Genomic DNA, 72,089 nt, shown 5'->3' on the forward strand with positions numbered 1-72,089 from the left:
GTACAACTTTTAAGCATCTCATCCCGATTTATGGGAGGACAATCCCAATCTTGCGATCTTGAGATTAGACTTCGTTTGATAGGTGATTACCTGAGCGTTGCCTTTATAGCCTCCTTTTACGGTGCGACGGTTGACAACGTCAAAGTAAGCAGTTCTCAAACAAGTAATCTCAAATCACTCATGAATTGAGGATTAGTTTCTAATAATTTTAATGAAATTTACTTATGACAGATTTTCATCTCTTACAGTAAAGTTTCATAGGTCTGTCCGATACTAGTCTTCCCAAAGTAAGTATCTATGCAAATGATTACTACATTTCCATGTCCACATAGTTCAAGAAACAGAACTACTAGTCATCTTGCATTTTAGTCGTCTAACGTTTTCTATGCGTCCATCTTTATAGAAAACTCCGACCAGGGACCATTTTCAACTTTTGACATTCAACACTACCTCAAAAACCCCAAAAGAAACCATCTAAAAAACACATAAGAGACCTCATAAGAGGTGGTCTCAGAATCACAGGTCTCTTAGGTTAAGAAACCACTTTTTTAGGGTGGTTTCTTTGTTAAAATAAGAAACCACCTGCCCTAGAAAAGTGGTTATTTATATGTTAGATTTATTATTTAATTACGCTATATAAGGAACCACTCATTCCAGAAAAATGGTTTCTTTATAAAATCAAAAAGACCACCTCCAATCGAAAAGAGGTCTATTTAATTTTCTTTAAGAAACCAACTTTCCAAAAAAGAGGTCTCTTATATTTTGGTGGACATAAATAATTAAATAACCTAAAAAACCACTTTTTCCGGAACAGAGGTTTCTTTGGGGTTTTTTTCTTGTTGTTGTTGCGCTGATTATTTTTGGGCGCTGAATGTACTACTGCACGTACAATTTTTTTCGCACTAAGTTGTACTGTACGCACGACCCTATATATCAGGTTCGAATCTTGTAGCTATTTTTTGCCATCTGATAGTACTATTATTATTTTACAAAAGTGTAATTACTTATAATACCAAAATAATCCAAATCTTTCATTAAACCCAGAAAAATATTACAAAAAATGTTAACGTCTAAAAGTACTTAATGTTTCATCCTATAATCTTCTTCGTAAAGAAATACAAAATTCTAAAATTAAAATGAAGTCATAAATCACCTACACAATATCATCTTCAAACTCTTCGTCTAGTTCTTTATGCTCGGACACATAGGTAACGCATAAGTCCCTCAACTCGGCAATCTTCGCTTGAGAATAAGTAATAGGTACTCCACTGTATTACTACAAAACAAAAAAAATAAAATTGTATCATAAATTATTACAAAATGCAACCAAATACCCTACTATATGTCAAAATGCTCAAGGTAGAAACAGTATAAGAAAAATTAGCCTAATTAAGGCCATTTGAGTTAATTAAGGGAAATGATGATCGATAATGGGAATAGGCCCTCAAAAACTTCATCATAGTACGTGCAACAAAACCGGTCAAAATTAATCAATTCATATTCAACCAAAATAAATAATGGCTTATGATTGTAACATGACTCAGATGATACACACAACAAGTCGGATGATAAACATAAACATCTGAGGGACCAATACAACTTATGCAAAATTAGAGCCCAATGAAAAAAGGGTATAAATGTAGATATGATATGTTACCTATCCTAATTGTACAAAAGCTTCATTCTGTTGGATATCATGGTCCTGATTCAGATACAGTTGAAGCTTTACACATGGAAAAAATTATAGGATACCGCCCATATAATTTCCCACATTGAATCAAGAGAACCTGCAAACAAGTCCACAAGTAAAAAATCAGAATAAGAAAAGATGTTCATTGGTTTATCTGATCTCACACCCTTCCCTCTTCCCCGGACAGAATACACAGATATACAGAATTGTCATTTACGTCGTAGAAACAATTATGTACTAATTTTGATCAAACAGAATCTATACAATGCTCACACTTCCAAACACTGTAAACTTTTTCTATGTTCTTCATTTATTTGGTTGTGTATATGTTGTCTGAGCCACAACCATTTAAACGTCTTAGAGTCTCGGCTAAAAATAAGATACTATTTGGATTAATGGGCTCTTGAGCTTTACTAGAATACTAGTGATTTTTTATTCAGCAGCTCAGAAAAAATTTCAACAGAGAACACACTTTTTCTTTCAAAGTCGTTTACTTAATAAGAATCAGCTATGATTGCACGACGTAAGGTCCTACTGGTTTCCAGTTTAAATAGAACACACCATCATTATAATCAAATTCAACAGGGACTTTCAGGGTTTTGTTTCTGTTAGTAACTTCCGGGGGGGCAATATATCATTCTTATGTATGTTTAACAAACAAGGCTCTCGAACTAATTTAAAGCGCATATATCCTTTTTCAAAATCATACGTGCAACCAGAATCAAATACAAATAGGTCCTTTGAACACGAACACATACCGAGATAAACGAATAAATCACATGCCTATGTAGGATATGTACATAAAACATCAAATATGAAGGACCAACCTTGACAGTCTTTCTCAATGTGCAACAGAGAAATGCCAAGATAGTAAGGAAACAAAACCCAAACAAATGAACTGCTCAAAAGTGAAGTTCACTGTGAGTTCCTAGTTCCTACATGTCCTTGGCAATCTCAGGGTTTCAGCAGTAATTAAGATATTGATGACGAATTTTATGTATGGATATTACAAGTATTCATTTTCTGAAAAGTACTTCGGTAAATTCAGCAGTATATGATTGATTAACACCTTAGCTGATTTCTATTTGTCTGAATTCAATAATGACATATTATTCTGTTATTTCAGAAATTAACGAACTTAGAGGAGCACAAAAAAAAAGTAACACCAGCAAGAAGCTAAGTTATGACGGATAATTGTTGGTAGATAAAAATGATCTTTTGACTTGCAGTAGTAGCAAAGTCCAAAGGGGTCTCAGATTTGGAATATGACTACTAACCATTATCACTTGTTCAGATAAAGGTGCACTTCACAACTGGTTCATATTTGAGTTCCCCTAACCTCCAACTCCTCTCTTAGCTGCAAAAGATTAATAAAATTGAGCAAGGACACACCAAAATATGAAAACAATGAATATGCAGAGAAGGAAATGATTATTTCCAATATTATTGTGAATTATACATTTAGGTAATGTTATGCATCCAAAGCATAAAACAGTAATTCAAACCTTAATCACAAATTGCTACGAGCGTCCTCTCATAGCAAGCCACTGTGAACCACCAGAATAAGTGGGATAAGACATGGAAAGAAGACAACGAACAATATAAATATTCTATGACATCCACCTAGAATGGATGATTTTTTCACATGGTAACTAAGCAATGTTCACTTTTTCTGTGGAATAGTTATAAATTCTTTAAAACAAAATGATTTTGTAATGTAACTAATCACATAACATATACAACATAACCAACACTCATCTGGTCTATTGACTCTATTCAAAGAAAATTAAAGAGAAAAAGGTACATCAGAAAATGCAGTGTTTCACGCATCAGAGGACAGGAATTCCAAGGTGAGAACTGGTTATGAAAGAATAATCGAGTATTTTGAAACATGAAAATAATTAGGTGTATATTGAAAACTTGAATGTAACACTTCGTATGTAATTTTTTGGGAAGCAAAGGATTTCTCCTTTACGACACTAATGTAGTCACATTTCATACGGGATCCTACCTTGAACAAGAACAATGAACATACTTTCTCCCTTAAAGTGTAAATACATTATAAGGGCCAAGAAAATTCAACTAGGCAGCAAGTATGCCATTCCAATTCAATAAATACCAAAACGTTAAACAAATGTAATGCACCGTCTTGTCAAACAAATTCACACTAAGCCTATCTTGTCAACCAACTTCAATGAATTTGTATAAATCAATGCACCATCTAAATTAAAACAAAATACACACCTATAAACATATTGTAAAGCACAGAGTATTCTCATTTGATCATGTGTCACCTCTTTTCCTATAATCTTTATGGAATTTGGATCAGGAACCACTAAGTCCCTTACTTACGAGGATTTTTATTCTTTCACACTATCATAATTCATAAACTCCGAATGCAATAGATTCTCAGTTTCACTAGCATCAACAAATCCTAAATGATATGCAGTTTCCATCATTGACTTAATCTATTTCTGATAATTAAGAAAAAGCCAGAAATAGTGGTAGTACAATAAAGGGAATCTACAAGAATTATGTTTCAATCTAAATCAGTTAGTTCTGCTATTATTTAAGCCAATACAGAACTTCGCAACAAATTATCAATTAATAAAAAATGCTCCATCTATTAACTACGAGGTGATAATCCATATGCACAACAACTAGTTACATTTTTTTGGGGGCGTATAAAACCAAAATTTTGTAGAACAAGCTAGGGGGCGGTCAAGAGTCGCTCGTTAAGAAAATAAAACACAAACAAGAATCTCAAGCTCGGCAAATGAACATGCTGAGCTCAAACCGGAATGCTTTGCTCCTCTGTGTACATTTGTATTTCGTAAGAGTCTAAGAAACTGTAAACCGCAGTATCAACAAGGCAAATTGAAATCCTTGGATCAAAACAAAGAATAGACGTGGAAAATAGGATTTCCAATCCAATCAGTGAAAGGCAAAACCAAAGAATATTTATCACTCGCAAGTCATTGTTTCCCAAATAATAAATCAAAGTTCAAACAGTAAAATTCAATAATTATCAATTATCAATTGCAATTGAATGTATAGCACAAAACTTAAAATTAAACCAATTATATAAAATAAAATTAACAAAATTGCATAAACATTACAAATATTAGGGCATGCGCAATTCAATTCTCAACAAATTGAAGGGAAAGAGAAGATGAGAGATCGAAATACCAAGAGAAGAAAAAGGGTTTTGATGGAGGCGGAGGAGGCACTGGAGGCGGTGGTTCGCGTTTGCGCCGGTGAAGGTTTGGAAGTTAGTTTTTCGGCAATGAAGAGAAGATAATTTTGGAGTTTGCAGTTCCTATAATTTGCAGCTTCGCAATTGAGAATTGCAGCTTGGAGTAGAGAAGATGGGGGAAGTGGGGAGGCAAAGCGGTTTTTTCATGAAATACCCCGAGGTTTGCAAAAACGTACCAAATATCCTCGCGTCTTTTGAATCACATAATATACCCCTATTTTTTCCCAAGTTTGCACCAAATACCCCTAAACCGACCTTCCGTTAGTCCTCCGTTAAGTCGTGTTTATAATTCACAGAATGCCCCTATTTATAAACTTATTGTACAATATACACCTATTTTGAAACTAAGTTGCACCAAATACTCAAACTGCTTTTAAACTGCAGAATTTGATTTCCACAAATCGTTCACCTAATTAATCAAATTAATCAACCTAAAAGTTAAACCTAAAACAAAAATAGAAGTAATAATCAAAGAAAATTGAAATGCTCAAACAACAAATCCAATACGAAATTGATTGAATTGAATTTTACTGTTGGTATACATATCGGTCAGTGCATTAGTCAATGCGGCACTACATCTAAATCCAGCAGCCACCATTGAGGAACGAACTCTCTTCCCAAGTGCAAGCAAACTAGACTCGTGAATTTACTTCATTATCTTATACGGGAAAAGTAATCTGATGGTTTTGTAATAACTGAACTTAATGCAACTGTTCGAGAAGCTTGATGTCACAGGAAGAGCTTGAGGCTGCTAAGGAAGAGCTTGAGGTTGACAAAAGAGCCCACCTTTCCACCTATGAAGGGAAGAGTTTGTGTACTGCATAGCCGTTTAAGGATGGATCAGAAACAATTTGAGGGGATTGGTTAATCGCAATTTGTTCCTCAAATTCAAATTTCACAGTGGGGGATGCTTTTTCAGGCCTGATCGGAGATGGTTGGCTGCGGTTATTCAAATTTCATTCCATCATTTTCCAAATTCCTCCGCCCAAAAGGTGGAAAACGGTACCAATTGGCATTTTAAACCAAGTAAAATCACAATCTTAGCTATTAAACAAATTAATAACACCAATCACTAGACTTGCAAATTCGAAACAAAGGGAATTACTGAGATAATTAGGAGGCTAAAACAAACAACAGTAGTAGAAGTGTTGAGCAGGTGCCACCTTCCGTGCTTCATTCATTGCTGGTGGTGGCACAAAAGTCATATAATCATCTCCCACTTTTTGCACTTTTTTGCTTGTATTGATTCAAGTGAAATAGACAATTTTTACGTAAATTAAGATAAACCCAGATGAGGAATTTAACAGAAGAACAAAACCCAGAAAGGAATTCTTGAAATTTAGAAGCACGCAAAACCCAAATTGAAAATATTGTAAATCGCCGGCGCCGACAATTAAGTCGATTTCTTGGACTCAGCTGCCGCCTCTGAATCGCCGTCGTTGTTAATGCCACGGAGGCGCTTAATTGACATTTCTTCGAGCAAAACTCAGTGTTCAAAGACAACACTGAGGCCCATGGCACCAAAAACTCAGTTTTTTGAGGGACTTACAGTTCTGAGCGAAGGCGGCGATTCCTAGGTCGGTGAGTTCACGGAATCCCCGGAGTTTGAGGCGCATGAGGTTACGGCACCGGAGGGAAATGAGAACGAGGGCGTTGTCGCCTATGCTAACAGATCGACGGTCGCACCGAAGGGCGAGCTTGGTGACCGGGTCGAATCGGGAGAAGAGGGAAGTGCGTAACACCGGAACACTGTTGCCGACCAGAGATCGGCCTCCACCGGCGACCAGAGAGCGGAGATCGGACGCCGCCGGCGATCAAAGAGCAAGAGGAAGAACATCTGAGAGGAGAGAGAAAAAGAAAGAATTTGAGATTTTTTTTTTTTGGGAATTTATTTCGAAAACATGTATTAAGGGCAATATAGTAAAACGCCACTAACGGCAGACTAACGTCCGTTAACTGAAGGTGCATCTCATGAACAGTACGGAAAAATAGGGGTATATTATGTGATTCAAAAGACGCGAGGGTATTTGGTGCGTTTTTGCAAACCTCGGGGGCATTTCATGAAAAAACCGTATTTTATTTATTTGAGGGTAATTACGAGGCTGCTAAGGGAAATTATTTAATCATTTTCTTTAAAAACAATTAATTTTTAATTAGGGAAGAAACAATTTTAAAAAAGGTTTTGTTATTTAATTTCTAATTATGTTTTTTATAAACAAAGAAACCGTTTAAAAGAAAAAGAGGTTACTTATGTAAGGCAAAATATTTTTTGCATAAGAAGAGACCTCTCTTCGTAAAAAGGGTCTTTCACGTCCTTATCAAAGAAACCTCCTTTTTAAGATAATAGGTTTCTTTTATTAAGAAACCTCTTGTTTTACAAAAGAGGTTTCTTATTACTGATTCTTTTGGCCGATTTTGAGGTAGTGCAAGTTCACTTGATAGACATTTCTTAGTCACATGACTGGTCCTGACAGTCTATCTTGAATATATCGTCAAATTGAAGGACTCATCATTTTATAAACCACAAATTAAATGGAAAAATAAATTCTATTCATTTATTGTGAATGATTAACCAATAATGTTTTACAAAGTATTAAACTCTAAAACTTTAAAACATTAAACAAGGACATCAAAGCCATTCTCCAATATGCTTGATTCCCATAGCTGCAGTGTGCGAGTTGTGCTTCGCCTGCGGCAGAGGTTTAGTCAATGGATCTGAGATGTTGTCATCAGTTCCAATCTTGCTTATCTCGACTTCTTTTCTTTCAACGAACTCTCGTAGAAGGTGAAATCTACGAAGTACATGCTTGACTCTTTGGTGGTGTCTAGGCTCCTTTGCCTGTGCAATAGCTCCGTTATTATCACAATATAGGGCTATTGGTCCTTTAATGGAGGGGACTACACCAAGTTCACCTATGAACTTCCTTAGACATATAGCTTCCTTTGCTGCTTCATGTGCAGCAATGTACTCCGCTTCAGTTGTAGAATCCGCAATGGTGCTTTGCTTAGCACTTTTCCAGCTTACTGCACCTCCGTTGAGGCAGAAGACAAACCCAGACTGTGATCTGAAATCATCCTTGTCGGTTTGGAAACTTGCGTCCGTATAGCCTTTAACAATTAATTCATCATCTCCACCATAGACCAGGAAGTCATCTTTGTGCCTTTTCAGGTACTTCAGAATGTTCTTGGCAGCAGTCCAATGTGCCTCTCCTGGGTCTGACTGGTATCTGCTCGTAGCACTGAGTGCGTACGCAACATCCAGGCGTGTACATATCATAGCATACATTATTGAACCAATCAATGATGCGTATGGAATCCCACTCATTCGTCTACGCTCATCAAGTGTTTTTGGGCACTAAGTCTTGCTTAGAGTCATTCCATGAGACATGGGTAGGTAGCCTCGCTTGGAGTCTGCCATCTTGAACCTTTCAAGCACCTTATTGATATAAGTGCTTTGACTAAGTCCAATCATCTTTTTAGATCTATCTCTGTAAATCTTGATGCCCAATATGTACTGTGCTTCTCCTAGATCCTTCATCGAAAAACATTTCCCAAGCCAAATCTTGACAGATTTCAACATAGGAATGTCATTTCCGATAAGTAATATGTCGTCGACATATAGTACTAGAAAAGCAATTTTGCTCCCACTGACCTTCTTGTATACACAAGATTCGTCTGCGTTCTTGATGAAACCAAAGTCACTGACTGCTTTATCAAAACGTATATTCCAGCTCCTTGATGCCCGCTTCAATCGTAGATTGATTTCTTAAGCTTGCATACCTTTTTAGCATTCTTTGGATCCTCAAAACCCTCAGGCTGTGTCATAAACACAGTTTCTGTTAAAACGTCGTTTAAGAAAGCGGTTTTGACATCCATCTGCCATATTTCGTAATCGTAATATGCAGCGATTGCTAACATTATCAGAATAGACTTTAGCATTGCAACTGGTGAAAAGGTTTCATCGTAATCCACACCGTGGACTTGCCTGTAATCTTTTGCAACCAATCTAGCTTTGAAAACTTCAAGTTTTCCATCCTTGTCCTTTTTCAGTTTGAAAACCCATTTGCTTCCAATGGCTTGGTAGCCATCTGGCAAATCGACCAAATCCCAAACTTGGTTTTTCAGACATGGAGTCTAATTCAGATTACATGGCTTCATGCCATTGCTTGGAGCTAGGGCTCGTCATAGCTTGTTTGTAAGTCGCAGGTTCATCACTTTCAAGTAATAGAACGTCATAGCTCTCGTTCGTCAAAATACCTAAGTACCTTTCCGGTTGATATCTATATCTTTGCGATCTACGCGGGGTTACATCTCTAGATGGTCTATGATTCTCACCAGATACTTCTAAGGACCTCTGAGTTTCATCCTGAATGTCATCTTGAGCATTCTCTAGAGTTTGTTGTTCGACTCGAATTTCTTCGAGGTCTACTTTTCTCCCACTTGTCATTTTGGAAATGTGATCTCTTTCCAAAAAGATACCATCTCGAGCAACAAACACCTTGTTCTCAGATTTATTGTAGAAGTAATACCCCTTTGTTTCCTTCGGATAGCCCACAAGGATACATTTGTCAGATTTCGGATGAAGTTTGTCTGAAATTAATCGTTTGACGTATACTTCACATCCCCAAATCTTAAGAAAAGACACATTTGGAGGCTTTCCAAACCATAATTCGTATGGAGTCTTTTCGACAGCTTTAGACGGAGCTCTATTTATAGTGAGTGCAGCTGTATTTAGTGCATGTCCCCAAAATTCTAATGGAAGTTCGGCCTGACCCATCATTGACCTGACCATGTCTAGCAAGGTTCTGTTCCTCCGTTCTGACACACCGTTCCATTGTGGTGTTCCAGGAGGAGTCAATTCTGATAGAATTCCACATTCTTTCAGATGGTCATCAAATTCATAGCTCAGATATTCACCGCCTCTATCAGACCGCAGTGCCTTAATCTTCTTTCCTAATTGATTCTCTACTTCACTCTGAAATTCCTTGAGTTTGTCAAAGGATTCAGACTTATGCTTCATTAGGTAGACATAACCATATCTACTGAAGTCATCAGTGAAAGTGGTAAAGTAGCTGAAACCACCTCTAGCATTTGTACTCATTGGTCCACATACATCTGTATGGATTAAACCCAATAGTTCAGTTGCTCTTTCTCCAACTTTAGAGAAAGGTTGCTTTGTCATTTTGCCAAGTAAACATGATTCGCACTTACCATAATCCTCTAAGTCAAATGGTTCTAGAATTCCTTCCTTTGAAGTCTTTTCATGCGTTTCAAGTTAATATGGCCTAATCGACAATGCCACAGATAGGTGAGATCTGAATCATCCTTTTTGGTATTTGTGTTATAAACTTGTTTGTCGTGATCTAATAAATAAAGTCCATTGACTAATCTAGCAGATCCATAAAACATCTCTTTAAAATAAAATGAACAACTATTGTCTTTTATTAAAAAGGAAAATCCCTTAGCATCTAAGCAAGAAACAGGAATGATGTTTTTAGTAAGACTTGGAACATGGAAACACTCTTCCAGTTCCAAAACTAGCCCAGAGGGTAACGACAAATAATAATTTCCTACAGCTAATGCAGCAATCCGTGCTCAATTTCCCACTCGTAGGTCGACTTCACCCTTGCTTAACCTTCTACTTCTTCCTAGTCCCTGTGAATTAGAACATAAGTGTGAGCCACAACCTGCATCTAATACCCAAGAAGTTGAATTTGCAAGTATACAGTCAATAACGAAAATACCTGAAGATGGAACGACTGTTCCGTTCTTCTGATCTTCCTTTAGCTTCAAGCAATCTCTCTTCCAATGCTCCTTTTTCTTGCAATAGAGGCATTCAGATTCAGAAGTGGGTTGGCTCACCTTCTTCTTTTCAGTTTTGGTGCCGCCTGGTTGCTTAGTCTGGCTGGCCTTGTTGCCACCTTTCTTAGCATTCCTCTTCTTTCCAGATTTCTTGAACTTGCCCCCACGCACCATAAGCACATCTTGCTTATCACTTTTGAGCGTCTTTTCAGCAGTCTTCAGCATACCGTGAAGCTCAGTGAGCGTTTTTTCCAGACTATTCATACTGTAGTTCAGCTTGAACTGATCATACCCGCTATGAAGAGAATGGAGGATGGTGTCTATAGCCATTTCCTGAGAGAATTGTTGATCCAGCCGACTCATATTCTCAATGAGTCCAATCATTTTGAGAACATGTGGACTTACGGGCTCGCCTTTCTTAAGCTTGGTCTCAAGAATTTGCCTATGAGTCTCGAATCTTTCGACTCGAGCCAGATCTTGGAACATGTTTTTTAACTCACTGATGATCGTGAAAGCATCTGAGTTGATGAACGTTTTCTGTAGATCTGCACTCATGGTTGCAAGCATTAGACATTTCACATCCTTGTTGGCATCAATCCCACGATTGAGGGCTGCCTGAGTGACCCCGTCGCCTTCGGCTTCGGGCATCGCCTCTTCCAGGACATACTCCTTTTCTTCCTGCATAAGAACTATTTGCAAGTTCCTTTGCCAGTCAAGGAAGTTTTTCCCGTTCAACTTCTCCTTTTCGAGAATTGATCGGATGTTGAAAGAATTGTTGTTTGCCATAGTTGAAAACTACAATGAAAAAGAATAAACAAATAAATAATCATTCACAGTTTCTCTTAATAAACTTAAATTCTAGCATACATGCATAATTTAATGTTCATTAAGCATTTTATTCAAGTTATGTGTTCCGGCAGGTGTGAATAAAATGATTCCAAGACCCTAAAACCATTGAAAAATTAAGCACATTATGTATTTTGACTTAATTCTAAAATCTTTTAGGTAAGCAAAATCCTTTTGCTAATAGTCTAAAAACTATTCTTGGTTGACAGGTACGTCTTAGAACTTATTAGGTAAACCTATCGATTTTTCCACGACATAAAAGGACTCCTTACTTATATCGTTGAGTTTCACCAAAACTAACATGTACTCACAATTGTTTGTGTACCTTACCCCTTTAGAATCAATAAGTAACACCTCGCTATGGCGGAAAACTATTACTAAGATTGATGTAAAGGTTATCCAAGTAAGTGTTATTTTGGCATGACACCTTTTAACTTATTTTTTAAGTTTAGAACTTAAGGCTCTTACTATGTTGGTTAGATTTTAAGTGAACTAAAATCCTTAATCATGCAACATAATCAAGCCACAATCTCATGCATATTTAAGACATATTTAAAAGCAATAAATAACTTAAAGCATGCATAAGATAAATGTGATCTAATATGGCCCGACTTCATCTTGAAGCTTCAACTTCAAACTCCGTCTTGAAAATGGATTGGAAACTCCGTCTTGAATTTCACCATGGGAGGCGCCATTTTCTTCAAATAGGATCAGCTATAATTAAACTAATTACAACTATTTGATGGTACGCAGACCATATTTGAATTGAAAAACAAATTTTGGTGCATTAGACCAATTACATTCAAATTGATGGTACGCATACCATATTTTCTATCCTATTTGGGCCATACTAGTCACTTCATAACCTGTAAAACAGTACATATACAATATATACCATTCACCCATTCATTATCATGAATGACCCACATAGCTGGTTAGTAAAACACGTTATGCATCACATAAATATTTGCAGCACTTAATCAAGGGAACCAATAATCTACAAATTATTCAGTCCTTATTAATTCTAATCAAGTTGATTTAACCTTAAAGGATTTGTAGACCTAATCAAGAGTTTATGACTAAAATTGCTCCCACTTAAACCAATAACTTTATATGCTTTACTAATTTTAAACATAAAATTGTATTTCTAGTCTAACCGGAAACATACAAGTTTAATTAAAATTTAAAGCTCATATAAAATTATAATCGAATCCATTTAATTTAATTTATTTTCAGTTGATTTAAGTGAATTTAAATTAATTCATGGTTTTTAATTTTAGTAAAATAATTAGTATAAATTAAAATTTATAATAATTATAATATTCAAAATTAAAATCCAAGAAAACAATTTAAATTATTAATTTTAAAATTAATTAAAATTATTTCGAACTGAAAATCTCAAATTAAAATTCAAAACGACTCAATCGTAACACGACGAGCACTTGGGCTTGCGCCCAAGCCCCATCGAGTGCACGACCGATCGCATGGCCATGGCACAATGCAGCAGCAGCCACGTGCAAACGCAACAAGCCAAGCCACGCTTGCGCGCAGCCTGCTCGCCCGCATGCATCGCAGCAGCTCTCGAAGGGATGCATCACTCGCTACGCGCGAGCAATCCTTCGTGGCGAGGCAGCGCTCGTTGGTGCGCGGAGCAGCGATCGCTAGGCGACCCAGCTCTCGCCCTCGCGCACGCTGGGTGACCCAGCTCTCGCCCTCGCGCACGCGACTCGTCTCATCGTGCCACGCCCATCGCCCTTCGCCCATCCACATAGCACACACGCCCAGGCTGCCTTGCCTCGCGCGCGCGCGCCATGCTTGGTTGCTCACTGCATTCGTACCGCACGGGCGACGAGCTCACTTGCTTGTCGTCGCGTGCCCGCACTATACAACACCCCATAAGGGTAACACGTAGCTTCCTTTGCTTTGTGCGTGCAACTTTCATGAGAGAATTCATAAAAATTTAAAATTTTTAATTTAAAATCTATGACAAATTAATAAATCATATTAATTTCATAATTTTAGGGCGAAAAATCGAAAAGTTATTTATCAATTAATTTCTGATTAACTTGAATTCAAATCTAGGTCATAAAAATTTAAAATTTATCACAAATTAACAATTTTTATGGTGGATTTTAATCATGGATACCTAATTAAATTATTAATTAATTATGAAAATCAAATCAATTCTAAATTATTCGAATTTCAACAAATTAATCATAATTACAAATTAGGTTGTATATTTAACAAGTCTAGGCATTCAAAGTTGTTAAACATATACTGTAGGTCAATCAAAAACTCAAGATTTATCAACAAGAATCGCAAATATTCAATTTAACATCTTAAATTTACAAACTTTTGCGTTGGAAAAACTAAAACCTCCGAAAAGTCATAGTTAGGCTTCGAATTTAGGAATTCTGGGTTTGTCAAAATTTTAGAATGCCTTTTACATGCGGAATTGACACAAAAATCACTCGATTTCGTGGAGTAACGAAGAAACTGCCGAAACACTGCGTACATATAATTAAATAAACGCAATTTGCAATTAATTAACAATTACGAAAATTAATCACCCCTTTTCATTCTTTACAAATTTGTAAAATTTAACCATGTCATGCAATTTAGATTATGTAAATAATAAGAGGCTCGTGATACCACTGTTAGGTTATGATACATATGAAAAACATAAATCATGCGGAAAACCTTAATGCCAGGAAACATATTATTTACATATAATCATATAGCATAATTTAGATGCATACACTTTGTAGCGTGCCCTCCCTAGCTGCGCACGAACCGAACAAGAACAAGTCTTTAGGACTCCAAGTGTCGTCCCTCTGTAGATAGTCCAAAGCATGTCCGGATCCGCCTTAAGCTTGACCAACTAGAATCGCCCTTAAGGTTCTATAAATTTTCGGCTAATAGGTTGCAAGTGTTTGGCTGATTTTTGCTTCAAAATCTTACCTTTGAATACTTCAATGTTGTGTATAAATTTGTGACCCTAGGCACCTATTTATAGAGTTATGGAAAGGACTTATAATCCTATTAGAATACTAATTTAGTTTAATTAGAATCCTGCTAGGACTCTATTAAATAAACTTTATCTATTAGGATTAGGAGTTAATCATATGACGAATCTCGATAGCTTTAGGATTCGTATAGCACGCACACGAGCACTGCACGAGCACCGCACATCCCGCGCGCATGCCTCGCGGCCCACGCGAACTGCACGGCACCTGGCCCATGCTCGCAGCCTACCTGATCCGTGCGCGCGCCCAAGCCTTGGCTGGGCTTGGCCTTGCGCTGATCCTGGTCGAGGCTTTGGCGTGTGGTTTGTTGCGTGTGGCTTGCTGGGCGACGGCCTGGCTTCGTGTTGGGCCTTCGTCTAGCAAGCCTCGTCCGATGCTAATTCGTACGATACGCTTCCGATTAAATCCCCGATTCCGGAATTCATTTCCGATACGAACAATATTTAATATTTCCGATTTCGGAATTAATTTCCGTTTCGAATGAATATTTAATATTTCCGTTTCCGGAATTATTTTCCGATTTCGATAATATTTCCTATTCTGACAATATTTCCGTTTCCGGCAATATTTCCCATTCCGGCAATATTTCCATTTCCGATAATATTTTCCGATACGTAACACGTTTCCGTTTCCGACAACATCTACGACTTGGATAATATTTATATTTCCGATACGATGCATATTTCCGTTTCCGGCAATATCATCGTTTCCGGAGTATTCATTTCTTGCCTTTGACGATCTCAACTCCCACTGAAACCAAGATCCGTCGATTCCGAATATCCATAGATAGAGTATTTCATACCATTAAATACTTGATCCGTTTACGTACTATTTGTGTGACCCTACGGGTTCAGTCAAGAGTAAGTTGTGGATTAATATCATTAATTCCACTTTAACTGAAGCGGCCTCTAGCTAGGCATTCAGCTCACTTGATCTCACTGAATTATTAACTTGTTAATTAATACTGAACCGCTTTTATTAGACTTATCATTAAATGCATACTTGGACCAAGGGCATTATTTCCTTCAAAGTTAACCCACCTTTGCTTTGCAGATGACCTTATCCTTTGCTGCAAAGGTGAGTTTAACTCTATACATCTGCTCCTCCAAGGTTTCTAGCTTTTTTCTGACACTTCTGGTTTGAAGGCCAACATTCAGAAGTCAGCTGTGTATTGTGCTGGTATGAAACCAGAGGTAGTTCAGCAAGTAGTGGATTTATCTGGTTTTGCCTTGGGTTCTTTTCCCTTTAGGTATTTAGGGGTTCCTATTTACTTTAAAGGAATCACTAATGCTGACTGTGAAGGATTAGTGGATAAAATGATGGCTATGATCAAGACTTGGAGTTCTAGGAACTTGTCTTTTGCAGGAAGGGTAACTCTTATAAATGCAGTCCTCTTAAGCATCCACTCTTAATGGGCTCAAGTGTTTATCCTCCCTAAACATGTTCTAAAAAATGTTGAGGCTATCTGTAGAGCCTTTTTATGGCAAGGCACCTATTTCTGTACTAAACCAGGTTATGTTGCCTGGGATAGAGTGTGCAGACCAAAGAAGGAAGGAGGTCTAGGAATAAGGCAAGTTCAGGCATGGAATATTGCAGCTTTAGGAAAATATGTTTGGGCAATAGCCAGAAAACAGGACACAATATGGGTTAGATGGGTGAATGCAATCTACATTAAGACTGCAAAAGCTGATAGTGGTTGGTACTGGAGAAAGATCTGCAGTGTGAAGGAGCAACTAAAGGGATTGTTCAATGAGGCTGAGTTGGCTCAAATGCACAAAAAAACTAATTATGAACAAAAAAAAAAATTGGAGCAGTGGTTAAGGTGTTGTTGTGTACGTAATACCGAAGACCGACCTCATTTTGAAAAATTGCAGTAATTAATTTGTGATGTTACGTGTTTGCGGTTTTCTTGTTAAGGTGCTGTAAATGACGTTGCTCCTATTGTGAATCAAGTTATAATATATAGGGCGTACTGGGTGAGCTAAAAAACAGAGCCCCAAATTTAAATATAATATACGGAGTAATTAGTTTTCTAATTAAGAATAAAAAAACAAAAATGAAATAGTGGCTAAGGTGTTATTGTGTAATACTGAAGACCTGACCCATTTTGAGAAATTACATTAATTAATTTGTGATGTTGCTAATTAGGACTTGAAGCCACTTTTTTTTTTCTTTTCTTGAAACATATAAATACTTCCTTGAATATTCTATTCAGAAGATGGAGTTAGAGATATTAAGCTCTAAGCGCGAACCATAACATCTCCATTCGGGATCTGAACAATTCTTTGTGATAATCTTGGGCGGACATTCGTCACTATAAGCCTGCAACGTTGGAGTGCAAAAACACGAGTATGTTTGTAAAATATTATATTGACTAACTTTTCTACTAACCCCCTAATTAAACTGTTTAAGATTCGCCCCTATTAACCCTACTCTGATGATGATACTTGATTTTCTTGGAAATATCATTCTATATCTTGGTCATTTAACTAATATCAGCCTATGCTTTGTCCAAATCCAATGTTTAGGCCGACTATTGATTACTCCATCCGTACGTATTAAGGTGTGGCTAATGATTTGCTAATGAAAACTTGTAATTGGTTTCTTAATCAACTACACCATTTATTGTACATCATCATTAATATATCAAATAGGTACACTTAGATGGATACACTTTGTTGGTGACTTGGTGCAATGATCACTGAACAATAGAAAAGGATACACTAGCATAATTTTCACTACTAGTACAAATGTACACTAACGAATTACTCATACGGAATACTTCCTCTGTTCTTATTTATATGACACAATAATTTAGTCACGTTTGCAAATGCACGATTTCAAACATTAAAATCTTCAATTATGGATAAGAAAAAATTATAAAAGTTGATATTTAAAAAATATTTATTGAGACGAATCAAACAAGACCCCACACGACTATGTTTTTTCTTAAGTTATAAATCACAAATTGAAATCAAAGGAGCTTGTGTGAATAGTGTCAAAACCCCAATTGTGTCATATAAATAAGAATAGAGGAAATATATATTTTTACTATTCTATAAATTGTACTACGTACGTACTTTCATTTATTCTTTTAATAAAAAATACGGAGTAGTGAAATACATTTCAAATTACAGGTACTCCCTCCGGTTTTTTTAAGTTCCAGCAAAGGGGTATTATTTGTGAGACATAAAAATATTCTTGTAGCAACTAAAAAAACAGAGAGAAGTATATCTTTTCTTACATAGTATTAATTAGAGATTGGTTGGTTGACATCTAAAAATGAGAGAAGTAAAAGTTCATGAGAATTTATAGATTGGCTAGTTGTTTGGTTGACATAAAAAAAGTAAAAATGGAGGAAGTTGAAATTCATGGGAAATTTGATGGAAAGTTGAAATTCATAAGAAGTGCAAAACATGGGAAGTAAGTCCTCCCTTGGTCAATCAAAGTTCATGGGAATTTATAATTCTCACGTTGTCAATCAAACAACTTTAAGAAATTCCCACGAATTTAACAACGAAACTAATTTTTCCTTGAATTACAACTTCCTATAGGAACTAAATTTCCATATCAACCAAACAAGCCCCTAAATGGTGTGATTTTAAAGTACCAAATTCTTGCAAGGGAAAACTTTAAGAAGCCTGTTATTTATAGACACTAGTTGTTGGATCGTGCGCTAGCGCGCACGATCCCCTAAGGTATAAAAAAATTATTCTGTAAAATTGTTCAGTAAAAGACGATATTTACAAATTTCAGTAAACGCTAGAAAAACAAAGCTAAAACTCGATTTGCTTGTAATTGATAATACACGATTATAAATGCGTTTACAATATAGGTGTCGTTTATATTATAGCATTCCACAAACATTAAACTCTTCTCGAATTTCTTCACTGCAGTTGTGAATTGTGATGGCACAACCATGACACAGTGAAAAGATAATCATCCGTGCTCATTAAATAATCTCCTTTGAGTTTGGTCTGCCCGACACCTTGTAACTGCATTTGTGAATTTAACTTAGTCTCGAGGAGAAGGGTGACAACAAGGAAAGGCAAAAAAAACATTTACTTTCAAATGTTTATAATTGATACTAAAAACTTGTCTGCTATGCAGAACAGAAGAACATCAGAGGAAAAGGGTGAACAAAAATGATTTAGAATATTAGCTTTTACTTGATGCTCATAGTATGATCCTAAGTATCAGACTGGAGAAGGCAATATAGTTTCTGCTACCCTATATAGCTATCCAAGGCTTCAAAAGATCATTACTATAATCACAGATTACCAAATTATACAAGAATTATGTTGGTTCACACACATTAGAATTGTAGCTATTCAAGTTCACATTGTCTAACAACCCAGCTATAAAACTCACACCCTCACTCAAACTAAAGACCAAGAGATCCATTGCTCTTCCATAGTCTTCAAAACACGGTCATTGTCAGAGAGACTCCATTTTCTAACAGACCATGGCACCTGCAACCTTAATCAAAGTCGGGGTTGTACACTTGTACCCTATTCATGTAACACAAGGTTAATCACATTATTTTATCCATAAGTACTCAAATTTGAGTAAAATCAAGAAGCAAAAAGTGTAACCACAATACCACCCATGATGTAACTATTACTATCCCAGCATGTAACATATAATCATCATCTCAAACTGATAAAGCAAAGATTAGTTGAGAATTTCCAGCAATCGTGGGTGAAAATGGTATATTTCCAAATTGTACCGTACGGAGTAAGATTCAGAGTTCTTGTATGTCACTATAAACTCCTTCCTATAACTTATCAACAACAAATCAAAGTTATACCTGCATATTTTCAATAATTGGCCGGCAAAAAAAAGCTAAAACATTGACAAGAATTGGAGTTATAGATGAAGACAAAGACGACACTTGAGGGCCTCTTTGGCTTGTTAGGCTCCTTTGCTGGATTTTCCCTTCTTAGCGGAGGCACCTTTCTTCATAGAAAGCCTAAATAAAATGTATGAACTCAAATTAATTGGTGTAATTTAGTAGAGAAATAACACGAAGATCTCAGATAGCAAAATAATATTTCAAAATTCAAAAATAATAGAACTTGAATCTCAACCTCAATAACCACTCAAAATTACAAAAGTAAACCTAACGTTTCTTAAAACTATACGCTTACAATAACTATTTCAACAATTAAACGAATGATAAAAGATATCATCAACCAAAAAGTTTCAACATAGATACAGTAAAAAACATATAATGGCTCTTTCAGAAAGGGGGAGTCGGGGCAGGGTGACAGTCAAAATAAATGAGTATTGCCTTTGGAACTTGTTACCTTGGTTTAAAACAGAAACATATTTAACATAATTATCATAACCTACATATTTTTTATATCAGCAGAGCATAAACACCAGACAATGAATACATGTCGTGGTACTTAGCATTTTGTGGACTTATGCACCTAAACACCTATCAAGAATGCATGACATTAAATTGGAATGAATATGCAAAGAATTGTAAGGTGTATAAATGAAAGTGCAATGATGTTTAACATTTGTACTGCTACAACGAAAGGAATAAATTGAAATTGATTAACCTGACAGGCAACAAAAGTTGGTTTGTACAGAAGATGCTCCTGTTTTCTTGCACAACGGATGAACGGAGAGAACTCACCACATGAAATCAAATCTGTATGCCCCTTTAACTTTGTGATCGAATTTGCAATTAACCAAATCAATGTTGTTGTGTCATAAGGTTATACGCCTACCATTTTTACTTAAATACGTGTTCTTTTAAATAGCAATGTAATTAACATAGATAGTATACTCCGTACTACGCTATTCATTCCAAGGGATGACTGCAACAGTAGTTTCTTAATCATAACAATGTTGAAAAATTATTACAAGATTTCCAGCTAGCATTTATTATTAGCAAGTACTTGCCTTGTAGAGAAAATAGTATTGATCTCAATACCTGGAATAATCTTAATACCAAATCTACAGCCTCAGGGATACCAAACACTGTGATCGGTCAGAGCAAGAACTTTCACCTGTTCTGAAGACATTACAGTGATATAAATCACACATCTTATCAAAGATGAAAACAATAATTTTCATGCTAAATCGCTTAATTGGATGAATTAATCACCTAGCTTGCTTGTATATATAGATCAGAAAGGGAAACACAAACGGATACAAAATCAGGCTGCGAAAATATGGATCAATTCTGAACGTTTGAGAAACATTAAAATGCACAAAAGAACGTTAGGGGTTCTAGTATGACTATATTGATGACTCTCGGATACCAAACAAATGCTACGAACCAATCTCCCTGCATCTCTTATTAATGGCTATATTAGATGTTTGCAAAAGTGTCATAAGGAAGCAATGAAATATAACTGCTTACAAATAAATAAAATTTGAAGCCCAGAACCTCATATTCCATCATAACATGAAAACAAACAATTGATTTTCCAATACAACTTTAAATATTAAGGAAGTCAAACACCCTTTTCTAGAGAAAACAAACGATTAATTCATGAATGATTGTCGTTGATTATATGTCATAGTATGCTTGAGTTATATTGATACAAAAGATAAACTTGGCAAATATGGGAGAGACCGACTCATCAAGAAAGAAGCAGTTACCTCTTCACCATGAATTCAACAAGTGTTTTTGTCAGAACTAATTAAGGGCAGGCGCCTCATCTCCAAGAACGTAGCTACGAAAATAGATTCCCGTCTATACAATCAATATATTAATCTTATATAAGGAAAGAAGTTGACTAAAGAAAGCTGTAAATTCTTCATACATAAATTTTGGATGCGGTTTTTGGATTAATGAAAAACTTTAGAGTGCTCTATAGAAGCCTGAATGCGGTTTTTGGATCAGCATAACAATGAACATATGGTAAAGGGTCTGTACAAGTGAAACAACTAAAGTTATAGCCACTTCTAACAATGAACATATGGTAAAGGGTCTACACAAGTGAAACAACTACAATCACGAATTGACGGAAATCCTTTTTCAGTCACAAGATTGCCAAGTAGGCAACAGATATTAAAAAAGAAAGATAGCCATACGGGCAATCTTTACCACCTCTATCTCTCTCTCTCCCCAACCAAGTGGTAGTTTCCTCTGGAACAAGAGACCACAAATCATTCTTTGTGACCTGCATCCAGATAATGAATAACTGCTTTATCGCAAAGCAGCAAGTATTCTGCAAATGGTCTGCTTCCAGCTTACTATGCCTAGCTAATTTTATAAGATCATAAAGCCATCCCCAGCAGCATTTCAAGTTAAACATTAACAAACTTGCTTACCAGTTGTGAGCCTCACCAATAAGACCACGATCATATACCACCTTAAGTGCGTTTGGTCCATCTTCTGGAACAACATTCATTACACAGGAATAAATAATTGTTATTCAGTTTGCTCCCAATCACTGTCTTATGTCAAGTAATGAGTAACAATTATGAAGCAAGGTGAGATAGGGTTGTTTCACATAACATATCTTTTTCAAACATATAATTTGAATAGCCAAAATCAGCAAGTCGGGGAGACGAAGAAGTCAATCTAGCAGGCCATGCAGGCAATTCACTTCATCAGCCTTATGATCATCTGAAAAAGATTGAAAAAAATCTTGATTGAGTATAGCAGTAGAATATACATAAGAAAAATAATATCCGGAAAAGGAGCAGGACAACATACAGAATACACATAAGAAAACAAAATTACAGAAAGCCAGGTCCAAAATCTAGAGGGCATGTCCAGTTCAAGCTCACGTGGGTAAGAGGTTGAAAAACTACACCGAAGCAAAATACCAGAAATTAAATTTGGATTTGCAGGCATTATTATGAATATCGCAAGACAAAAGACCTCTTTAATATATCGAGAAGAAATCATCAAGTGACTCTCCATGAAAATTGTGCAAACCAGCAAGAAATCAAGCACATGTATTTACAACTCACAAGTCAAGATGAGAGGTGAACAAGATAGATACTCACGACCAGAGTATGGTGTGATACATGGTTCCATTTTCACACCCAAAACAGCATTTGGGTCATCATCTGATCGACAAAGGGCAGGTTGAGTACCAGAAGGCCTCTGCATGTGGCAGTCATTATTTCAAGGCTTGACCGAAATTACAGTTTGGTTTTGTTTTGCAGTGATTTCCCAACACATACGCTTTACAAGATCACTCATTTCTCTCCATATCCTAAGATCCTCTTCATTTTGAGCATATGCTTCAGACGAAGAGTAGGCAAAATAGCCACTTAGTCTTAGTACCCTATCTAATTCAAGAAGTGGTATACCGTCCCTTTGAAGCTAATCAATTCAACACCGAGAGCAGTGAGCAAGTTCAAACGACTTGCTAGGATATGGTAACCTCTTTGTGCCTAAAACGGCAAGATATGCAGGAATCCCTCTCTATTTCTATTTACACAAAAGCCATGAAAACAATGGGAAATACAAAAAATTAGAAATTCAAATCCGTAGAATACATCTTTTGTCTTTTATTCACACTTTATGCTATATTGTTTAGGGTTCTTCGTTTTTGGACGAGCCACTAAGCTTTATAGGATAGATATGTTTCAGATTTTCAAACTATAATCTCCAAGGAAGTAGATCAGTGGTGTTTCCTAAGAAGAAGCTGGGAATGCCTTATGGTAACAGTAAAGCTATGCAAAAATATGTCAGTCGTAACTATGACTTGTATTCATAAAAACTGCAGGTACAAACCTTGCCGCTTTTGAAATCATCTGCCGCTTTTGCAAGCACTTCGTAAGAGAACTCCATAGAATATAATTGCCCATATATATACCTGCATCACCAGCTGTATGTCCACCTTGACTGGAGGAACCTGCAATAGGAACTCGCATATTCAATAAGAGTTGATCGTAACCCTAAGACCTTAGGTCGTGTTAATTCAAACGAAATTTTAAAAAAAGAGGAAAAATAAAATCGATCTCAACCCTAAAAGTAGAATTGAAATCTAAACAATGAAGCATCCCACCTACATCTTTAATCTCCATTATCGCCTGATGAACCGCTATGGCGCTATCCAATTCTTCGACTATACAAAGTTTATCCCCATTTAGAAACAGAAATTAAAAAACCCTAGAATAGAAACAAAATTTCAAATTATGAAATTAAAAAAAATGTTATTAACCTTGCAAGAGTTGCAGCTATCGTCTTTGGAAATAGCAGATGAACCTTCAACTGGTATATACCTAAATTTTTCATTTTTTGGTAAACCCATAGTTAGAAATGGCATTAATCAAATAGAAACTGAAAATATTGAAACTTTGGAAAAAGAGGAGAGAGCGAGAGTTGCTAAAACCGGCGATGGAGAGCTGTCAGATCGGGGTTAAATGGAGCCCTTCAAAACAAACGCAATGGGAGATTTCCTAAAAAACAGGTTATCAAAGAAGAGAAATTAGTAGGACAAATTGAAGAAGAGAAGTAGGAGAGGGGAGGAGAAGTACCAGAGCCATTTGAGAGGAGAGGAAAGGTAGCAAGAAAGTGAAACCTAACCCGGGTCCAGAGAGGCGAAGAACAGCGGCAGCGTAGGGAGTCCGGGGGCTAAAAACGTAATCACTCTATTGATAAGGAAAATGACAAAAAAACATATGAAAGATTTTGAGGTTATAACAGACATTTAACTATTGTGTGAATAGTAACTAAAGTATGAGACTTTAGAAGTGCTAGGATTAAAAACATGATTACTGTCAACCTTAACAACAATTCAACAAAGCCTTACGCTAACATGAATCGACATAGGAAATCGCTCGTCAACCAAATTTGTTAGCCAACCTAGCCATAAACATAAAACATGAAGTGTTGTGGCCAAAACATTGCATCATTTACATGTCCTTCAACCAGATAATAAAGTCCATATGATTAAATGACAAGGAAATAAATTATCAAGAGTACAGACAATTTATAAAACACGAGTACATAAGATAATCCAAACATAATTCAGCAAATAATAAATAGTAACATAATTCAGTAACATAATTTGAGTCAAGGTAGTTTAGTAACATAATTCAGCAAATTACATTCATACTTCAGCCCATCCTCTCTGACCACAGCAAACGCAAACTTCAGCTGTAAAACAAGTTTTGGCAGAAAGTTACTAAAAATTTAAGCTCGTAATCACATAAGATAGTCATCTCCTCATAAAGTATATAAAATCAATTAATAAAATAGAATATCAATCTCTTTAGTTACACATAGTTTTTGTCTACATATCAATAATCTTTCAACCTATGTTACTCAGACTCGGGTACGAGTGTCGGATACAGGTACGTGTCCAAATGTCCGACATGGCTAAATTGTGGAAATTTTCCTTAATTTAAGACCAAAATGAAGTGTCGGAGTGTCCAAGTGTCGAGGATCCGACACGGGTACTTGAGGTAAAACAAAGAGTCCGAGTAACATAGCTTACAACAATCATCAAGAGGAAACCACTAGAGATGACAATGGGGTGGGGCGAGTGCATATACCCCCTCCTCCACATCCACCTCCGCCTAAATTTCTCATACCGACCACCTACCCACCACCCATGGCGGATACATATTCCAAATCCATCCCCACCGACGTAGCTATAACCTGAAATCTACACCCACTTCACCGCCCACGTGGATATCCATTACCCACCTACATCCACCCATTGTCCAATTGGATAATCCTCTATCCATTCCCTCCTCCACATCAACTTCCGCAAAAATTTTTGTAATTGTAAAAATACCACAACATGTGAAAACATTAGAGTTTTACTTAACGGAAACTTTTGTGTAAGACCGCCTTACCGGAAAGACCACTTTGATTGCTTAACTAATTGGTTTCATTGCTTAACTAATTAGTTTAAGTGTTTAACTAATTGTTTCCGGTGCTTAACTAATTAGTTTCGGTGTTTAACTAATTAGTTTCGGTGCTTAACTAATTGATTTCATTGCTTAACTTAAATGACACCAAGACCGTCTTACATAAAAATTTGTATTTACCTAATTAGTCCCATAGTAAAGGCCCATCATGTAGTATAATGTACAAACTTGAAAACCTAAGTGGAAAATTTAAATTTTAAAAAAATAGGTGGGTACTAAAGAGGGGTGGGGGTGGGAGTGTGGGAGGATATGGAGAAGGGCAGATGGATGTCGGTGGCTATGGGACGGGGCGGATGGATATGGGTCGGGTTCGTCTAAAAATACACCACCTATCCAACTACCCATGGCGGATTTTAGTTTTCATTATCCATACCCACCCACCACTCAGTCACTCACCAAAGCCATATTGAAGCACATGGAAATTGCGTTCTATTCACCTGATTTCCACTTATTTCTTCTGAACTTATCTTATCTGAACTTAACTTAACTTATTAGAACTTATTTTAGTTATAAATTGTACTTGGTCAACCCTTATTTTTCCTGAAATTATCTTATCTGAACTTAACTGAACTTCTGAACTTATTTTTCCTGAAATAAGTGGAAATAAGGTGAACAGAACAGGGCAAAATAATATACATAACTACTATTTCCGGATGAAGGTAAGTGAAGCACATAAATAAAATAATTAAGGAATGTTGATACTGAATATCAAACTTAGCAAAAAACACAATACAGAGTTGAGGATTCAAAATTAACACTGACCATTAGCAAGAATATGACAAAAAACATGCAATTCGATCTGGTAACTTGTAAGGTCATAAAGTCAGACTGAATTTTCCAATAATCATGAGAGATTGAGACAAACGAGTGTCGAGTGATTAAAGACTTTCATTAAAATCTTACAACTCGATTTGAGAATTACCAAGTGCATTCCAAGAATGTAATACTACTACTAGGTCTGATTATGTAACCAAACTTACTTATGTGTAATTACTTAGATACTTTGTATTTCAGCAATAGGCTTCTTATGATATGATATGATATGATCCCTTCATTCACACAATTGGTAACACATATATGGTAAGTTTTACAGTATAAAATGATCAAGAAATACTCCTTCAATTAATACTCTCTTCCTCACACACTAAACCCAAGCCCTACCAACAATGGTTGAATCTTCAACTTATTGTCCTGTCCTGTTTTTTTTTTGAAAAATGTAGCATCATATCTATACTATTATTAAAACTCCAAGGCAAGGAATGTCATTTCGCCACATGTCGCTTCCTATTATCGATGACATGACGCATCGTCATCTTTGACATGTCGTGCATCTCATATTATTTTCTTGATCATGAAAAAATGTTGTTATAAGGTTTTGAACCTGTGACCTCTCATTTGTTAGTCACATATTTTAACCACTACACCACAATTTATTTTGTTGTTTTTTGTACGTGCACAATTATATTAAGTCCATATAATGAGAAAAATGATATGAATCATTTATTAATAGTCTCGATCATATCACTAATTAGTCATTACTTTTACGAGTTAGTAATTCTTACATGTAAAAATTCATTAAATTATAAGCAAGATATATTATAATGTAACAAATTAAATTAGACTCAAAACGAGTTATATAATAATCTAATTAATTCATTTTTCTACTATCCGGGGCATCGCCCGCGGTACTAACTAGTTCATAAACAAACATCAGCCAAGCACAGACAGAAATATTCAGCAACATATATGATCATCAGCTAAAACTCCAAAAAATACAAATAAAGATGACAACTTGACACAAATAAAATTAGTAAATTACCTAAAAAGTAGAATAGTGAAGAGGATAGCAATACTCTTGTAGAGAAATGAATTTGCCAGGGAATGGAGTGATGAGAAGGTCAGTCGGAGTGGTGCGTTTGACTTTGAATTGGATGGCGAAGATAAAGGTCTGATCGCAAGAGAAGTTACAGCCAGAACCAACCAAGCACAAGATTCCTTTGCCGAGATTAAGCAACTCATCAAAGTCAAAGCACCAGAGATCGGAGTCAACGTTGGAGGTGTAGGTAATGTTCAACTTCCTGGATTGTTTCGAGTCGACATCAAAGGCATCAAATATGTGATGGTTTCCTTCGACAGGAGAGTAGCAGAAGACGACCCCCGATTGAACGACCCGAATACAGGAGGAGGAGGTGTAAAAGTCAGGGAGCAGAAGTTTCCAGCCGCGATGTGGGTAGTAAGCGTAGAGTAGCTGCGAGGAGGAGGAGGTGGCGTCTCCTTCTCGGAGAGAAACAAGGAGGCGGTTGTTGGAGTGATCAGCGAGGGTTGGCCTTTGAAGTTTAGAAAAATCTTTAAAACCACGAGGGGGAGAGAGGAGACTCCATTGATTCAGCTTCGGATCAAACACCTCCACTTTTTGTACTTTACCAGTAAACACATAGATCTTCCCACACATGGCAACGCCGCGAGGCCACCAAATGCGAGGACGATTCACAAGACTAGGAGGAGCTGCCTTCCATTCAAAAGACCTTTCTTCTTCTGCATCTGCATCGGTTTTTCTATCTCCTTGCTCACTCAAACTCAAATCTACGTATGATACGCCGCGGTGAATATATGGTTCTTCCGGAAGATTTGATCGATCAAGGCCGATGACGTAGATCACAAAATGCAAAGTCACCAAGGAGGTCAAAATTGCCTCCTTGCCTAACCCCCCAATTGGCAATTTCGTCACCTTTTCCGTCTCCAACTCTATAGTGTAAAATTCACTAGCGTGCCCAAATGCCGCCTGCACCAATATTTTTTTTCCCCTTTTTGCATCCTCTTCTTCTCACCTTTTTCTTTCCCATCCTTCCTACTTCCTACCTGGCCGCCACCGCCGCCGTAGATGATGATGATAGATGATGATTCTCAATATGTGCTCACCCTGTTTTTAAGTGAAAGAACATAAGGGATAATTACAAAGAACATAGATAACAGGAATAACATAAAGGCAAAATACAAACCCTAAACCCTAAGAACATAAAGGCAAATTACAACCCCTAAACCCTAAACAAAGAACATAGATAACAGGAAGAACATAAAGGCAAAATACAAACCCTAACCTTTAAACTCCTAAACTCTAAAAAAAGAACATAGATAACAGGAAGAACATAAAGGCAAAATACAAACCCTAACCCCTAAACCCCTAAACCAATGAACATTATAAAATATAACAATTTATCCCATTAATTTAGCATATTTCCGGGAAAAAATTCTCAACAAATCTTCAAACTTATCAAGAATAACAGGAATAAAACAAAGAATTTGTAAACAAGTGGAAAGAACTTAGTTCAAACTCATAGAACATATACACCCATAGAATAGACATGTAGTTCAAACCCAAAGAACACATAGTAGTGGGTTCAATTAAGCAAAATTGATTACAATTAGAAATCGAAAATAATTAAGAAAATAGGAGAAATTGAATGATTTTACCTCTGGAATTCGATTTTCTGGGGAAAACTTTGATTCTTCAAATCTTAAAAACGCTCCTCTTTCTGTAGATGTGACGTTCAAATGTATAGAAAATCAAATCCTCTAATTTAAGAATAGATAATTTCATATAATTCGTATATGATTCTATTCAACTTCACTGCTAAAAACAAAGGGATATCTAAAAATCTGTTTTTTGTTAATTAGGAAATTTACCTGTAGCAATCCTATAGCTGCTGTTGAAATCATCTGCCGCTTTTGCAAGCACTTCGTAAGAGAACTCCATAGAATATAATTGCCCATATATATACCTGCATCACCAGCTGTATGTCCACCTTGACTGGAGGAACCTGCAATAGGAACTCGCATATTCAATAAGAGTTGATCGTAACCCTAAGACCTTAGGTCGTGTTAATTCAAACGAAAATTTAAAAAAAGAGGAAAAATAAAATCGATCTCAACCCTAAAAGTAGAATTGAAATCTAAACAATGAAGCATCCCACCTACATCTTTAATCTCCATTATCGCCTGATGAACCGCTATGGCGCTATCCAATTCTTCGACTATACAAAGTGTATCCCCATTTAGAAACAGAAATTAAAAAACCCTAGAATAGAAACAAAATTTCAAATTATGAAATTAAAAAAAATGTTATTAACCTTGCAAGAGTTGCAGCTATCGTCTTTGGAAATAGCAGATGAACCTTCAACTGGTATATACCTAAATTTTTCATTTTTTGGTAAACCCATAGTTAGAAATGGCATTAATCAAATAGAAACTGAAAATATTGAAACTTTGGAAAAAGAGGAGAGAGCGAGAGTTGCTAAAACCGGCGATGGAGAGCTGTCAGATCGGGGTTAAATGGAGCCCTTCAAAACAAACGCAATGGGAGATTTCCTAAAAAACAGGTTATCAAAGAAGAGAAATTAGTAGGACAAATTGAAGAAGAGAAGTAGGAGAGGGGAGGAGAAGTACCAGAGCCATTTGAGAGGAGAGGAAAGGTAGCAAGAAAGTGAAACCTAACCCGGGTCCAGAGAGGCGAAGAACAGCGGCAGCGTAGGGAGTCCGGGGGCTAAAAACGTAATCACTCTATTGATAAGGAAAATGACAAAAAAACATATGAAAGATTTTGAGGTTATAACAGACATTTAACTATTGTGTGAATAGTAACTAAAGTATGAGACTTTAGAAGTGCTAGGATTAAAAACATGATTACTGTCAACCTTAACAACAATTCAACAAAGCCTTACGCTAACATGAATCGACATAGGAAATCGCTCGTCAACCAAATTTGTTAGCCAACCTAGCCATAAACATAAAACATGAAGTGTTGTGGCCAAAACATTGCATCATTTACATGTCCTTCAACCAGATAATAAAGTCCATATGATTAAATGACAAGGAAATAAATTATCAAGAGTACAGACAATTTATAAAACACGAGTACATAAGATAATCCAAACATAATTCAGCAAATAATAAATAGTAACATAATTCAGTAACATAATTTGAGTCAAGGTAGTTTAGTAACATAATTCAGCAAATTACATTCATACTTCAGCCCATCCTCTCTGACCACACAAACGCAAACTTCAGCTGTAAAACAAGTTTTGGCAGAAAGTTACTAAAAATTTAAGCTCGTAATCACATAAGATAGTCATCTCCTCATAAAGTATATAAAATCAATTAATAAAATAGAATATCAATCTCTTTAGTTACACATAGTTTTTGTCTACATATCAATAATCTTTCAACCTATGTTACTCAGACTCGGGTACGAGTGTCGGATACAGGTACGTGTCCAAATGTCCGACATGGCTAAATTGTGGAAATTTTCCTTAATTTAAGACCAAAATGAAGTGTCGGAGTGTCCAAGTGTCGAGGATCCGACACGGGTACTTGAGGTAAAACAAAGAGTCCGAGTAACATAGCTTACAACAATCATCAAGAGGAAACCACTAGAGATGACAATGGGGTGGGGCGAGTGCATATACCCCCTCCTCCACATCCACCTCCGCCTAAATTTCTCATACCGACCACCTACCCACCACCCATGGCGGATACATATTCCAAATCCATCCCCACCGACGTAGCTATAACCTGAAATCTACACCCACTTCACCGCCCACGTGGATATCCATTACCCACCTACATCCACCCATTGTCCAATTGGATAATCCTCTATCCATTCCCTCCTCCACATCAACTTCCGCAAAAATTTTTGTAATTGTAAAAATACCACAACATGTGAAAACATTAGAGTTTTACTTAACGGAAACTTTTGTGTAAGACCGCCTTACCGGAAAGACCACTTTGATTGCTTAACTAATTGGTTTCATTGCTTAACTAATTAGTTTAAGTGTTTAACTAATTGTTTCCGGTGCTTAACTAATTAGTTTCGGTGTTTAACTAATTAGTTTCGGTGCTTAACTAATTGATTTCATTGCTTAACTTAAATGACACCAAGACCGTCTTACATAAAAATTTGTATTTACCTAATTAGTCCCATAGTAAAGGCCCATCATGTAGTATAATGTACAAACTTGAAAACCTAAGTGGAAAATTTAAATTTTAAAAAAATAGGTGGGTACTAAAGAGGGGTGGGGGTGGGAGTGTGGGAGGATATGGAGAAGGGCAGATGGATGTCGGTGGCTATGGGACGGGGCGGATGGATATGGGTCGGGTTCGTCTAAAAATACACCACCTATCCAACTACCCATGGCGGATTTTAGTTTTCATTATCCATACCCACCCACCACTCAGTCACTCACCAAAGCCATATTGAAGCACATGGAAATTGCGTTCTATTCACCTGATTTCCACTTATTTCTTCTGAACTTATCTTATCTGAACTTAACTTAACTTATTAGAACTTATTTTAGTTATAAATTGTACTTGGTCAACCCTTATTTTTCCTGAAATTATCTTATCTGAACTTAACTGAACTTCTGAACTTATTTTTCCTGAAATAAGTGGAAATAAGGTGAACAGAACAGGGCAAAATAATATACATAACTACTATTTCCGGATGAAGGTAAGTGAAGCACATAAATAAAATAATTAAGGAATGTTGATACTGAATATCAAACTTAGCAAAAAAACACAATACAGAGTTGAGGATTCAAAATTAACACTGACCATTAGCAAGAATATGACAAAAAACATGCAATTCGATCTGGTAACTTGTAAGGTCATAAAGTCAGACTGAATTTTCCAATAATCATGAGAGATTGAGACAAACGAGTGTCGAGTGATTAAAGACTTTCATTAAAATCTTACAACTCGATTTGAGAATTACCAAGTGCATTCCAAGAATGTAATACTACTACTAGGTCTGATTATGTAACCAAACTTACTTATGTGTAATTACTTAGATACTTTGTATTTCAGCAATAGGCTTCTTATGATATGATATGATATGATCCCTTCATTCACACAATTGGTAACACATATATGGTAAGTTTTACAGTATAAAATGATCAAGAAATACTCCTTCAATTAATACTCTCTTCCTCACACACTAAACCCAAGCCCTACCAACAATGGTTGAATCTTCAACTTATTGTCCTGTCCTGTTTTTTTTTTGAAAAATGTAGCATCATATCTATACTATTATTAAAACTCCAAGGCAAGGAATGTCATTTCGCCACATGTCGCTTCCTATTATCGATGACATGACGCATCGTCATCTTTGACATGTCATGCATCTCATATTATTTTCTTGATCATGAAAAAATGTTGTTATAAGGTTTTGAACCTGTGACCTCTCATTTGTTAGTCACATATTTTAACCACTACACCACAATTTATTTTGTTGTTTTTTGTACGTGCACAATTATATTAAGTCCATATAATGAGAAAAATGATATGAATCATTTATTAATAGTCTCGATCATATCACTAATTAGTCATTACTTTTACGAGTTAGTAATTCTTACATGTAAAAATTCATTAAATTATAAGCAAGATATATTATAATGTAACAAATTAAATTAGACTCAAAACGAGTTATATAATAATCTAATTAATTCATTTTTCTACTATCCGGGGCATCGCCCGCGGTACTAACTAGTTCATAAACAAACATCAGCCAAGCACAGACAGAAATATTCAGCAACATATATGATCATCAGCTAAAACTCCAAAAAATACAAATAAAGATGACAACTTGACACAAATAAAATTAGTAAATTACCTAAAAAGTAGAATAGTGAAGAGGATAGCAATACTCTTGTAGAGAAATGAATTTGCCAGGGAATGGAGTGATGAGAAGGTCAGTCGGAGTGGTGCGTTTGACTTTGAATTGGATGGCGAAGATAAAGGTCTGATCGCAAGAGAAGTTACAGCCAGAACCAACCAAGCACAAGATTCCTTTGCCGAGATTAAGCAACTCATCAAAGTCAAAGCACCAGAGATCGGAGTCAACGTTGGAGGTGTAGGTAATGTTCAACTTCCTGGATTGTTTCGAGTCGACATCAAAGGCATCAAATATGTGATGGTTTCCTTCGACAGGAGAGTAGCAGAAGACGACCCCCGATTGAACGACCCGAATACAGGAGGAGGAGGTGTAAAAGTCAGGGAGCAGAAGTTTCCAGCCGCGATGTGGGTAGTAAGCGTAGAGTAGCTGCGAGGAGGAGGAGGTGGCGTCTCCTTCTCGGAGAGAAACAAGGAGGCGGTTGTTGGAGTGATCAGCGAGGGTTGGCCTTTGAAGTTTAGAAAAATCTTTAAAACCACGAGGGGGAGAGAGGAGACTCCATTGATTCAGCTTCGGATCAAACACCTCCACTTTTTGTACTTTACCAGTAAACACATAGATCTTCCCACACATGGCAACGCCGCGAGGCCACCAAATGCGAGGACGATTCACAAGACTAGGAGGAGCTGCCTTCCATTCAAAAGACCTTTCTTCTTCTGCATCTGCATCGGTTTTTCTATCTCCTTGCTCACTCAAACTCAAATCTACGTATGATACGCCGCGGTGAATATATGGTTCTTCCGGAAGATTTGATCGATCAAGGCCGATGACGTAGATCACAAAATGCAAAGTCACCAAGGAGGTCAAAATTGCCTCCTTGCCTAACCCCCCAATTGGCAATTTCGTCACCTTTTCCGTCTCCAACTCTATAGTGTAAAATTCACTAGCGTGCCCAAATGCCGCCTGCACCAATATTTTTTTTCCCCTTTTTGCATCCTCTTCTTCTCACCTTTTTCTTTCCCATCCTTCCTACTTCCTACCTGGCCGCCACCGCCGCCGTAGATGATGATGATAGATGATGATTCTCAATATGTGCTCACCCTGTTTTTAAGTGAAAGAACATAAGGGATAATTACAAAGAACATAGATAACAGGAATAACATAAAGGCAAAATACAAACCCTAAACCCTAAGAACATAAAGGCAAATTACAACCCCTAAACCCTAAACAAAGAACATAGATAACAGGAAGAACATAAAGGCAAAATACAAACCCTAACCTTTAAACTCCTAAACTCTAAAAAAAGAACATAGATAACAGGAAGAACATAAAGGCAAAATACAAACCCTAACCCCTAAACCCCTAAACCAATGAACATTATAAAATATAACAATTTATCCCATTAATTTAGCATATTTTCGGGAAAAAATTCTCAACAAATCTTCAAACTTATCAAGAATAACAGGAATAAAACAAAGAATTTGTAAACAAGTGGAAAGAACTTAGTTCAAACTCATAGACATATACACCCATAGAATAGACATGTAGTTCAAACCCAAAGAACACATAGTAGTGGGTTCAATTAAGCAAAATTGATTACAATTAGAAATCGAAAATAATTAAGAAAATAGGAGAAATTGAATGATTTTACCTCTGGAATTCGATTTTCTGGGGAAAACTTTGATTCTTCAAATCTTAAAAACGCTCCTCTTTCTGTAGATATGACGTTCAAATGTATAGAAAATCAAATCCTCTAATTTAGGAATAGATAATTTCATATAATTCGTATATGATTCTATTCAACTTCACTGCTGAAAACAAAGGGATATCTAAAAATCTGTTTTTTGTTAATTAGGAAATTTGCCAATTAAAACTAGGTCTTTAGTTGTTGTTGCAATTACTACTTTAGTCAAAATTCTGGCCAATTAGTCACTAATCATCCTCTAATCAACAGTTAATCATATCTTAATTATTTTAATTAATAAATATTTTTAAAAAATCAAAACTAATTAAATTAGAAATACCAAAAAAATACCCAAAAAAAACAAACTCCGTAATTAATTAAAAAAAATCCTAAATTTAACAAATTCCCACTAAAATTACCAAAAAAAACTCACCAAAATAATCCCAACTCACCAAAATAATAACGCTGTGCTTCTCTCTTCTGATGAACTCTGCTACTAGCTGCTATCATCTTCTTCAGCTAAGCCCCCAAATTATGCATCCTTTCCTGTTTGTATCATAAATCACAGGGAATAATAGTTAAGTGCTCAAATTTTAATCACTTTTTTGATAAACTAGCTACATAAGCCATTAACAATGAAAAGAATGACACTACTCTATTTAGACCTGCCAAAAAATTATCACAGAATTCAACAATTCGCACAACATTAAGAGTTTGTATAGATTGCTAAAATGACTCTTATTTCCTATCTTGAAAATCCTTCAAAATCCTTCCATGAAATAATTCTTCAAATGCAGAATGATTTTGAGTAAGTTTTATACCTAAAGTGTTTAATTATATCCTTAATTGGGCAAAAAACATAAAAGCCCCAACATTTGCACACAAAAAAAACCCAATTTAATTGAAATAAGAACCCTAATTTACGAAATTAAACACTACCAGAAAATTGGCCTTACTTTAGCGAAATTTCTACACACGAAATGTGGTTTGCAAGAAAACAAACCTTGGTAGAAAGAGCAAGCATATAATTTCGCTCGTTAGAGAAGGAGAACTAGCAGGAACAGTAATGCAAGGCCGCGAAGATGTAAGAGAAGAGAGGAGAGATGAGCAGAGACACCAGAAATAAGAGGAGAGAGACGAGCAGCAGAAAATCATCATGTAAATTAGCAAATTCGTGTTTTGGGATGAAGAACAGTAGAAAAACTATAAGAGAAGCTCTAACAATGGCAGTAGAAAAAACACAAGAGGAAGAACAACGATAGGGAGTTTTATTTTTTGTTTTGATTTTTCTTTGGTACTCCTATGTTTTTTTTTTTGGTATTTTCGTATTTCAAACTTAACTAGCTTATGAGCCTGTTTAATGAACGGGTAATTATATAGTGGTTGTTAAATGATATTTTAAAATGCTAATTTTGTTAAGAGGTTGTGATTTTAGTGGGTTGAAAGTTCAAAAAAATATATTTTCTCCGTCTTTTAATACTCGCAACGTTTGGACTTTTGCCACTATTCATATAATCTACTTTGATTATTCTTAGTGCTTTTTATATAAGATAAAACATAGTCGTGTGGGATCTTGTTAGATTCATTTCAATGTGTATTTTTAAAATATTAACTTTATATAATTTTTGCATAAAGAGAATTTAAGATATAAATTATCAAAGTTATGCATTAGCATGCGTAAAACTAACGAACGTTGCGAGTATAAAGTTAATTTGATTTCAATGCATATAATATGCATTGAATTTGATTTCAATGCATAAAGATGTTGATTTGTTTTGTTTTTTTTTCTTTCTTTTTACTTAATCGCTTAAACTTCTTTAAATAATATTATATGTGAGATGAGGATTGAAGTTTGGAGCCCTTACATTTATATTGCAGTTTCAATTTTGAGTGTATTTTCTTCTAGTGACGTGAAGCAAACCTAGCTACGAGTACTACAGTCAATGTATACAACATACGTAGTAGTAATTTTCCGTATACAAAATCTATACCAAGTTACATATAAAATTGTTAAATTACGGTCTAAAGACATAAGGAGTACATACTTGGTATATATTATTCCAGAAGCATAAATACCTTGTGACAACTAAGGCCCTGTTCTTTAGAGCTGAACTGAACTGAACTGAATGCTCCTGAACTGAACTGAACTGAACTGAACTTAACTTAACTTAACTTAACATAATATATTACCGAAATAAATATATTACGTAGTAAGAAAAACTTTCTCTCTCTAACATTGGTGTGTGGCGCACGATAAGGTTTATAACTCTTGTACGCAACCTTTGGCTATGACGAGAAAGAAGAAGCAACAACGGCATGAGGAAGGGGTTTCGAGTGCGGTTCTTCTCCCTCATTCGTCTCCTCCAGTGAATCGCCCGAAGAATCAAAATCAACTGAGAAACTCGATACCCAGCGATGGTCAGCCTCGAGCTGTAGATCTGATTTTCAATACACCTGTGCCACCTCTCCCCACCCATATCTGCTATTGGGAAGGTAGCCTACAAGATCAAACTACCATCCAACAGTTTGATTCACAATGTGTTCCATGTATCTCAGCTTAAGAGATTCCATGGTACTTTACCTTGTGCAACTCAAGTTCCTGAATGGTTACAAGGAAAGGAAGCAGACTTAGTGATCCAACCTGAAACTATTCTGAATAAACACACTATCTGTAATACCTCGTATTTTCTATAATTATAAATATATTTTATTATATTTATAAAGCATTTCGTTGTATTTTTATAAATTAATTTCATTCAATGAGAATTAAATGCTTTTTATCTTTAATTAATTTAAATATTAATTATTTCGAAAACCGTATTTTTATTAAATAAATTCAACGGTATTATTTAATCGGGAATTGTTGGGTCGTATTTCAAAAACGAATTTAATAAAATTAAAGCCTGGTCGTTTTGTTTTAATCAAACCCAACAAAGCCTGCAAGGAGTAAACTTAAATAAGCCCGGTAATGAGCCCAACTCAAAATTACCCTAACCTAGCCCACAAGGGAGAGAAAACCTATAAATAGACCTCCTATCAAACCCCCAAAATCAAAAATTCTGAAATCTCTCTCTCTCCTCTTTTTCTCTCCTTGCGGCACACTCCACCCACGCCCCTCTCTCTTCGTCGCCCTTGCTTGCGGCGCAAGGCAGCCAGCCCGTCCGTCCCTCTCGCCTCCCGCAGCCGCAGCGTAGCACGTTGTGCCTGCGTGCTGTGCGGTTGTGCCTTGCTGCGCAGCCCACTCGTCCCTTGCTCGCCCCTCACCTCGCGTCGCGTCGCAGCACAACAACAGTGCTGTGTGTGCGCGCGCTGTGTCCCGCCTGTGCCCAGCGCCTCGTCGCCTGTCCCTTGCGCGAACGCTGTGTCGCGTGTGTGTGTGTCTTGCTGTGCCTAGTGCCCCGTCGCCTGCCCCTTGCGCGCGCGCGCCCTCTGTGGTGCGTTGCGCTGCTGCTATTGTTGTTGTTGTCGTGTGTGTTGGTCGGCACACACACACACCATTAATTAATCGTTGTGTGTGTGTGTGTGTTGATCAATTGATTAATCAAATTATGTTTTCAAAAATATTAATTTTCAGTTTTAAATTGATTTAATTATTTATGATTAGTTTAAATATTTGGGTTGTTTAAATTAATTAAAACGGTTATGGACATCGTATTGGGTTAGTATTGTGTTTTAATTAAAGAGATTGGTTTTGATGATTGAATTTATAATTTTCAGATTTAATAAGTTTATAAAGTGTTGATTTTTGAAGTCAAAACATGTTTTCGGATTAAACTATTGTTAGGGTTTTGGTTTCAAATTGATTAAGCGATTGATTCACATAATTTAATGACAATTTAAATTATGGTAATCAACTTAAATTTTCAGAATGTTTATAAGCTTTAAAAAGTTGGTTTTTAAGGGTTTTAAAGCTAAAAAGTCAATGTTTGTATGTTAGGACTTGAGTTGACTATTTGAGACTATTAAATTACCAATTAATGAATGATTTCTAATTAAACTAAGAGTTTAGAATCTTAAATAGTTGCTGGAAATTTAGTAAACATGGATAATAATTTAGTTCTCTTGTTTTGTTTATAGGAGTTGATTTCTAGTGAGTCGTGATTCTCACAGTGGCCCCCGTACTTAGATATTCCAGGTACGTACAAGACTAGGGTGACCACCCATCCCTTGAGGACTTTGTGAAGTGTATCGAATGCGAATCATGTGAACTTATGTGATTATGAATTCATGTTTGATGATTGGGAATGAATATGTTATTATGAATTCATGTTTAATGTTGAGAACGAGCATGTATTATTATTATTGAATCTATGTGAACGAGCATGTTATGAATTGAATTATTCTTTATAGATTCTATTGAACTATCATGTTATGGACTTTTTTAATCGTTGAATTATATCAAGCATGTTGTTCAAGTTAGTTTGCATGTATGAGTAATGCGCATGCAAGTTATTTTATTATGCTATGGTACGGAATGTCTAGCATATGTATTGAGCCTGTCGAATGTTGCCAGTGAGCAACATATATTCTACCATGGGGTAGAATATGTTGGAGAGTCTATGTGAATTGAATTAAGGACAATTCGTGCTAAGGGCACACCCCGCTTGTTAATAGGCAATGTCGGGTTATCTCAAACAGTGTTTTTGAGAAGGAACAATGGGAGTAATATCACTTGAGTCTATGTTTGATCACAAGTCTTAAAGAAGTAAAATAATGAAGTGTCGTTGTTGAATTGTTTGATTGTTTAATTGTTTGTATGTTGTGTCTTGAGTCGCCTTGAACATAATATATTAATTAACGTAAAGCGTAACCCGAAAGAGCTTCAAAACTCTTGGAACGTATATACCTTGAGTATGAACAATGGGGGGAGTCTTGCCGGAAAACTTGTACTCCTCGAATGATACAAGACGTTGTTTCATTCTTTCTTTTTAGGCCGTTGTGCATTGGAATTCCGTCGGTAGGATCCGACTGTCGGTAGGAGTCCGACTAATTATTATTTGGTGTATGGTGGGCTCCCATCACCCTTTCTTTCCTTTTGAGGATACTTTACTTTACCCGTTCGAAGCTGCTTTTTATTAATCTGTGAGTCAAGAGTCGTGTCATGTGTCGAGTCTTGTCTCCATGATTATCTGTTTATTACATGGCTTTTGCATCTTGATTATTTAATTTGTCGAGTGAAGCATGTTAGGATAGAATGTTATTCTAGCTTGTTCGTACTCAACTTTTGCTGACTTCGTGCTTCATGTCTTCTAGTCATGGCCTTCGCCTTAATGACCCTATGATGATCCATCAATTGCATTTGCGTTGTTATGGAGTAGATTCTTAATAAAGCAGGTTTGTAGAAATAACTTGCGGGAGAAGTTATCATGGGATTTGAGTTGAGAGTTATTCTTCCGTATTTTATAAACTCTATATTTATTTATAGTCATGACTAATACTATTTTCAGTTAATGGATTTCAAATGGTTTATTATTTTGGATTTGGGCCTCAACGGTTCCAACTTGTTTAATGACCATTAACTATTTATTTATTACGTTTTGAAAGTTAGTTAATTCCGCTGCGTAATTCTGGTAAATAGCCTTAGCCGTTATCACGGTGACGGTAATATCTTGGTAATTCATGTGTTTTAAGTCGGAAATGTTTTATAAAAAGCAAGGAATTATTAGGGTGTTACACTATCAAATCTCAGAATATGGCATAAGTGCAGTATTTGGTACAATGGGAGAATTGCCCTACTCATGAGGCTAGTTGGGAAGGAGCTGAAGATTCTGAGAAAAGATTTCCTGATTTCCCTATTCCTTGATTATGGCTACAACAGACTTGAGGCAAGTCTTTTTGAAGGGGAATGGTGATCGAGGGAAAACTAGGTCGTTACTAGTCTCTCCCAATCAAACAAATTACCTAAACTAATCACTAAACGCAAGTGAAGCGATAAGTAAGGGTTGAAATCCACAAGGACTAAGGTGCACTAGTTTATGCTAAGCAATCGATAAGTTAGTGAAGGAAATAATGCCCTTGGTCCAAGTATGCATTCTATGTTAAGTCTAATAAATGCGGTTCAGTATTAATTAACAAGTTAATAATTCAGTGAGATCAAGTGAGCTGAATGCCTAGCTAGAGGCCGCTTCAGTTCAAGTGGAATTAATGATATTAATCCACAGCTTACTCTTGACTGAACCCGTAGGGTCACACAAATAGTACGTAAACGGATCAAGTATTTAATGGCATTAAATACTCCATCTATGAATATTCGGAACCGACGGATCTTGGTTTCAGTGGGAGCTAAGATCGTCACAGGCAAGAAATGAATACTCCGGAAACGATGATATTGCCGGAAACGGAAATATGGATCGTATCGGAAATATGAATATTATCCAAGTCGTAGATGTTGCCGGAAACGGAAACATGGTACGTATCGGAAAATATTATTGGAAATGGAAATATTACCAGAATCGGAAATATTGCCGGAAACGGAAATATTGTCAGAATCGGAAATATTGCCGGAATCGGAAAATAATTCCGGAAACGGAAATATTAAATATTTGTTCGAAACGGAAATTAATTCCGGAATCGGAAATATTAAATATTGTTCGTATCGGAAATAGATTCCGGAAATGGAATTTTAATCGGAAGCGTATCGTACGAATTAGCATCGGACGAGGCCTGCCGGACGAAGGCCCAGCACGAAGCCAGGCCATCGCCCAGCAAGCACGCACGCCACAGCCCAGCGCGCACAAGGCCACGCATGCGTGGGCCGCGCTGCGTGGGCTGCTGCTCGCATGCGTGGGCAGCCCTTGTGGCTGCCGTGTGTGTGTGAGTTTGAGCTCATGCGAGATTCCTGAATCTGCAAGAGTCAGTGTATGATTAAATGTCTATTCCTATTGGATAAATTGATTAAGTAGAATTCATGTAGAATTCTAATTCCAATTAATTCGCATCCTACTAGGATTACGATTCCTTTTCCATAACTCTATAAATAAAGGCCTAGGGGTCATAATTTATACACAAGTTTCAAAGTATTCAAAAGTGAGTTTTTGAGAGAAAATTCAAACACCCATCTTGCCCCAAAAGTGCCGAATTTTCTGAGTACCTTAAGGGCGATTCTAGTTGGTCAATCTTAAGGCGGATCCGGACGTGCTGTGGACTTTCTACGGAGGGACGACACTTGGAGTCCTAAAAGACTTGTTCTTGTTCGGTTCGGGCGCAGCTAGGGAAGGCACGCAACAAAGAGTATGCATCTAAACTATGCTAAATGATTATGTGTAAATAATATGTTTCCTGGGTTAATGGTTGTTTCCGCATGATCTATGTAATGTCATATGTATCATAACCTAACAGTGGTATCACGAGCCCCTTATTATTTTCATAATCTAAATTGCATGAACATGGTTAAATATTACAAATTTGCAAGAATTAAAAGGGGTGATTAATTTTCGTAATTGTTAATTAGTTGCAAATTGCGTTTATTTAATTATACGTACGCAGTTTTTCGGCAGTTTCTTCATTACTCATCCGAATTGAGTGATTTTTGTGTCAATTCCGCATGTAAAAGGCATTCTAAAATTTTGACAAAAATAGTTTTTTTCTGCCGAACCCAGAATTCTCAAATTCGAAGCCTAACTATGACTTTTCGAAGGTTTTAGTTTTTCGAATGCAAAATTTCGTAAATTTAAGATGTTAAACTAAATATTTGCGATTCTTGTTGATAAATCTTGAATTTTTGATTGACCTATTGCATATGTTTAACAAGTTTGAATGCCTAGTCTTGTTAATTATGCAATCTAATTTGTAATTATGATTAATTTGTTGAAAATTAGAATAATTTAGAATTAATTTGATTTTCATAATTAATTGTAATTTAATTAGAAACCTATGATTAAAAACCACCATAAAAATTGTAAATTTACGATAAATTTTAAATTTTTATGACCTAGACTTGAATCCATATCAATCGGAAATCAATTGTATAATAAATTTTCGATTTTTCGCCCTAAAATTATGAAATTAATATTATTTATTAATTTGTCATTAATTTTAAATATAAATTTTAAATTTTATGCGATTCGTTCAAATAACTTGCACGCACGAAGCAATGGACGCTTCGTGTTACCCTTAAGGGGTGTTGTATAATGCGGGCATGCGACGACGAGCAAGGGAGCTCGTCGCCCGTGCGGCACGAATGCAATGAGCAAGGGCGTAGTGCACGAGCACAAGGCAGCAGCCCTGCCTTGTGTCGTGGGCCACGAGCAATGGACGAATGGGCATGGGCGAGGGGCGAGCCAAGGCAGTCGCGTGTGGGCAGCAAGCGAGCTGCGCCACAGCGCGCGCTGCCTCGCACAACAGCGCGCAGCCTCGTGCGCAGCGAGCGCAAGCTCGCGTGCCACGAGCGCTGCGCCCAGCATCACTCGCGCGCACCAGCGAGCGATCTCGCGCGCCAGCGCGCGATCTCGCGCGCCAGCGAGCGATGCAGCGCCCCAGCGAGCGATGGCTCGCGCGCACCAGCGAGCGCGGTAACGCGCGCGCGCTGCGAGCGATAGCTCGCGTGCGGTGGGCGCTGTGCGGAGGCTTGCGTATGGGACAGCAGCAGCTATGCAACGAGCGCATGGGCTGCGCGCACATGGCCAGCAATGGCTGTGTGCGTACAGCCCATGGGCGTGCAACGCGTAGGGTGTTTGCGTTACGATTAGATCGTTTTGAATGTTTAATTTGAAAATTTCAGTTCACGTAATTTTTAATTGATTTTAAAATTAATAATTTGAATTAATTTCTTGGATTTTAATTTTGAATATTATAATTATAATAAATGGCATTTATTCTAATTATTTTACTAAAATTAAAATCATAAATTAATTTAAATGTGACTGAAATTAAAATTAAATTTTTGGATTCAATTATAAATTTATATGAGCTTTAAATTTTAATTAAATTTGTATGTTTCCGGTTAGACTAGAAATACAATTTTATGTTTAAAATTAGTAAAGCATATGAATTTATTGGTTTGAGTGGGAGTGCTTTTAGTCATAAACTCTTGATTAGGTCTACAAATCCTTAAGGTTAAAACAACTCGATTAGAATTAATAAGGACTGAATAATTGGTAGATTATTGGTGCCCTTGATTAATTGCTGCAAATGTTTACGTGATGCATAATGTGTTTTACTAACCAGCTATGTGGGCCATTCATGATAATGAATGGGTGAATGGTATATATTGTATATGTACTGTTTTGCAGGTTATGAAGTGACTAGTATGGCCCAAATAGGATAGAAAATATGGTCTGCGTACCATTAATTTGAATGTAATTGGTCTAAAGTACCAAAGTTATTTTTCAATTCAAATATGGTCTGCGAACCATCAAATAGTTGTAATTAGTTATAGCTTATCCTATTTGAAGAAAATGGTGCCTCCCACGGAGATTTTCAAGACGGACTTTGAAGTCAAAGCTTCAAGATGAAGTCGGGCCATACTAGATCACAAATATCTTATGCATGTTTTAAGTTATTTATTGTTTTAAATATGTCTTAAAATGCATGAGATCAAAAGCTTGATTATGTTGCATGATTAAGGATTTTAGTTCACTTAAAATCTAACCAACATAGTAAGAGCTTTAAGTTCCAAACTTAAAAATTGAGTTAAAAGGTGCCATGCCAAAATATACACTTGCTTGGATATCCTTTACATCAATCTAGTAATAGTTTTCGCTCAGCGAGGTGTTACTTATTGGTCCTAAAGGGGCAAGGTACACAAATAATTGTGAGTACATGTTAGTTTTGGTGAAACTCAACGATATAAGTAAGGAGTCCTTTTATGTCGTGGCAAATTCGATAGGTTTACCTAATAAGTTCTTAGACGTACCTATCAACCAAGAATAGTTTCTAGACTATTAGCAAAAGGCTTTTGCTTACCTAAAATGTTTTAGAATTGAGTCGACAAACTGTGCTTAATTCTTCAATGGTTTTAGGGTCTTGGAATCATTTTATTCACACCTGCCGGAACAATATAATCGAATAAAATGCTAATAACTTGTTTGAATTGCATGGTTGCTTTAATTTCAAGTTATTATTCATGATAAATGTTTAGACTTTGCATGCTTCAATGTATGTTTTAATTATTGTTTATAATTAAATATCTTGCACTGCAATAAATCCTTTTAGAAAGGTAACAGTAAATTTCCTCGATTGGTAGTGAATCCAAGAACGATTCACGGAAAAGAGAGAAAGTGAGCAATTTAAAATGTACGTTTCTTATATCGACTTTTATGGTTGTTTTCGAGTATCAAAGTCGAATGGCAAACCGATTGGTGCTTGTGAATTCAAAATACAATGTGGTTTTGAGATCATAAAGCATTGAGTTTAAACGCTCAGCTTTACCAATGATTAACAACCTAAAATCCTTTTTCCATTTAATTCTCGAATGAGTCTAGTTCCTAGACATTCGAATAGATCGATGCTTAGAGAACTTTAGAAGCTTCTGGTAAGATCATCTAGTTGAAACAGAATATTCAACATAAATTAAAATGGTAAAGAACCTTGTTGGTGACATTGGACATGTCTAACAAAGTATAAAAGTCAACACTAAAGAATTCAATTCTTAAGACTATAAGAAAGGGTACAAGAAATGGGAAAACGAGGAACAAATGAAAGGAATTTACGATTCCGTTTCTACCTATAAATTTATGTTTAAAGAGAAGTGACCTAGCAATCAAACTTCCTTGGTATCATATACCGCTTGAGGTTCTTACTTCGGTAATAACTCAAATAATGGAAGCTAGGATACACTAATGACCTACAAGTGGGAAATGAAGCATGGCAATGCTACATTAGTTGTAGGGTCATCTAGTTTGTTTTAAGTCCTTTCAAAGGCTGGAACTTAATGGCTATTTTGTTCCATAATCAGCATACCTAAATTTCTGCTTCAAACACAGAAAGACTCACATTCAGAAGAACAAAAACAATGCTTATTTGAATGAAATGGTCAATTACTGGTTGAGTCAATATGCTTGATTAAAACAAACAACTCTTTAAAGAACTTTACTAGGTTCAAATCAAACCCTTGATTTGAGTTCCATTAAATCTTTGGCATTGTTGCTTAGACCATATCAACAAGTTAACATTCATAAGCTCTATTTTGATGGACTTTTGAAAGTTGGTTGATTTCTAGATCAACTTAAGACAAGCTAGTCTTACTTGTTGAAAGTAACAAAGAATATGAACTATTGTTAGAACGCCTAGACGATAGAGTTCAAAGCTAAAGAAAGGTTTTATGACTTTATTATTTCACATGGATTTGAGTGAATATAGGTTTATTTACTCAAATGTGATATAAGTTGAATCTGTTTGGCTAGTTCAAAGATTCAGAAGTATAAAATCCACTCGGCAAGAAATCATAAAGATCTAGGTTAGATCATGTTGATGATTACTTGAGACCAAATATGATCATCAATGATTGTGTGTTGTAATTTCACAATCTAGCTCCATAAGATATGGCATATCTACGTTGGAATGATCGAAGTCAATTAGTACTTGATTCGATCAATGATGAATCATAAAGACTTTTCCTATAATTTCTAAAACAAAATGCTCAACTACCACCAAACTAAACCAAATTCGTCAAAGCTATTGAAAAGAAATTTCAGGATATCTTTTCAATTATATATATCTAAAGAGTTGCTAAACTCAGTGGGAGCTTAGTGTTTGTTATTCAACAAACTAAGGCCCAAGTCTAGATATATGTTTCATTGTGATTTATTCAAATGAGACACAAGGGTATTGTTTCTACCACGAATTTTTGAGAACATAATGTTTGTTTGCTCGAAATAATGTCCTTTTGGAGATTCGTTTCCAAAATGACAAGTGGGAGAAAATAGACCTCGAAAGTTTTCGAGGCGAACAACAAACATAAACGGACATTCCGGAGGCTTTTCGAAGTGCTTCAGAAAATCCGAACTTATTCTGAAAGGACTTTAGAAGTAGCTTTTAAAGAATAGACATCTCTTAGAAGACTTTACAAGTGCTTCAAGGAGAATAGAATATTCAAAGGACTCTCAAAGTGCCTGTTGATGTTCTATTGTTTGATGTTCTATACCCAAGTAGGCATAGAGTTCAAGTCACTGGAACTATGAGATTCTTCTATTAGATAGTAAGGAAACATAGAGTTCTGGTCAATGAAACTATGAGATTCTTCTATTCGATAGTGAAGAAACCTACAACTTGCAGTCAAACTATTATCATGTAGATTAATGAGTTTATGACTTGTAAGAAAGCTATGACGAAACCTAGATTCCCTAAAATGGTTAGAGGCCATATATAGACTCAAATGTTTTAAATGGTTAGAGGCCATAAAACATACTCAATGTTTTGATGACAAAATTGAAATTTTGTTGATTTGCAAGAATAGTTTCACACCTATTGGTTGCAAGTTTGTTTTAAGGATAAAAAAAAAAAAAAAAACCATCAAACATGGAATTGTGTTCACACACAAAGCTAGATTAGTTGCTAAAGGTTACAAGCAAATTCATGGCATGGATTGTGTTGAAACCTCATGCAAAATCGTAATGCTTAAGTCTATAAATCAAGCAATGATTGCATATTGGTACATATGGCAATTGGATGACAAAACGTATTCCTCAATCAAATGTTGGAATAAACTATGTACATGGTATGTCATAGGATTTGTGGATCCAAATAAATGCTTGAAAAGGAAAGCTAGCTTATGAAATCTAAGTACAGATTTAAGCAAGCAATTGGGAATTAGAAATGTATTTTAGTGAAGCTAATAAGTATTTTAGTTTCATAAAATGTACATGATTCTTATAGATATATAAGAAGTTTAGTGGGAGTACTTAAAACTTAATTGGTCCTATGTGTATTACACACATATCTCTCTATTGTGAAATAACATTCAAATGCTAATGACTTAGATTTGAAATAATTCATCAATGATGGACCATGGCGAAACTTAGTACATACTGGGTATTAAGATCTATTTGCAAAAATCTTATGATATTGTTTTGGATTAAGTAATGGCATTTACTAAATCAAACACGAAAGTCTCCATTGGAGATATTCGACCCATGTGAATAAATCTAAGTAAAGGATGTTTGAACTATGTATAAGCATTTACTAAGTTAAACATCAAAGAGTCTAAATGAGATTCTTAACCTATATTATATGTCAAAGAATTTAGCTGGATTCAGTATCTGCTGAAATTGAATAAGCTAAAGTTACATGAATAGAATTCAATTGGGAATTATTCTGCAAAAGAATTTATCATGTATGATATAATATGAGGATCGCCAAAAACGTATCGTATGACTTTAGCCATGACGAACATATACCAATCTCTATTGATCTAAGTGAAGATCAACTAGATTGAGATCAAGAATACTTATGGTACTTGAAAAGGTACATAGGAATAGTTCTTGATTCAAGGAAATAAAGATATGCTAAATATTGATGCTACACGCAGAAACACTGGCAAAGGATCAAGCAAGACCCATTTGGAGTTAACCATTGACAAGGACGAGCTATAGAGCATCGTGTTTTGAAATGGCAACATGGGTTGGAGACCATGAGTTGTTGCATGGGAAATTAAAATATTAATTTCTATGTTCTAAGATACAGCTGGAAAGTCTTCCACATATCTATGAACTGCTTGGATAGGTAAATCCAAACAAAGCATCACTAGCAACCTATAAAGTTGAAGTAAAAGTAATTATTGCCTAAGAAGCAATAAAACAGGGTTGTTTAAAGTTCTTCACTGAACTTGGGTAGATCACCTATCTGCTGGCTTGATGATTCTTCATTGAAAAATGCGTAGAACCACTCTTGAAGCAAGAAAAACGTCTGCTAACTTGATGGTTCTTCATTGCAAAGTGAGTAAAACCACCATCGAAGTAAGAAAGACTAGATCACATAATAAACAAACTCGAAAAGATCTTATCATCATATCTCGAAGAACATTCGATGAAAAGGATATTAAGATTGGCAAAGCATGATAACTAAACCTATGCAACAAGTGAGAAGCAACACTCACGTTGTAGCACTGGAAATCAAGCATAGCTTTGAATTCCATGAATTGTTTTAGAAGATGGGTTTGAGGCCCATGGTTATAAAACATGGGGTTGAACATTTATCATATATGAAATGTATTTTCATATTCCATTTAATCTTGGTTTAGTATTAAATGATGAGTCCCTTCAAATTTGACGAAATATTCAAGATAGACTGTCAGGACCAGTCCTGTGACTAAGAAATGTCTATCAAGTGAACTTGAATGTCAAAGGTTGAAAATGGTCCCTAGTCGGAGTTTTCTATAAAATTGGACGCATAGAAAACGTTAGACGATTAGAATGCAAGATGACTAGTAGTTCTGTTTCTTGAACTATGTGGACATGGCAATGTCATAATCATTTGCATAGATACTTACTTTGGGAAGACTAGTATCGGACAAGACCTATGAAACTTTACTGTAAGAGATGAAAGTCTGTCATAAGTAAATTTCATTAAATTATTAGACACTAAATCCTCAATACCTGAGTGATTTGAGATTACTTGTTTGAGAACTGGTTGCTTTGACGTTGACCAACCGTCGCACCGTAAAAGGAGGCTATAAAGGCAACGCTCAGGTAATCACCTATCAAACGAAGTCTAATCTCAAGATCGCAAGATTGGGATTGTCCTCCCATAAATCGGGATGAGATGCTTAAAAGTTGTACAAGGCCACTCGGAGAGCTAGAAACTGTGAAATGCATGGCCGTGCTCGGATGAATCATAGGCTATGATTATCTGTTTATTTGATCAGTTGAACTCTGAAACCGAGGAACACCTCTGGACATAATAAGGATGACAACTCTTACCTTATGTTCAAGAGCAAGCATCGAGCGACAAAGGAATTAGGAAATGCACACTTGTCCCTAAGGACAAGTGGGAGACTGAAGGAAATAATGCCCTTGGTCCAAGTATGCATTCTATGTTAAGTCTAATAAATGCGGTTCAGTATTAATTAACAAGTTAATAATTCAGTGAGATCAAGTGAGCTGAATGCCTAGCTAGAGGCCGCTTCAGTTCAAGTGGAATTAATGATATTAATCCACAGCTTACTCTTGACTGAACCCGTAGGGTCACACAAATAGTACGTAAACGGATCAAGTATTTAATGGCATTAAATACTCCATCTATGAATATTCGGAACCGACGGATCTTGGTTTCAGTGGGAGCTAAGATCGTCACAGGCAAGAAATGAATACTCCGGAAACGATGATATTGCCGGAAACGGAAATATGGATCGTATCGGAAATATGAATATTATCCAAGTCGTAGATGTTGCCGGAAACGGAAACATGGTACGTATCGGAAAATATTATTGGAAATGGAAATATTACCAGAATCGGAAATATTGCCGGAAACGGAAATATTGTCAGAATCGGAAATATTGCCGGAATCGGAAAATAATTCCGGAAACGGAAATATTAAATATTTGTTCGAAACGGAAATTAATTCCGGAATCGGAAATATTAAATATTGTTCGTATCGGAAATAGATTCCGGAAATGGAATTTTAATCGGAAGCGTATCGTACGAATTAGCATCGGACGAGGCCTGCCGGACGAAGGCCCAGCACGAAGCCAGGCCATCGCCCAGCAAGCACGCACGCCACAGCCCAGCGCGCACAAGGCCACGCATGCGTGGGCCGCGCTGCGTGGGCTGCTGCTCGCATGCGTGGGCAGCCCTTGTGGCTGCCGTGTGTGTGTGAGTTTGAGCTCATGCGAGATTCCTGAATCTGCAAGAGTCAGTGTATGATTAAATGTCTATTCCTATTGGATAAATTGATTAAGTAGAATTCATGTAGAATTCTAATTCCAATTAATTCGCATCCTACTAGGATTACGATTCCTTTTCCATAACTCTATAAATAAAGGCCTAGGGGTCATAATTTATACACAAGTTTCAAAGTATTCAAAAGTGAGTTTTTGAGAGAAAATTCAAACACCCATCTTGCCCCAAAAGTGCCGAATTTTCTGAGTACCTTAAGGGCGATTCTAGTTGGTCAATCTTAAGGCGGATCCGGACGTGCTGTGGACTTTCTACGGAGGGACGACACTTGGAGTCCTAAAAGACTTGTTCTTGTTCGGTTCGGGCGCAGCTAGGGAAGGCACGCAACAAAGAGTATGCATCTAAACTATGCTAAATGATTATGTGTAAATAATATGTTTCCTGGGTTAATGGTTGTTTCCGCATGATCTATGTAATGTCATATGTATCATAACCTAACAGTTAGGTCGGAAACGGGGTTTGAAGGTTAACTAACCAACTAAAACTAATTTAACTAAACTAACTACCAAAGATAAACAAGTTAGGGAATGGGGATCAAACGTCAACCAATCACGATATAAGCATAGGAGGATCAAAACTAGGGATAATAATGCATAAACACTACATGAATGAAATGTTGGTTCAATTATGGACTTCAATCATCTCCCAAGGCGAATCCTTTCTTAGGATGACAAAATGCGGACTCCCATCCTACACTCTATCACTCTTAGGTAAATCAAACATCAACCAACAAATAGTCAACACAAGGTCACAATCCCTTGATTTTCCAAGGTCAACTACCCCAATTTCAATGCTACACACAAGTGATCAATTTACATGCAACAAAGCTTGAGTATACTCAATCATGGAATAATTTAATCATGCAAAATATCTAATTTCAAACTCAAATCCCCAAATTAATCATGGTTGAGTTTTCACCCAAACTCTAACCAATAAACTACTCTATCAACATAAAAATATGAAATTTATAAAAGTTAACAACTAAAAACGTGATTATAAACAATAATAGCAACTAATCTAAACATGAATCATTAAACTAAGCAAAAATAACTAAACAAAATAAATCAAGCAATAAACTAGTCTGTGCCCGTGCGATTGCACGGGTTCTATCAAAAGTATAAAGACGCTTAAACGATGTTGTTAATTAACTACAATGTTTATTGTGTGGCAATACCCAAACATATCTAAATATTGTATGTGTCTTAAGCACATAAAACCAGAAGTAAGTAACTAAAACGCATCCAAAATTATGCTTTGTTTACACGATGGTCTCAAAATCTTTGAAACTGCAAAATTGACTAAGGAGTATATATATACTTTTATTTTGTTGATATCTTCTTGTAAATAATGAATTTCTTCTTCCTATTTCACTTGAAAAATTATAGTGATCTAATTAATTGGGAAATTAAATTTGAAAGTGAATAATTGGTTTAAATTGTTTCCTTATTCTTTCATGTCCAATACTCTTAATTATTCTTATTTCCATTTTAGTTTCACAATTAGTTATGAGGGTAGACTTTAGGTGATTTGTTTCATTTTCTTTTTTTGCTTTTCTAAAGTTGTCTGAATTACCTAAAATAACGAAGCATGAGAGATGATGATTGGGGTTTTGAAGCTCTCACATTCCTCATCACTCTGCTTTAATAATATATCAAGCAATAAATGAGGAGAGAGTAAGAAATTGCTCATTGATTGACAATGGAAATACTCAAGCCAAGTTGTTACCTTGCACTCCTTCCGTTTCTTTTTGTTTGTTACGTTTGGACTTTTGCACGTTTATTAACGTATAATAAAGATTTTTTTATTTAAATTGCTTTAGATTCAATCATTAATCCTGATTTCATTTTTCCAAAAGCTAACATTTATTATCTCTTTGAAAATAATGCAAATCATCTTTCATTTTTTATTAAAAAAAATAAACTCAATCCACTAATCATTACAACAACCGATAATATTGTTTTATTTATCAAAATGAAACAATAATGGAAAAACACACATATTGCTAATTTAACATACTTGGGAAATTGTAAAGAATTTTAATGAGTTGAAAAAATTGGACCAATTAAAACTAAAAGTAATACGTAACAAACAAAAAGAAACGGAGATAGTACATTAAATCCCAAAATTCCTCTTTGATTACTCACTTTGTCTCTCAAAAACTAAGAAAAACCCTAACACTTAATCTAATTATGTACATTCTTTGTCATAAATTTATACTAAACCCTTAAAAACGAAATAAAAAGAGAAAAGAAAATAAATAAAGGAAATTGAAAAGAAAAGAAAATAAAAAAGATCTTCGTTTCCTCCTTCTCGCAGCCGTTTCATCATCATTCATCAATCATCGTCAATCATTCTGTTAGGGGGAGGATTATATTTCAAAAGTCAATGTTGTTGACTTTCTGTTAGCTGGCATTTCTGTTGTAACAGAATTAGTTAGGTTCTGTTATTAAATAAGTTAGCTTGTAGCTTAAGCTAGCCTAAATCAATGTTGTATAAATACATTGTTGAGATCATTTTATTAATCATCAAATAACAAATTACATTCTCCTACTTCTAATCTCTCTTCTAATCTCTCTTTTCTCTCTATCCTATTCTGATCTTCTTCTTCTTCTATACTTCTTCTTCCTTCTGTCTATCTCCATTGGAGAATTATCCGCAGAGGTTAAGTACCCTGCATCATTGGTATCAGAGCCAATTTGATCACATTTGATTATCTTGGTGATCTCTTCTGGAAACTGGAAATCTAAGATATTAGTCAGTAGATTACTTGGGAAATTCTGGGCTGGGAATTAAGAAAACTGAGAAGTGGTTGCCTACCAACTCGATCACTGGAATTACTGCAGTTTACCAATTCACTCTGGCTCCTGTAACAAGAAGGGCAATGGATGATCATTTGAAACATCTAGAGGAGAAAATGCTCGAGCAATCAAGAAGAGTGGAAAGTCAGTCTGCTCAAATTGAGGATCAATCTAAGAAATTGGATGGCCTGATGAATTTGCTGCTGGAAATGAAGAATCAAATGAGGGATTCTAATTCTGAGAGCAGCAAATACAATGAAACCCCAAAAGATGGTAATGGTTCTAAAACTTTTGCCTACAATCCTAAGATTTCTTTCCCTAAATTTGATGGCACTAATAGTAGAGTTGGATTAAAAAATGCAGCAGATATTTTAGTCTTTGTAATGTGAGTGATGAACACAAAGTAGATTTGGCTTCATTGAATATGGTGGATAAGGCTGAAAAGTGGGTGACAAGCTATTTGTCTGTCAAAAGAAATGTAGATTGGGGGGAAATTTGTCTAGACTTGTGTGCTAGGTTTAAAGATGTAAGGGGCACTAATACTGTGGAGCAATTCAATAAGCTTCAACAAACTGATTCTATAGAGGCATACTTAGATAACTTTGAAGATTTGAAATCTGATGTTTTGAACACACACCATGGGTTGCCTGAGGAGTTTGTCTTGGAGATTTTCATTGGTGGTTTAAACCCAACTGTTAAGCCTTTTGTGAGAGTTTTTAAGCCTACTACCATAGATGAAGCTGTGGAGTTTGGTAGGCTACATGAAGAGCAAACTGTAGCATTTAACCAGAGAACATATGCCCCTAAATCCACTTCCTATTCTCAAAGAGCTATTCAAGCTGTCCCACTTAATACAAGTAACCTATGAATTCTACTCTCCCTGCTTTGCTACCTACCCCAAACACAAAACCAAACCAACTCACAAAATTCAACCCAAGATATGCTAAAAACTTTAGGCATATTCCTGCAGATGTGAGGGCTGAAAAAATTGCCAAAGGCCTATGTTATTATTGTGATGCTCCATATGACAACTCATAAGTGTCAATTTAAGGAGCCACAATTATTCACTGTGGAAATTTCCAGTAGTAATGAAGATAAAGACTCAGGGGACAATGAGGATGATGGAGATGAGTTGGATAGTTCTGGTGTAGCTGGACCTATTTTATCCCTTAATGCACTTTCTGGAAATCAGAAGTTTCAAACTATGAGAGCTAAAGGTACTAGGAATAATAGGTTGTTCCATGTGTTGGTAGATTCAGGAAGCACACATAACTTTTTAGACTTAGAACTAGCCAAAAAGATGGGGTGCATAATTGAGTCAATTCCTTCTCAAGCTGTGACTGTAGCTGATGGTAATCACTTGGCATGTCAGCATGTTTGTAAGGGGTTTTCTTGGACCATGCAAGGTAAACTATTCACAGCTGATATGATGTTAATTGCCTTGGGGGGGGGGGTGTGATATGGTTCTTGGAGTACAGTGGCTAGCAACATTAGGTCCCATCTGTTGGGATTTTAAAGCTTTGTTGATGGAATTTGCCTTGGATGGAAATCAGTTTGTATTACAAGGCATTCATCCTCAGAAGGTTAAGGTGGTGGATGGTACACCATCAGCTAAGTTGATCAACAATGCAGCTCAGCTTTGTCTATTACAAGTGAGAGATGTTTCTTTTATGCCTTCTCAAGGGGCAGAAATACAGAAACAACAATTCAGTGAGTTAGAAGTTATTAAAGATAGGTATCAGGATATTTTTACAGATCCCACATATTTACCCCCACATAGAGGAGTGTTTGATCATACTATCCCTTTAGAGTCTGATGCAAGGCCTGTCAACATTAGACCATCCAGGTATCCTTTAAAGCAAAGAAATGTTATTGAGCAGTTAGTTCATGATATGCTTGAAAGGGGTGTAATACAAAATAGTTCTAGTCTATTTGCTTCCCCTGTAGTTTTGGTGGGCAAAAAGGATGGTACTTGGAGACTATGTGTGGATTATAGGGAACTGAATAACAGGACTATAAAGAATAAATTTCCTATCCCTGTCATTGATGAGCTAATAGATGAGCTGGTAGGTGCAACAATATTCAGTAAATTGGATTTGAGGGCAGGTTACCACCAGTTAAGGGTGCATGAACAAGATGTGTATAACATAGCATTTAAAACACATTCTGGACATTTTGAATTTCTGGTCATGCCTTTTGGTTTGACTAATGCCCCTGCTTCTTTTCAAAGCTGGATGTACAGTGCGTTCAAACCCTTACTGAGAAAATGTGTATTAGAATTTTTTGATGATATCTTGGTTTATAGCAAGAACAAAGAACAACATTGGGGACATTTTGTGCAAGTATTTGACTTAATGAGACAACATAAAATGTTTGCTAAAGCTAGTAAGTGTAGTTTTGCAATTGATAGGGTAGAGTACTTGGGACATTATATTTCTGCCTCAGGGGTTGAAACCGACCCAAACAAAATTGCTGCTATGGAAAGTTGGACAGTACCTAAGTTTGTCAAGGAGTTGAGAAGTTTCTTAGGATTAGCTGGCTATTATAGGAAGTTTGTGATGCACTACTCCCTGATTAGTAAGCCTCTAACTGATCTTCTCAAGAAGGGTGCTTTTTCTTGGTCTGATGAAGCTCATGCAGCTTTCAATTCTCTCAAGAAAGCTTTGGTGTCTGCACCTGTGTTGGAAGTTCCAGACTTTGCTAAGACCTTTGTGGTGGAAACTGATGCTTCCAACACTGGTATTGGGGCAGTGTTAATGCAGGATAATCACCCCCTAGCTTTTATCAGTAGATCATTAGGACCTAAATGGCAAAGGTTGTCTGTGTATGAGAAGGAATTATTGGCTATAGTCTTTGCTGTTCAGAAATGGGAACAATATCTTATGAGCTCTCACTTTACAATTAGAACTGATCAGAAAAGTCTCAAGTGGTTGCTTCAACAGAAGGTCTCAACACCTTTCCAACAATTTTGGCTTTCAAAATTGATGGGATTTGATTATGACATTTAGTATAAGGCTGGAAAGGAAAATCTTGCTGCTGATGCCCTTCAAGAGTCTCTGGTGCATCCATCTTGTGTATGGCTATCTCTCTTATTCAATCTGATCTCACTACCCTCATTCAAGCCAGCTATATTCTGGATGATACCTTGATGGCTACACTACAGAAGATTCAATCTGGTGAAGTGGTGGATGGATATACTCTACAAGATGCTTTGTTGAGAAAAAAGGGGAAATTGGTGATAGGTCCTGATATAGTTTTGAAAACTAAGATAATTAATTGGTTGCATTCATCTCCTGAGAGTGGACACTCAGGTAGGGAGCTTACTCTTAAGAGGGTTCAAAGCCTGTTTCACTGGAAGGGGTTAACTACAGATGTTAGAGTGTTTTTCAGACAATGTAAGCAATATCAATCCTCAAAATATGATACTGCTGCAAGCCCAGGGTTGTTACAACCTTTGCCAATTCCAGAAGCTGTGTGGTTTGATATTTCCATGGATTTTATTACAGGATTACTAAAGTCTGCAGGATATGATGTGATCTTTGTAGTGGTTGACAGACTGAGTAAATACAGTCATTTTATGGCACTCTCTCACCCTTATTCTGCTATCCAAGTGGCTCAATTATACCTTGACAATGTGTTCAAGTTACATGGCTGGCCCAAGAGCATTGTTAGTGACAGAGATGCAGTCTTTCTTAGTCAGTTCTGGAAAGGGTTGTTCAGCCTACATGGCACTGAGTTTAAGTTGTCTTCTTCCTGTCATCCTGAAACTGATGGGCAAACAGAGGTGGTCAACGGGTGTCTTGAAACTTATCTGAGATGCATGCGTAGTGACAAGCCTAAGGAGGGGTCTGCTTGGTTACCCTTAGCTGAGTGGTGGTATAACACTCATTTCCATTCAGCTACTCATCTTACACCATATGAAATTGTATATGGTCAACCACCCCCATTACACCTCCCTTATCTCCCTAGTGAGTTAGTTGTGGGTGAGGTGGATAGAAGTCTTCAGAGAAGGGAAAACATGGTTAACTTGGTTAAATTCCACTTACAAAGGGCTCAAGTAAGAATGAAGCAACAAGCTGACAAAGGCAGGTCTGATAGAGTGTTTGCAGTGGGTGATTGGGTATGGCTGAAATTACAGCCTTACAGGCAAACTACTGTCCAAGTCAGGAGTAATCAGAAGCTCTCCCCTAAATACTATGGACCATTCCAGGTGGCTGCAGTGATTGGAAAGGTTGCTTATAAATTAAAACTACCTGATTCTGTCAAGATCCATAGTGTTTTTCATGTTTCTCAGCTGAAAAGATTCCATGGTCCTTTGCCAATTGCCACTCATATTCCACATTAGTTACAAGGGAAACATTCTTCTACTAATCCAGTGCCTGCTTACCTTTTAGACAAACGCATTGGCAAGTTCCATAATCATGCTCAAGTCCAATATTTGATTCAGTGGGAGGGCACTTTGCCTCATGATGCAACATGGGAAGTAGCAACTGATTTTGAGTCTAAGTGTCCTCGTTTTCCTATACCTTAAACTTGGGACAAGTTTTGTGTCCTCATTTTCCTATACCTTAAACTTGGGACAAGTTTTGTTAAGGGGGAAGGATTGTTAGGGGAGGATTATATTTCAAACGTCAATGCTGTTGACTTTCTGTTAGCTGGCATTTCTGTTGTAACAGAATTAGTTAGGTTCTGTTATTAAATAAGTTAGCTTGTAGCTTAAGCTAGCCTAAATCAATGTTGTATAAATACATTGTTCAGATCATTTTATTAAGGAAAATTTGCCAAATACAACCTACTAAAGTTTTCTATTTGCCAATTACAACCTCAAATGTCTATTTTTGTCAATTACAACCTGAAACTTATACATCCATTTTAAATTACAACCCGAAATTATTTTTCGGCAAAAATCACCGGAAGATGATGTCATAATGTTATTAAAAAAATAGTTACATATTTTCTGTAAAAAAATTAAATCGATAAATGAAAATAAAAAAAATATATAAATAATCGAATTTTTTTTTTTTTTTGTACTTCATACTTTTTTTTTAATAACGTTATGACATCATTTTCCGGTGACTTTTGCTGGAAAATGGTTTCGGGTTGTAATTTAAAATAGATGTACAAGTTTAAGGTTGTAATTGGCAAAATTAGAAATTTGAGGTTGTAATTGGCAAATAGAGAACTTTATTAGGTTGTATTTAACAAAATTGTCAATTATTAATCATCAAATAACAAATTACATTCTCCTACTTCTAATCTCTCTTCTAATCTCTCTTTTCTCTCTATCCTATTCTGATCTTCTTCTTCGAATAATTCCTAAGGGCTCGTTCGGTATCAATTCCTATTTTGAGTTTTATGTTTTTAAGAAACTAGAAACAGATTTTTGTTTTGATTTCTTACTTTTTCAACCGATGACCCTGTCAAGTCCACACACACATCAAGCCCCTCATCCCATAAATAGAATAGCATATTTGCTGGACGGAGAGGTTTGTCACCTCCCCACATATTCCAATATCAACCTCTTTGCCTGCGGAGATCCCAGAACGATAGCAGACATCTACCAGAACATCACGAACAACATTGTGGTGATGTTTAGTACCAGCAATGCCTGCACATTACACAACATGATCTCCATATATATCTCCATCAAAAACCTAGAACATGGCTTCGAAATGGAAAACAAAGGAATTCCCAACCGATAGCACAAACACAACGATAAGTCTTATTAATTATTATTATTATTATTATTATTATTATTATTATTATTATTATTATTATTATTATTATTATTATTATTACTACTACTACTACTATTATTATTATTATTACTATTACTACTACTATTACTATTACTATTATTATTATTATTCTTGTTCTTGTTTATGTTTTGTAGCAAAAGGGAGTTATCAATTTGAGGAAAATTACATGTGGTCACCACCGTAACTATCAAAATTGGAGCACTTAGATTTCTCAAATTTGATTTATTGTAATTTGTGTAGTTTAAATGTTTCTTGTCCAATTAGTGGTAATAATATAACTTTAATATCTATTTCTCTGTATACGCTCTCTTAGTTTGGTTTGATTTGATTTTGCTGGTGATTATCAATTTTTCCCTTTTGATGCTACTCTAGATCTAAAACAATATGTAAACTGGATTCGGATTGACCTAAAATCGGCAGGTTATATGGGTTAAATTATTAATTCGTATTATTTCAAGGTAAAAATAAACCAAGTTGAACAAGTCAGTTCAGGTTGACCCGATTAGAAACATATTAGGTTAGGTTTTAGATTCTCAACATGTTTAGTTAAACAGGTCAGGTTCAAGTTCAGGTTGGAGGTTTATGATTCGTTTAATAATGACCCGATCACGTACCCGATCCAACCCGACCTGATTGCTACTAGGGGTGAGAGTTTGGTAGGGAAAAACCAAAAACCAAACTGAACCGAATTAAAAATTCCGTACGGTTTATTTCTAATTCGGTACGGTTTATTTTTAATTCGGTGCGATTTTGATTGGACTGAGTTTTTAAAAAAAAGTTGGTTTTATGGTTTGGTTTTGACTGTAAATTGTGAAACCAAAAAAACGAATAAAACTCGAATAAAACTGAACTAAAAAAATTACTCCAATCATTCTTCAATGTTAGTCCATTTGAAATCTAAGACAATTCAACAAAAGTACAATTTTCACATGAATTTCAATAAAATATAACTCATGTGGGTAGGAGAGAAAAACAATTAAGGGGTTTAATGATAAAATTTTACTTGGTACTCCCTCCGTCCCGGAATACACGCGCCGATTTGACTTTTTGCACTATTCACATAATTCACTTTGACCCTATTTTATTTCTAGTATATGAAAACAAAAGTTAGCATATAATATATTGTTGGCTTCACCTTAACATATATTTTTAAAATATTAATATTTCATAAGTTTTTAATATGTGGTTAAAGATATTGGTGGTCAAAGTTGTGCATTGGCAAGCGTGTCGACTCGAACCGGTGCGTGTATTCCGAGACGGAGGGAGTATTAAACAAGTGAGTCATTTATATATTTATAAGGGTATAAAAGAGATAAATGATGAATCAATAAGAAAATATTCCAAAAGAAATTAATAAAAAAAAGAACTCAATTAAACAAGGCAAATTTGTTAAAAAGGACCTTTTATAATCCAAATTTTGCGAGAAAGGACCTTATATAATTTTTTTTGTGAAATCACACCTTAATGTAAATTTTTTTGCGAGAAAGGACCTTATATAATTTTTTTTGGTGAAATCACACCTTAATGTACTTTTTTTTTGCGAAAGACAACCAAAAGTAAATTTTCGGCATTGACTGAGCTTTTCCGGCCATTGACTTGCACGTGAGAAGCACGTGTGGCTTTATTTTGCTAATTACACCCAATTTTTCCTCCAAAATTCTAAGATTTAAAACCTAAAGTTGAAAAAAAAGTCGAAATAAAATCAAGTTTGAAAATTCAAGACTCGGGAAAATCAATGTCTTTAGCCAACGTAAGCCACGCGTGCTGCTCACGTGCAAGCCAATGGCCGGAAAGCTCAGTCAATGCCGGAAAATTTCCTTAGGTCCTTTCTCGCAAAAAAAATTACTTAAAGGTGTGTTTTCACAAAAAAAATTATATAAGGTCCTTTCTCGCAAAATTTGTGTTATAAAAGGTCTTTTTTGGCAAATTTGCCATTAAACAAATACAACTAACATCCAACAAATGAGAAGAGTCCAAAATTTTTTACTCTTAATAGGCCTAAATAATAAGCCCAAACATTCACACAAAACTCTAATACTTCGTAGACTCAGCCCCCTACCTCTAACCCCCCTCATTTCACATTCTACTCTCAAACCCTAACTTTTTATCTTCTCTCTTGGGCCTTACGCTCTCACTCTCACCCCGATCGTCCGCCGCTTCATGCACTTCGCCTCAATCTCTCGGTGTCTCCTTTTCCTATTCGATCTCCTTCCAGGTTTCATCAAAGGTACCAATACTCTTTAACTTTTGTTTAATTTTCTGTTTAATTCATCATTTGTTTGTTTTATTTTCATGGACTTATTATTGTGATTACTGGAAAGTTGATGGGAAAATAAGGGTCATCTTGATGTTTGGGATTTGGTCTGTCGATCAAGGGATTATGAAGGGCTAATTTTTTACACTATGGTTTTAGGGAATATGAATTTTACTTGGAAAGTGGTTGTGGTATTGGGGTGATCACCATAACTATGCTAAATTGTTCAGATGTTAAATTGTTCCCTATCTAGCCTGTGGATGTTTGTTTCATTGGTTTTTTCTTCATTACTTAACATGGCTGATTTTTTGCTCGAATTTAGGTTATTTTTTGCTCAAAATTTAGGTGATTATTTTTGCTCGAATATAGGTTAATTTGGCTCGAAATTTTCAGTGATTTGTGTTCGTATTTAGTGATTTGTTGCTCGAATCTAGGATAATTTTAGCTTGAATTTTCAGTGAGTTTGCTCTAATTTGGTGATTATTATTTTCATGGATTTTCATTGATTTATGGTTCGAATTTGAGTGATTTAATTGTTTGTTGCTCGAATTTTCAATGATTTATGGTTGAAAATGTTTGACTGATAGCAGTTATAATGGGCAGGTTTGTTTTACCCATTCAAGCCAATACATGACCCTGTTTTTAGGTACCTTAGTTAAAATGCTTTGATTCTAACAAACTCCAATAGGGATCTTTCTTTAGTTTAAGCCTTTTCTGTTTTATTGCTTAATTTCAAGTCCAATTCTAAGTTTCTAACTGTTTTTCTTGGGTGACTTGCAGACCAAGTCCTATTGTCTTCAATTTTATGTTACTGAAGAGAGGAGTAGTTGGCTTTGTTTCATGTCACAAGGTAATTATTGCAAGATGGTATACCTATCATCATCACGGCTTATGTGCGGATTTTGATTTGAAGTTTCTCATATTTACCAAGTGGTTTCACGAAGGATGTGGTAGCCTCTCCAAACTTAGAGGGGAGAAGCTGTAATTCTTTAAAACAGATAGTGAATCTTCCTATAAGAAGATACTTGTATTTTTTTGTAATATTAATTTTTGTGATTTATACAGATTGGTGTTTTTTGTTGGAAAGTTATGTTGCTCTGCTATTTTATATGTGAAATTGTAATTTTATTAGCATAATATTTTTTCATTCGGATTTGAACTTGTAACTTCAAATTAACGTTTGTAATTAAAATGTAATTACATAGCAGTAAAATAATTTATTTTAAAGGAGAGAGGAAATTTCTGACAGACCCCTGAAACAGACTCCTGAAAAAATGAAAAAACAAAAACACATAAATATGATAGAAAAGCGACGATAAATTGGTGTCTTGAATATCTGACAGGGAAATCAATTGACATATATAGCTGGGCGCCAAAAGTTTTCGACAATCTCGACGACAAATAGCGTCCAAAATTGTCTACAGTCATAATCTCGGCGCCAAGAAAAGCGTCAAGAAATATATTCTCGACGCCTATTGTCGTCAGAAAACAAGATAAAAAGCGTCGAAAAAACATGGTTTCCTTGTAGTACATTTGGTTTTTAGAAGCAACTTTTATGTTGCCTCTAATTACACTTTGAGGCAAAATTATATGTTTTCCCCTAAATATATGTGGGTTTTAGAAGCAATTTTATTATTGCCTCTAAACATATTTCGAGGCAAAATTATATAGTTTTTAGAAGCAATTTTTTATATTGCCTCTAATTATATTTTGAGGCAAATTTATATGGTTGCCTCTAAATGTATGTTTCATTTAGAAGCAACAGTAATATTGCCTCAAAAAGTGACCTTTTGAGGCAACCACAAATTAGCGACGGACTAATTAGAGGCAACCACTTTTTTGCTTCAAAAAGTAATTAGAGGCTACATGTTTGTTTTCAGAGGCAAATCTACATTGCCTCTATATGTAAATTTTCTTGTTAATATTTTATCAAAATAATTTATTGTCAACATTAATTTATGATTTATGATCAGAAATTATGTTTTAAAATGGTAGTAAATGTTGGTTTATTTGTTATGTTGCAAATGGGCCTTTTACATTGAAGTTGTTCAAGTAAATTCGTAACACGGTAGACGGGTAATATATACAAATGATTTTTATTGCATAATTATACACTACTTGTAAGATATCTTATATTAAGTAAAGTTATATATTTATTTTCCCATAAACTAAGTTTATAGTTTGTTTAAAACAAAAATATACAAAAAGATATTACACTTTTTTCTAAGAAAATATATATATATATATATATATATATATATATATATATATATATATATATATATATATATATATATATATATATATATATATATATATATATATATATATATAGTGGTATTATAAAATCAATCATTCTACATTGGCGAATGTAACGTGATAAGTAAATTAGCGTACGATAGACCCCTTTTGCAAATTAAATCACGTGTTTCAAAGTAGCAATTTCTCCGAATATACTCTCCTGAACAATATTATTTTCCAGTTCAATCAACTTTGTATAGAATATCCTTTCAATAACATTTGTTTTGTTTTATGATTTTTCATGAAGAAGCAATATATCTATAAATGATGGACCATGATTTGCTTACTTGGAGCCATTATATCCAAATACGTACATCAAATTTCATATGTGTGATTGTTGAAATAGTGGCATCACATGTGTTTGACCAACGAAGTAAGTATAAGAAATGATATGTTGCAACATTTAGTAGTAATCAAATGTAATAAAAGAAGTTATTAACATAAGAAATACCAAATTTCATCGTATCAAAATTATTTACTACGACTACATATTAATTTACAAATAGTGTTTCGTAACCACTACGTACTTTAACTTAAATGTGATTGGCTAATATTGATATTAATTGCTTGTGTAAAAAGAAAGAAAATAGTGTATGTTCGATTATAATTTATTAGTATAGATTCTAATTTTATGAAATTATTTTGAACAAACATGTTATTGTGCTTGATAAATTTAGTTTACAAAGCTATCAATACGTATGTAATAAATACAAATAATTTATCATTGTAAATTTAGACGTTAAGAAATAATAAAAATTGGAATTCAAAATACCTTATATATTATGCTATTATATTGTGACATATTAGTTTTGTTTATAACACTTCATATTATTACAATACTATAAATGGAATTATTTATTAAACAAATAGGTTAAAAAAAATACGTTGATCTAAAATATTGATATGGAATCCAAAAAAATTTCCTCTTAGGAAGTATCCTTTTTCTCGATGTATTTGCATTGACTTAATGGTATATTTCAGAAATTTAATATTGTTTGTTTAAGACATGAACAAGAACTACAAGCAAAGTGTAGAAAATATAATCAGATACAGAAAACTAAATCAAGAAATAAGAAAAGAAAAAAAAAAACTTAGTATGAAAATATGTACCTTAATTATAATTCTTGCTGCTTTCTTAGTACTACATATTAATGTTAGAGAGTTTTTTTTTTCAAGGAGTGAGCTGAAAATATTGTCGTGCTATGTTTGTCAATCGCACAATCTACTTATAAACAAAATTGGTAGAAAAACACCAAAATTTATTATAATATACTTCCTCCGTTTCTGAAAGTTCTTTACACTTAGGAATATGTGTCCAAAATATGAAAACTTTGACCGTAAATTCTCACTATTATATACATCAAAACGTTACATGTAAGATCTTGTTAGATTGGTCTCGGTATGTATTTTTATAATATCAACTTTTTTTTAATTTTTCCATATACGAAATTGGATATATTAGGAGTTAAATATTGCATTGGAGTCCGTGCAAATAGTAACTGTAAAGAACTTTCTGAAACGGAGGTAGTATTATATTAAACTCAAATATTTTTTTAACTCCGCCTTATAACTGTAGATCAAATATTACATGTAATAATCAGGGGTCATTTAAAATTGTGTTTGCATTACGTAACTGATAAATTTAGGATTTTTTGGTATTTACTACCTTAAAAATTCACTACTTTTGTATTTACTACCTTATGAAAATTTTATTTTAAATTACTACCTTAAAGTTCCATTTTTTTTGTATTCACTACCATTTTACAGTTTTCTCATTTTAAAATTGAGATATCTCTTTCGTTTCTTAATCATTTTAAGTGATTCAAAGCTCATTCTTCTCATTTATATGTAAGGATTCCATAGGGATCTTACCGTTTAACATTTCGTAAAAGTTTAAACAAATTAAATATTATTTTTAAAAGTTTAAAATATTTATGAATTATCAAACGAATTTTTTTGAAATGACGTTCTCAATGAAATCCCTATAGAAAAAGGAAAATAATGAACTTCGAATCACTTTAAACGATTAAGAAACGAAAGAGATAACTTAATTTTAAAATGAGAAAACTATAAAGTGGTAGTAAATAAAAAAAATCTGGAAGTTTAAGGTAGTAATTTAAAATAAAAATTTCATAAGGTAGTAAATACAAAAGTGGTGTATTTTAAAGGTAGTAAATACCAAAATTTCCATAAATTTATAATCAAAATATTATTGACATAAAATAACATGTAAATGTGAGTTACATTTTTTATGGTGGATTTTTTTAAGCACTCATGAAATAGCAAAGTAAGTTTGAAAAATATAATTTTGACTTTTGACGTTAATATTTAATATTACCATTTTGGCATTTTAAATTTACAAATAGTATTTTAACTCAGATACATTATGCATTTATAACAATTTGTAAATAGTAATAATATAGATACTACAATTATACATTAATGTATACTACATAAACAAGATTGTTATGTTTATCTTAAAAGAGTTGCTATATTTACCTTGAATTGACTACTTTCAAGCACAAGATAAGGTGAATAGTGATTTAAGCCGTATAGCAACATCATACATCTGAACACTTCGTAAAATCAACAACAATTTAGTTTCATATGCAAAATTGTGATTAACACAAGCCGTATAACGATAGTTCTTTCAATTGAACTTCAGTGATATAATCCTATCGTTTAGCAGAAGATATATAGATATGCATCGTTACAATCCGTGAAACTAAGCAACTTCATTTGACGTACACGTTTCATTATAACACGTGAATCACTTTAGCTTGGAAACACATTTCAGAATATCTTGACAAATTGATAGATATGAAATGAGGATTTGATTGTGCAAGATTGAATTTTTATGAAATGAGATAGGTTTTATATGATGTTGTAAGATAATAGAAACAAATTTGTACACACAGTTAACTTTTGTTTTTAGCACGTAGCAGTTATTGTAAACCATGTAAACAAAAAAACAAAGTTAATATCATTGTACTTGTGAAATGAAATGACAAAAATAAACAGTAACATGAGGTGGCTATATAATATCAACAGTAAATTGATGGATAACTATAATGTAATATCATTATTTTGTTTGAATATTCAAAACACTGAGGATGAACACAAATGCATACAGATAGTTAACTGTAGTTTTTAGCATATACGTAGTAATAGTTGTTGTGAATCATATGTACAAAAAAAGACAAGGATAATACTATTACACTTGTGAAATGAAATGACAAAACTAAATAGTGATACGAAGTGACTACACTAATATGAATAGTAAATTGATGGATGATTCTGATGTATTGTTATTGATTTGTTTCAATGTAGAAAACACCAAAATGCTATGGAGTTGTCATATCCAACATGAGGGACATTATGACGTTATAATCTTGTATTTGACATATTCATTTTGTTTTATTTGAGTAATTAAATACAATTAGTTGAATTCCATTTTTTTTGCAAGTGTATATGTAATTTTTTTTTTGTTGCAACATCTATAGACATAAATAGTTGTCCAATTGTTTGATATAAATACTTGTAATTTTTTTTTTTTTGACATTGGATAAAAATACATGAAAAATAAACCTAATTAATCATAAATCTAACATCAACCGGCGTAACGAACTGAAATCCATCTTTCGTTGCTCTTGTTCCATACTTGTAAGGTTTTATGTTATAAAATAGTGACACGAAATTGAAGTAAAAGAAATAGTAAGTAGTCGATGTATCTTTTAAATCATCTCAATTTTTTACAAATAATTATGTTCAATTTAACGGTATTAATATATGGTATGGAAACTTTATTGTTTCACACAAAGTAAAAGAAATAGTAAGTAGTCGATGTATCTTTTAAATCATCTCAATTTTTTACAAATAATTATGTTTAATTTAACGGTATTAATATATGGTATGGAAACTTTATTGTTTCACACAATTAGTACTTTTTACAATTTTTATAAATAATTATGTTTAACTTAACGACATTGGTGTATATTATGGAAACTCTGTTGATTTGCACAGTTAGTACCTGTTATAATATTTACGATTATGATATGTAATTACACAAACTAAATATACATATAATATTATATATACATATAATATTATAACATAACATCTGCATGAATGCCATCTTGTATATTGAGGTGTCAAAAATATTTAATAAAATTTAAATAAAAAATCAATATATTTCACCTATATATACGATCACGTCATTTCTAATACCTCGCAAAGCCGCAAACAGTTTCAAAGTCATACAAAATTCCTTACATGCTCTCATTATGGCTCATCCATTTCTCACTTCTCCAATTTCTTCTAAGCAACCTATTATCCTAAATTCAAATCAATTGTACGATATTAACAACACACACTTAGTCCGTCCGCTGCAAATTCACCTATTGTGGGTACAAGATGCTGAAAAAAAATATTTCACTATATATAATTCAAATCCCCGGTCATCCTCAAACCAACGCTTGGGCAGTAGGTGATAATCTACTTGAGAACCAACATAATGACGATTTTATTAAGAACATATACAATGTCAAAGCACTTATCCTTCCATCTCCACCTGCCCCGTTTAATGTTCTTTTATTTCACATTCCTCTACCCTCGTTTGCACAACTATTGACATCCATCCTTCCTCCCCCACTATTGCCACAATATAATATACCCTCACCACTACATCCTCAATGGGGTTGCACTTGGGTAGAGCCACTATGTGCTTCAATTTTAACAAATCACCACATAATATTTAGACATTTTCAATTGAAAGGGAGGCGATTTGCTTTAAGGCCAGTTTCACAACTATTGTCACCTTCACCTCCACATACATCATCCACTTTTTACTATGGGTATTTAGGGCGTCATAATGTTGGTGCTATGAATATTTCGATAAATACTCGTCAAAGAACGATGTAATCGTTCTTTTTGGATCCTCAAATGTCAGCAATTCATATTATATTTCGTTTTACTAAAAGACACCAGGTTTTTGAAAACGCCCAACACCTAGTTACAGTTCGCCCTTATGAACCACAAATGTTGCAATCATCAGATTTTCATAAGACACCAAATCCTACCGACAATAGTTCTTTAACTCCATCTTCCTCACAAGCAATAGAGTCAACATTATGGTCAATAGCTACCAGTACTTGCGTATTAATTTGGAATGTTTGTGGTTGCAACAGTTATGCTCTTCAAGATACTGCTATTGAACTTCTAAACACGTACAAACCTCGTGTATTTGTGATCTTAGAACCTTGTGTTGCAACTTTACATGCAAAGGAAGTCGCTGAAGCTTTCAAAGAACTGATCGGATTTTCCGATTGTGTTACTCAACCACCTCACGGATATTATGGCGGTTGCTGGATTTATTGGAGAAATTATTATACTTCAATGCGTATATCACATGAAGAAGAGGAAGTAGTTCGTGCCTTCATTAAAATCCTATAATAAAATAGTAAAATGATACAACTAATAGTTTTAAGTTGTCATGTTTTTTTTATTTTAAATGTAGTTGTTTGGTATTTCCCTTTACACGTTGTATATAGCTTTATAAATGTATAATATTGAAATATATAATATGAAGTTTGTAGTTGTATATTATGTTCTTGCGTGAAATAGAAAAATAAGATTTGTTTACTCTTTTCTCGCGTTCTTTTTTTTACCATAAATGTGTATATCCGTTATTGTCGTATAAAATAATAAACTAAGAAGAGCAAATACAATTTCCGAATACCAATGATAATTACATTTCCTTGCACTAAATATCAAATACAAATATACTCTAAATACTTTTTAGGGAATTAATTATTGCAATGTCACCTCCAAGACGATAACACTTAAGTGGATTTTTATTTTATATCACAGTAAGTATATAAATTGTCATCTATAAATTAATTTTCCATCGTAGATTCTAATATATATAAGTGGCATTGTATTTTAAAGAAATATGACGGGGTTATATGTATTAGATTAATCAAAACTCTTAAAATACAAACACCAGCACTATCTCAAAGTGTACTTAATCTACGATGGGAATATAATAATTATAACAATTTTTATACTTGAACATCAAGTATAGAGCACCTTTGGTGAATATTATTGTATATAATAGAGAAACAACTATAATTTTTGGCAATTATTACTATGACATGTTTAGAGATTCATCACGCACTCCCTCGGGATCGGTCCCAAAAGGAGCGCCTCATATACCATAAGTAGATGTCCCTATCTATTTGTTTGATACATACCTTATTTAGTTTGTGGTTCATGTATCTTTCATCACACACTATTATTTAATCTAACTATCTGATATAAGCCAAACCAAAATTGAATCAAAATCTTAACGCGAACCAAATCCGATCCCACCATGCATAAGCGAAAAGTAAACTACACCCAAAGTAGGAGTGGCCCAAAAGGACTCAAATTTAATTGATATGATCCAAACGACCCGTTTAGCAGACCAGAGTTAACGCAGACGTTTAATTTTGGATGGACGGAGGCGTATGTAAACCTGCCTACCGCGAATGAAAGGAACTAATTCTTTTGAAAACCCAAGTAAGTAATAAGCCACTAATAAACTTGATCCCTCTTACTAACACTTTGATTCCCCATTGTTTTCTTCCAAAACCAAAACAAAAACAACCAAAAAAGATTAATTTTATACTTAAGGGACCATCAATTTGGATACATAAAATTAATTGGTAAAGCATGTGGACTTTATTACCTAACAGGCCAAAAGTAACACAAATTTAATCTTCAAGTAAGATTTAGTAGTTTAGTTTTATTCTGTAGTACTTTGTGAGCCAATAGAATTTGAAGAATAAAATTGACAACTCATTAATCCATCCAAACTTAAAACAACCAATGAGATTACAAAATCTTTATTCATGAACCAAAAGAATTACAAGATAAGATTACAAAGAAAAGATTTAAAAGAGAAGAAAAGAAATGAGAAAATCATTTTAGGACACCTTAATTAAAGAAAACAGGAAAAACATGTAGGGACAGAGGAAGTAAATAGACACCCCTCTTAAAATGAAAAAAGTTAAAAAGAATACAATTAAATAAATACAAGAAGCATACAAACTGAAGCTTTAGAACGTGCTTGGTGTCAATGGGTTAAGGTTGTCATTACTCACCTAATTATTATAATCCTAATTTTAACTAAACATTTGTTACCAGAGAGTATCATAAAAGTTTGGAGTCTTCTAAAATAATGGCCACATTTATTAACTAAGGAGTAATATACTTGTTGACCACCATATCTCTTGTGTTATTGAGGACTTGGAAGTGTACTTACTACTCCTGAATTCGTGCATATTATTAATTGAAAAAGGCTTTATATTTCAAAAAGGATCTTCTATTATAACTACTGATATGATAAGACGGCAATTCTACTACTCAATATAACGATTTGTTTGGTAGACGCCAATGAATATAAGTTCATACTCCCTCCTTTGCATAATATTTATTCCATTTTGAGCGGCACAAAATTGTAGGTAATTTAGTTGACTTATTAATTTAGTAGGTGTTACTCCCTCCGTCCCAAAATTATAGTCCTGTTTTCTAAATCGGGCGTCCCAAATTTATAGTACTGTTTCTAATTTTGGCTACTAAGGTCCCCACTTTCTCATGTACTATATTAATTAAAAATGTATTGAAAACCCCACCCATGTACTATATTCCACTTTCCTATGTACTATATTCTCTTTCACCTGTACTTTATTCCACTTTTCCATATAACTCAATCGTCATTTGTACTTTATTACACATTGTCATGTACTATATTCCATTTTTCTTAAAATCCGTGTTTTTTGTCAAACGGGACTATAATTATGGGATGGAGGGAGTAGTTGATAGAAGGATATTTTTTAATATAATTTTAACCAAAACAACAGATCTAATCAAATTCCAACAAGTAACATAATTTAGTAGGCGTCACTTGATAGAAGGATATTTTTTAATAGGAAAATTTGCAAATTACTACTTAGGTTTTTAGCAACTTTGCGAATTACTACCTACCTTGTTAAAAGTTGTGAATTACTACCTAAGTGTTTAGTTATTATTGTCAATTTCTACCTTAGGCCAAATTATGACCAATTAGTCACTAATTATATCATTCCGACCAATTAGTCACTAATTGTCAATTATTTTAATTAATTAATAATTTTTTTTTTAGCAATTCTCAAAAAAAAAATCCCCATCTCCCGCATTGAGTCATTACAACGTCGTGCAGCTCCACACATTCAGAACCTAAGTAGAAAAATTGAAAAAGAAAATTGAGAATGAATGGCATAGAGAACGCACAAGCAGG

At 35.0% G+C, this 72,089-nt stretch overlaps 1 protein-coding gene and 2 long non-coding RNA genes across 41 annotated transcripts; 1 reads left to right on the forward strand and 2 right to left on the reverse strand.

Annotated features, from left to right (window-relative positions):
- Positions 1-1,004: 1,004 nt before the first annotated feature.
- Positions 1,005-5,107, reverse strand: LOC110780165 (uncharacterized). 2 transcript variants are annotated; one of them, XR_002531374.2, is made up of 5 exons: positions 4,880-5,107; positions 3,196-3,237; positions 2,968-3,047; positions 1,658-1,787; positions 1,005-1,276 (listed from the first exon to the last, which is right to left on the reverse strand). It is a non-coding gene; the product is annotated as an uncharacterized lncRNA (long non-coding RNA). The 2 variants fall into 2 exon arrangements; XR_002531375.2 differs by lacking the exon at positions 3,196-3,237 and having other exon boundaries at positions 4,880-5,105.
- A 13,153-nt stretch (positions 5,108-18,260) lies between these two features.
- On the reverse strand, positions 18,261-36,140 carry LOC110780803 (uncharacterized). 37 transcript variants are annotated; one of them, XR_008932048.1, is made up of 15 exons: positions 35,834-36,136; positions 35,283-35,376; positions 34,798-34,859; positions 33,147-34,247; positions 30,500-30,547; positions 29,976-30,040; positions 29,611-29,848; positions 29,459-29,514; positions 29,168-29,301; positions 28,955-29,016; positions 27,303-28,403; positions 23,767-24,704; positions 23,615-23,670; positions 23,337-23,457; positions 18,757-22,214 (listed from the first exon to the last, which is right to left on the reverse strand). It is a non-coding gene; the product is annotated as an uncharacterized lncRNA (long non-coding RNA). The 37 variants fall into 37 exon arrangements; XR_008932047.1 differs by having other exon boundaries at positions 30,500-34,247; positions 35,834-36,139; XR_008932044.1 differs by having other exon boundaries at positions 29,611-29,671; positions 29,782-29,848; positions 29,976-34,247; positions 35,834-36,139.
- A 24,476-nt stretch (positions 36,141-60,616) lies between these two features.
- On the forward strand, positions 60,617-62,701 carry LOC110780512 (uncharacterized). 2 transcript variants are annotated; one of them, XM_056843663.1, is made up of 3 exons: positions 61,243-61,444; positions 62,075-62,117; positions 62,252-62,701. In XM_056843663.1, the coding sequence occupies exons 1-3, from the start codon at positions 61,378-61,380 to the stop codon at positions 62,454-62,456; spliced, it is 315 nt and encodes a 104-aa protein (XP_056699641.1). In that variant the 5' UTR covers positions 61,243-61,377; the 3' UTR covers positions 62,457-62,701. The 2 variants fall into 2 exon arrangements, 1 of the variants encoding a protein (XP_056699641.1); XR_002531479.2 differs by lacking the exon at positions 62,075-62,117 and having other exon boundaries at positions 60,617-61,444.
- The last annotated feature ends 9,388 nt before the right edge of the window (positions 62,702-72,089 follow it).

The sequence above is a fragment of the Spinacia oleracea genome, chromosome 4 (genome assembly GCF_020520425.1).
Source record: "Spinacia oleracea cultivar Varoflay chromosome 4, BTI_SOV_V1, whole genome shotgun sequence".
Classification (NCBI taxonomy): Eukaryota; Viridiplantae; Streptophyta; class Magnoliopsida; order Caryophyllales; family Amaranthaceae; genus Spinacia; species Spinacia oleracea.

Coding starts and splice junctions, on each gene's coding strand:
- LOC110780512 (XM_056843663.1), top strand. CDS start 61,378: ATGCACTTCGCCTCAATCTCTCGGTGTCTCCTTTTCCTATTCGATCTC. Junction 61,445..62,074: donor CCTTCCAGGTTTCATCAAAG/GTACCAATACTC, acceptor TATAATGGGCAG/GTTTGTTTTACCCATTCAAG. Junction 62,118..62,251: donor ATACATGACCCTGTTTTTAG/GTACCTTAGTTA, acceptor GGTGACTTGCAG/ACCAAGTCCTATTGTCTTCA.